Source organism: Equus quagga, chromosome 6 (genome assembly GCF_021613505.1).
Source record: "Equus quagga isolate Etosha38 chromosome 6, UCLA_HA_Equagga_1.0, whole genome shotgun sequence".
In the NCBI taxonomy this organism is placed as follows: Eukaryota; Metazoa; Chordata; class Mammalia; order Perissodactyla; family Equidae; genus Equus; species Equus quagga.
Genome location: NC_060272.1, coordinates 19,483,307 through 19,555,395, shown reverse-complemented (window position 1 = coordinate 19,555,395; position 72,089 = coordinate 19,483,307).

Genomic DNA, 72,089 nt, shown 5'->3' with positions numbered 1-72,089 from the left:
GAGGAAATCACCCAAGCAGAACAGAAAAGAGAAAAAAGAATTAGACAGAATGAGAACAATCTAAGGGAACTCTGGGATAATATCAAGCATGCTAACATTCGGATTACAGGTGTCCCAGAAGGAGAAGAGAGAGACAAAGGGGCAGAAAATTTATTTGTAGGAATAATAGACGAAAATTTTCCTAACCTGAGGAAGGAAACAGATATCCAAGTTCAGGAAGCACAGAGAGCTCCAAACAAGAGAAGCCCAAAGAAGCCCACACCAAGACATATTATAATCAAAATGTCCAAAATTAAAGACAAAGAGAGAATCCTCAAAGCAGCAAGAGAAAGGCCACAAGTGACATGTAAAGTGAAGCCCATCAGCCTATCAGCAGACTTGTCAACCGAGACCCTACAGGCGAGAAGAGAATGGCGCAACATATTTAAAGTGCTAAAAGGAAAAAACCTACAGCCAAGAATACTCTATCCATCAAGGTTGTCATTCGCAATGGAAGGAGAGATAAAGTGCTTCCCAGACAAGCAAAAATTAAAGGAGTTTATCACCAAGAAACCAGTTCTGCAAGAAATGCTGAAGGGACTTATTTAAGTGGGAAAGCAATGACCACAAATAGAGATAAAAGAAAATTATCAAAAAAAACAAAACAACAACAACAACAAAACAGGCAATAAAATCACTTGTAAGGTAAAAGTATAGCAAAGGCAGCAGATCAACTACCTGTGAAGATAATACAAAGGTTGAAAGACAAAAGTACTAAAATCACCTATTACAATGATAAGAGGGTAATGAATAAACCCACACTAAACAAGAGACTATATATGATTTGAAAAACATATAATGTGGGAGGAGGGGAGTGAAAAAGTAGAGCTTTTAGAAAGAGGTCAAGCTAAAGAGTCTATCAACTCAATATAGACTGTTATATGCATAGTATATTAAATAGGATCCTCATGGTAACCACAAACCAGAAACCTATAACAAGCAGGAAAAAAAGTAAGACAAAAGAAATCAAACAAATTACTAGAGATAGCCATCAAACCACAAGGGAAGAGAGCAAGAGAAAAAAAAAAGGAACAGAGAAGAACTACTAAAACACCCAGAAACAACAAGTGACAAAACGGCAATAAATACATATTTATCAATAGCTACTTTAAATGTCAATGGACTAAATGCTCCAATCAAATGCCATAGGATGGCCAATTGGATAAAAAAACAAGACCCATGTATGTGCTGCATACAAGAGACACACTTCAGACCTAAAAGACACTCACAAACTGAAAGTGAAAGTATGGGAAAAGATATTCCAATGCAAACTGCAAAGAAAAGAAAGTGGGGGTAGCAATACTTATATCAGACAAAATAGACTTTAAAACAAAAACTGTAACAAGAATAATACAATAGATCCATGTGTGCTGATGTGGAAAAATGCTCAAAAATACATTAAGTGAAGAAAGAAAGTCACAAAAAACATATTGTGTGATCATTTAATGCAAAAATTTAAACACACACATAAACATGCACAGTGGGATAAGTGGAAAGTGGACCCAGAGGAGCAAATGGAGATGATCCAGCAACCCCGGTGCAATGGAAGCTCCATGAGAGCCTGAGAGATTTCTTCCAGCTTACTGAGATATAACTGACATATAATATTCTATAAGTTTAAGGTGTACAACATGTTGATTTGATCCGCTTATATATTGCAAAATGCTTACCACCATATCTTAACTAACACCTCCATCATGTCACATAATTACCATTTCTTTTCATGGTGAGAACATTTAAGATCTACTCTCTTAGAACTTTCAAGTATATAATATAGTAGTATTAGCTATACTCACCACGCTGTACATGAGATGTCCAGAATTTATTCATCTTATAACTGGAAGTTGTGGACCCTTCCACTAAAAATCTCCCTTTTTGACCCACCCCCCAGCATGCTACTCTTTCTAGTCTTGGTTTCTGAGTTTGGCTTTTTAGATTGCACATATCTAAGATCATACAATATCTGTATTTCTCTATCTGACTTATCTTACTGAGGATAATGCCCTCAATGTCCATTCCTGTTGTTGCACGTGGCAGGATTTCCTTCTTTCTCATGGCTGAATTATATTCCTGTGTGTGTGTGTGTGATTTTTCCCTGTTTTGTTCACTGCATTACCTGCTGCATGTAGCACAGTGCCCAGCACATAGTCAGCACTAAATAAATATGTGTTGAATGTTTCAATCCACTCACTATGCTTTTGTTGCTCGCTGTAAACTCTTTCAGGACTGTTTGATTTTTGCCTTCCAAAAGTGTGAGGCGGTTCCACAATACAGTTTTGCACCACCTTGTGATGTTTCAGTCAATGATGGACTGCACATCCGACGGTGGTCCCATAAGATTAGTGCCATGTAGCTTCGGTGTGTAGTAGACTATAACATCCAGATTTGTGGAGGTACACGTTATGATGTTCAAACGACAAAATCACCTAACAACACATCTCTCAGAACGTATCCCTGTCATCAAGTGATGCATGACTATGTTGTGATTGAATGCCCCCACATTTTTTAAACGTTTGGTTATAGGGGAGTGTCCAAACTTCTAATAACCATGATACAAACTTAAAGTTTGGTAAAAAAAATAGTCATCATTTTCTCTTGTAACTCAATACTTCATTTCCTCTTCTAGGTGAAAGTATATGTGGGAAACTGCCTATTGCTGATATTGCTGGAGCCTATATCAGAAGAAGAATTATTAAATTGCACTTGACTATCTCTGTATTACTCACTTGAAAGAATCTTCCTGTCAGTATTTCGGGTTCCTATATTAAAATGTCTAATGAACATTTACTTCAATTTTGGATTACATCACATTTTTATTGAAATAGTAGTTTAACAAGGAGGATTAATTAAAAACAATATTCTTATGCCAAATTAAATATAATTTTCTTTTAACTCCATTTTTTGCATACTAAACTATTTTTACTTTCTGTTCTTCAAAACCATGTAGAATTTACCCAATTTTTGGTAATTTTTTACCATAGCCCTAGAAAACTAATATAAAATAAAGCAGTACTAAATCAGTTCTCATCTTCTGATGCTCATTTTTGGAGTATTGGTTCTGGAAACAGAATTGATTGCCACTTTTTGGATGTCGAGAGGAAAAGTATATACTCAGTTTGTATTAGCAAGTATTTCTCACTGTCAGCTTGTATTGAGCAAAATCAGAACGGACAGCTGACCAGAGGCTTCCATTACCCATATTTCAATCTGCAGAGGATGTTGATAACACAGAGTTTTCAAGTATCTTCTGTAGCAGCCTAAACTTATCTAAAGTCTAAAACAGAGGAAGAAGAAAAAGAAAAGTAGAGTCAGGATGCCAAAAAAAATCATGGATTTACTTGATTATTAAACCCATCAACCTCAAATTAAAAATAACAACTGTTTTTTGAAAGCCTGCTAACCAGCAAAGACTATCTTAGATCCTGGGAATATAAGGCTCAATGAGACAATGTCCCAGTCTTGAAGGAACTTGAAGTGTGGCTGTAGTGTACAATGCTTGAGCTGGGAAGGGAGAAATGAGGCTACAGAAGTAAAATATGGTGTCACATTGGGCATTTTGCTGCAGGCATTAGGAAGCCACTGAGGAGTTTGAAGCTGGGGAGCAACGTGATCGTACTTGTTGTTTAGAAGACCGCACTGAATACACAGTGGGGAGTAGTTTGGGCTGATCCAAGACTTTAGTGATTGGAAGACCAGCTAGGCAGCTAGAATAAATATTCTAAGAAAAAGATTTGTTGGCTTCAAATAGAAAATTGACAATAAAATGAAACAGTGAACAAATGGATGGATTAAAAAGATATTTAAATTGGGGGAAAGGATGAGTGGGAAGAGAGAAGGAGGAGCAAAAGGCAGCTTCCAGATTCTTGGAAGTGAGCGGGGTAGTGGTGCACTTTCTTGAGGCTCAAGGCCCAAGATGAGTAGGATCAAGTGTGAGAGAGAGAGGCAGGAACAATGGGCTATGGTCCAGGATATGGATTTCTTATTGTTTACATTTAATTTCTTTATTTACCCACCTAGTCACAAGCATGCTTTTTATTCTTTCAAATGAATAAACTAATTTCTATCTCTTTATGAAGATTTTTTAATTGATTTGGCTCATTATTTAACTGAGTTGACTGATAAATTCAATCAGTTTTCAAAAATAGCAAAAGCGTTCTGGGTATTGCCAAGTTGGAGTTAGGTATTTTCAAATCACAAGGGAGAAAAAAAACCCAAAGAATTGGAGATAATTTTAAAAGACATAATTTAAGCTTTAAACATCTACATGAATAGTCATTATTCTCACTAGGTCATGAATGTTTTTCTTAACTTTTCAGATTATCACGGAAACCCTAAAAGATGCAGGTTAATAATAAATATAATGACATAAAGTGGTAGCTCAGTTCTTGTGAGAGACATTAAAAGCAAAACACATAAATTTATTTAAATGTAAAGAAAAACTCATTTATTTCATGGAAATACTACTTAAATAAATAGTAGAAACGTTGTTCCCGAATGACACTACATCTCCTTCATGTTCTGACCCCAGGCCTCAGCCTTGCTCTCAGTTCTGATGTCTTTTCATTCTACGTGTTGGCTCTAACATTGGATCTGAGTCTAAGTTTTCTCCTGGTCCCAGGGTGTGAGGATGTAATAAATTACACAAAATAAAAGGAAAAATACCAACAACTAGAAATGAATTAGAGAAGCAACTGAGAGAGGTAGGTGGAAGTCAGGACCACTAGTCTTTTTTATAGGTTTCTTTTTTTTAATTAAAAGAAGTGAAGGAAAGGATAGATGGATTCTGTGAAGCCTCAGGGCTGTTCAAAGGCCATCCTTTTCAGTAGCATCAGAAGAGGTAACTTCAGTATAATCAAACATTCTGTTCTATGAATACTTCAAATTCTCCAAGATAAATCTGTGGAAAACAGGAAAGACATTCTTCACTCTTCAATTTACTTCTAATATTACATTCTTTTAACTCTTCAGCTGTTAGTAGAATCTCTATGCACAACCTGAGTGTTTGCTAGAAAACTAATAAAATCCGGATCATCTGAATTGCTTTTCTATATTTTTATTTTTTGCACACTGGTATGAATCATGCTGTAAACAAACATGTTCATTAATGCATTATTATTCTAACTTAGAAAACTGTAAAACTACCTACTCTAATATATAACACTGCAGAACTTCGCTCTTGTGTTTATTATAGCATTTCCCCATCCTGACATGTTTATCCTACATGCATTCTTCTCCAGATTATCACAGTCTTTCTGGTGTGTGTAGGCATTAGTCACTAGACAGGGACCTTCTTGGGGCAAAATAAATACATTGTTCATAATTCTATTAGCTGGCTTCCAGCATCCCACAAGAGATTAGTATTCTACATTTTGCATGAAATTTATCAGGGCCTTAGGAAACCATACAATCATTCATTCGTTTGCATTCTATTAGGAAATATTTAATATCAAACATTACTAAGTGCAAGACACAATACAAAGTACAGACCTACAACCTTATGTGAAGCATTTGGGGACACGTGCTTTGGAATTTAGAGTTTTAAAAAATATTTTGAATTTTAGAATGATGATGTCATGTGCATGGCATTTTAAAGCCACATCTATTCGAGCCCTGGACTGTACTACCTTTGAACTCATATTATTCCAGGTCAGGCTTTGCCACCAAATAAGTTTAGGTCAGGTCAAGTTTGGGTGCCAAATAAAATAAAAATAATTCAAAATCTGATTTTAAGAGTCTTTTTTTTTTTTAATTTGAGAATTATGGACTGTGGAGTATATTGTGAGGCAAACAATGGTGAATGGTACTTTTTTTAAGGATCTTAAAATTGTATGTAGGAAATAAGTCTTTAACAGGAAGCAGGAGATGTTTCATGTTAAATAGGGGTCACAAACTAAGCAATGGAAGGAGAAGCCATGGGGTCAATATCTACCGGGAAAGGCAGGAACAGGTTTCCATTAATGATGAGAGAGGGAAGGGATAGGCATTTCAAGGGGGAAAAAGGCATAAAGGAATAGAGAAGTGGGAAAAGAAAAGAAAAACTTCAGAAAAGGCATGCATCCCAGAGAGATGGGAGGACAGATCTCCAGGAGGGGTCGAGTCATGGTAAATATAGCTGGGAGGGTACATCAGGGTTAAATCATAGAGGACTTAGGATTTACTCCTATTTTTTTTCTTTAAATAGTTACTTCCAGGGCAATTAAATCTACTACCAGTTATGTTAGCCCTGATCTGTTCATGACTCCCAGATCGCTAGCTGTACACAGATCATCCCTAGGAAATCCATATTTCCGGATCCATATTTCCAGCTGCTTACTGGACCTATCTACCTTTGTATCCCATAGACATCTCAAATTCAATTTGTCTAAAATCTCATTCATCCACTAATTAAACAATGAGTTATTAGCCAGTGTCCTAGGCATTGGAGGTTCAGTGGTGAGAGTTGTATCCCTGACAGTGCTTATCACCTCGTAGGGAGACAGACATTACTCAAGTAATTACACTGAAGGTGTAAAATCGCAAACTGCAGGATGTTCTGAAGGAAGGAAAGAACGCCTTTCTGAAAGGGTGTTTAAGAAGGAAGCTAGTTTGCATTTGACTGGGCCGATGTTCACTGAGAAAGTGATCTCTGAGCTAAGGTGTGAGGTTGAAGAGGAAAGGAGAAGCAATGCAAAGTATCTGTGGCAAGGCAGAGGGGAGGCATGAGAGATATGGAAAGAAAGCCACTGTGGCTAGCATGCATAGCGTGGGGTGGAGAGGGTACACACCAGATGAGAACCAACCTCACAGCACCTGTGGGCTCCTTTAAGGACTTGAGCCTTTATCATTTGAGCAGTGAAAAACCAGGGAAAGGATTTCAGCATTTTTATCAGATTGTGTGTCTGTGTGTGTGAGTGTGTGTGTGTGTGTTGATCTTGTTCTAAATTGCATTTAAGTTGGAAACATATAAATTTAATCATAGTCCTTAATGATTACATAAGATGTCATCTTTTATTTCTATCATAATTTAAATATTTTCCTATTGCTGAACATTTAGATTGCTTACAATGTTTTGCTGCTATTGCCAACATGATTACAAACAGCCTGTGAACCTAAATTATAGACTTTATTTCTGATTGATTTCTTAGGATTACTGAGATTAAGGTGGGATTGCTGGAATAAAGTATCCAAATATTAAAACATTTTTTTCATATTTTGTCAAATTGCTTTCCAGAAAAATTGTACCAATTTAAGTTTCCATTAGAGGAACATTAGTGTGCATGCCCTTCTTGTTGGTATATGCTTTGTAATTTCACTTGAGTTTTCACCGTCAAACATAAATTCTCTAAGGATATAAAGCACATCCTCTATTTGATACCCAATATTTTTCTCAGTTCTGTTTATACTTGAACTCTCTGAGGATTTAAGGCATAAGCCGCTCTGTCCTTCTGAACCATTCTCTTGTATTTACCTCCTTGAAACTGCACTATTGTGTTTGTTCTTTCTCTTATTTCTCCTTTACCTCTTCCTGTCACCTTTCTTTCCTGTCTCTACATGTGGCACTTGTCATAGCTCTGTTCTTCTTTAGTGTCTTTGTTCCATAACTTATCTCTTAAAGTCCCCTCCCTGCCCCATATTCAGTTCTCTCACCTTCAACCCGAATCTCAAATCCATATTCTCAGTCTGCTATGTCTGCCAAGATCAAACCTTACTTTTCTAACACACCTGCTGAATACTTGCCTGCTTGGACCTACTGACAGCCATCAGGTCTAGATCTGAATTTGAACGTTACCCTTGACCCCAGCCTACCATAACTAAGCTCCCACTATGTTTTGATGTTCCTTTTCTGTAGTAATCTCATTGTTACTTTGGCTCAAAACCTCACTCTTTTCCTCTTTTGCTTTGTCTCACATACCCAGTCAGTCATGAGGAATGAGTGAATCTTCATTTGCAATATCAATCAAAAGCATGTCTTACCCTTCATTCCTGCTGCTTCCATGCTAGAACAGGCCCTTAACACCAGGGCAATTTTCCCCTAAGTAGCGCTCCGGCTTTTAGACTTTCCGTTCATTCATCTATTCTTCACAATACTTCTAAACTAATCTACCTAATTTATCATTTTGAGGTTACCACTCTCTCCATCATAAGTCTTCAGTGTCTCCCTGTTGGCTTCTCAGCAACTCCAAGTTCCATAATTTGTAATTTATCCAGACAGCCAGCCATTCAAAATTTAATAAGTGCCTCTGTGGAGTTTTTCTTCATAGCACTGCCATTCAGCTCTTGGAGCTATGTGGCTCTTGTGTGAAGGGGGCTGGAAGTGCCTGGGAGTCTCCTCCCCCTGAGGCTTCCACTAACCAATGACTGAGAGATGCAGAAGTAAGAAAGCCCCGCATCCACGGCCTGGATTTGACTAGCTCTGGGGCCTACATTATACTCCATCATTTCCTCCTAGCATCAGGTGGAAGACTATCCTCTGTGGGCTTTCTTACTGAGATCACACCCTTCCTGGCCTCCTCTCCTTCCTTGCCCTGCCTCACCCATTGTCTTATCTGACTACCCTGGGAGCATTTCCTTAATAAATGACTTGCACGTGAATTCTTTGCTTAGGGTCTGCTTCTGGAAAATCCTTAGTAAGACACTTTTATTCAAAACAGATACATGATCAATACTGTAAAGAGGCTCACACCAAGTAGAAAAACAAGCATACAAACTAAAAATTGCAATTTGAACATGATATCTGTCATAACAGTGGCATTTTTAAAGTACAGTGAGATGAGAAGAGAATAAATAAATACCTATCTCAGATGAGAGGAGAAAAACTTCAATGTCTGTATGCTGAAAGTAATGTCTGAACTGAAATTTGAAGAAGTAAGACTTTTTTTCAGGGAGAAAGCAGAGAGAAACTATTCATAGGGAATAATCTGGGCCAAATACAATACTTTGAGAATGTAAATTCCTTCAGGGGCTACAAATAATTCAAATAATTTATTATTATCAAAGGGCAAGGCATGATACAAGGGAGGGCCAGGGAACTGGTTCTGGCAGTTGTGTAAGATGGCAGAAAGGTGGACTCAAAGCATTCATTGAGTGCCACAAAAGAAGTTCGTCTCTTTTATCTGTCAAAGATGGTAAACAAATGAAACTAGGAAGGTGGTTCCATTATATCTAGAGTTTTAACCATTGCTGCTCTGGCAGCATCATGGAGGACTGGAAGAGCGAAGATCTGAAAGTTGCATGTAGGGCGAGTCCAGAAAAAGGATCATCAGAAATCCATGGTGGCTAAGAAATGCTGAGGAGGGAGATGATGAGAGCTATTGGAAGGGCGGACTGGCAGTAGTTGGTAATTCCTTAGGTCTAGGGATAGAGATAGAAGATTCTAGACTTTGGACCCTTCCAGTGACCAAATCCAGTGGACATTTGTTAGTCTTTGTCTTACTTACTCTGATGGCAGCATTTTCCTTTCCTCTCCAGGTTCTTGTTCAATTGTTTTGCTAGATTTTCTATATTTTCCAAATTCTCTACATTGACATTCAATTATTCATTCACTTTTTAAACTGAGTACCTGGTAAAAACTGGAATTATAACAAATAGACTACTGACTAAAGAACTGTTAGATTAATCACAAAAAAGGATTTTAAATACACAATATTTAAGTGAAAAACTGTCCAACCTCACTCATAACTGAAGAAATGTCAATTAATATCACATTAGCAAAAATTTTAAGTGTAAAATATCCAGTTTTGGTAAATATGGAGGAAAGAAACACCCTAATGCACTACTGGTGAGACTGTCATAGGTATAAATTTGTGGAGAGCAATTAAACAATATCTGGCAAATTAAAATGCTTGTTTCCTTTGATCCAGCAATAGAACTGCTAATAATTTTAAATAACAATTAATCTAGATAAATATATGAAGATGCTTATTAAAGCATATTTAATAGCAAAAAACTGAAAATTATTTAAAAGCCCATTCATAAGCACTGATTAAATACATTATAAAATGACTAGTCTATGGCATATTATGCAAATGTTATACAAAACGTACTGATATGAAGATGGCCAAAAAATATTTAGCTGCAAAATGACAGTGGAAATGAGTTTGTAGGGTATAATCCAAACACCACAAAATGAGAATATATATGCATTAAAAACTTGCAAACTGATGCACCCAAAAGTGCTAACATAGTTTTCCACTGGGGCTTGCAAACGAAGCATATTCGTTATTGTTATGTATATTTTTCCCCATGACCAATGAGTAGTTTGGGCTTAAACTGAATGAAAGGAAAGGGGCAGTAACAAGATAATGCAGGGAAGCAGTTTAGTTTTTATATATATGTGGACAGAAGGGACAGAAGATAGAAACTATATAATTCTGATGAAATTAAATAAAATTAAATTAAAATTAAATCCTCATAGTAACACCTTAAGATAGGAAAGTCATTTACTGATAGGAAAATGGAGGCTATTTACACACTCTATAAGTGTGTAATGGAGGACCAGAATTGAGATCTCTTGACCCCTGGCCCAGTGCTCTCTCCATTTTCTTGAGCAATAGTGTGTCTATGACAAGAAAATCAAATCAACTGAGACGCAAAGGTTCCCAGCCATTATTTCTGCCTTCTCTGAGTATATAGGATTGATTTCAAGCTCATGAGTAAGAAATTTTAGAGAGCTGGCTGTGGGATACTAAGATTTCAATGTATACTGAATCAGAATGTCTCAATTCAATAGCACTGCGCTAAAAGAATGCTTTCTAAAGCACTGAGAAATATGGCTCAGTTTATGTCCCTAATTTAAAAGAACAGATATTTTGAATTGGAGGCAAATAAAACACTGTAAAGCACTGTAAAGCTTGGGAAAGAAGAATATACCCAAGTACCTATTTCACATATAAGTTGACATGTCTCCAATAATTTTCCTCCTAAGGACTGTATAAGTGAAATATTAGTACATATTATCTGAGGCAGCACCAACTGATTAGTTTGTTGCTATAAAGTATAAATACCCAATCAAATAAAATTTCAAGTATGAATCTATGGAAAATGAGAAGGCATCACTGGAGTGCAAGTGAAAAGGCTATTATGTGCTTCACTTTGCTGTGTGCTAGAATTGCTCTATCGTGCAAAATAAATTAGTAATTTACTAACAACAAAACTCTTTTGATTAGTTTATCCATCTACTTCTAGGAAGTTACAAATAAATTTCATTACTTTAGGATAACAGGGATGGATTTTCTTTTGTGATTTTCAATATATTAAAAATTAACTTTTGTCTAGTTTTGTTCAGGATATTTGCTCCAATATGTCACTCAGATTGTTATTGATTTTTTACTGTGGATTGAAATTGATACATAGCAATCTTACATATATTCTTGCCAAATTCAATATTATTAATTTAATAAACTGGAGGAAACAAAACGGAAAAAATGGTGAATATTTAAAGATAAAACCTGGCAATATGTCAATATTTCTGTTTGCTTTTATAATATAATAAAAATCACAATTTCTTCTTGTAATTTAAAAAATACTCTCAGTAATTAAAATTCTATATTATGTGTAATCAATGATTTTGTACACCTATCACTTTTACAAATGTTCTAACTCCAGTTTTTTAGTAAGTTGATATGTAAATATGTTTTGAAGGTGGATGATCTTATAAGAAGATTAACTTGAGGTTGCAAGTAGACTAGTGAATTAAAATTTCCATTTCCTATCCTTGAGAGCACTCTTAATGCAATATGAAGTTAGTTGACACTAGTGTTCAGCATTTAAAATTTATCATGAGGCATTGGACCGACACCTCAAGTATATAGAAGAGGGGCATATATTTCCTTAAGTCCCCAACAGCGCACATGCTGCTGGAATGCAGGATTTCACAGGGAGATAAGTGTAACTCAATGGCTAATCACAAACACTTGACGGAGAAGCTGTATTATGGACCTTATATCTCCCTCCTCTTTGCTTCAGGAAAAGATCTCATTTGTCACTCCTTAGCATTGGACTCTGTTAAGTTCCTTAATAGGAAAAACTGCTGGCTTGTACTACACACATCTCAACATCATTGGTAGCATTATGCTTAATTTTCAATAGATGAGAATATATGTTTACCAAATAGTCATAAAAAGGTATTTTGCTCCAAATTGTCCTGAGATTTGTTGAAAGGAAATGCATTTTTGTTCTACTTCTTTTTCAGAGCTTTCTAGGATTCAAGAAATTGAACAGAAATGTATAAATGTGTGTATATGTGTGTGAGTGTCTGTATATACACAAGTGTACTGTGCTCAGAAAAATGCCACAGATAGTATTTCCAAAGCGAAGCTATTTACCAAGAGTAATGGACGCATTCTAGAGAGGAAGAGGAGTTGGGGGACTGATAATAGAGAGAGCTCTGGGAAAATAAAACTGTGGAAAAGGGGCCACAGTTGGAACGAGAAGCACTTACTTTTTCACTAAAATAAGAGAGAAGAGACAGAGACATGAAGATACAGAAGAATAGAGACAGAAAGAGAAAAATAAAATGGTAAAGATGGCACTACAGAGTGAAAGAAGAAGAGATCTTTTTCTTTCCTTTAATAGGTTTTGAAGGTTATGAAATTGAAGATTTCTACATAATCAAGAAAGGATAGCCCATAGCCAAGGACATACTTTCATCTATTAGAGAACTCTGAGAAGCTGTGGGAAGATTAGAGAGGATGGCTGTCATTGATGCCTTGGGGTAGATGCCCTAAGAGGCCTGCCACTCAGCCATGTGGATGAGGGGAACAGGTACTTATTTTATTTGAGGATGTGTTTGACATTTGATTACCAGTAAAACAAATAGACATTTTATTCGGATCATTCTGAACCATGATTTTTATGTGGATTGGGATATAGTCCAACCAAGACAAATTAATGAGAAACTTTACCCGAGAGTGGATAAATTTGTAAGTTACTCTAACATTTTTGTAAACCTGGTAAGCATATTTCCTAGAAATTTCAGATGAGCAAAAAGTATCAGAAACAAAATCAATCAGGAGTAATTTCTGCGTTACCTATAAATTATAGACACTGAAGTTTTGTTTAGAACTATAAATGGTCTTTACTTTAAAATTTAAAATGTATTTCCTTTAAGCTTCACTTTCATTTTCTTGGGCATTTGTATACATATACATGCATGTGACTACACATGATTTTTAGTGAAATAGTTAAACATTTTAAAATAAATCTTTGCTAATATTAGTACACTTCATTATGGGAAAATTTCAGAATTCCTTTTTCTCTGAGTATAAACTATTGTATTGTAGAAGTTCTGATATTATGAAAATTAGCTGAGAACTTTGACTTAAAATAAATCATCCTAAGGCAATGAATATATATTTTCTTGTTCCTATGTCATCATACTTATTTATAACAGAAACGCTGAGATCAAAAGATCCAAGTATCAAAACTTTGGAGGGCAGAGAAAATACCAACAATCTGCATTTTTCGGCTGAGTTTAAGCTATTTAGAAGCCAAACGTCGTCAGTACTCCTTGAGAATTAGAATATCACATTCAGCAAGAACATGTCTGGATGTCTTCACAGCTGTGTATAACTTTAAGAGATTGCATCATTAATGCAAAAATGCCTCTGACTATTATATTAATTAAGGTTTTTGATTTCTTCTTGGCTCAAATCCTAATTTCAGTTTTTGTTATTGTTTATTTCTTTTCATGGAAAATAATATTTAGCTTTATAATACTTTATTTGATGTTGAGGGAAAAAATACGATTTTTAACAAAGCAGCAATAAGCTTGAATAAGTTTGTGGTCTGCAATAAAAGTTCAACCTTATACATTTGGATTTTAAACATTTTGTTCCTATAAAATAATGATTACATAAACCTTATTCAAATGATTATAATTATAGAAATTAATTGTGAATCAATTAAAATATTTTAATGAATTTTATTTGAAATGTTTATGACTGGAAAACATACAAAAACATTAATGGTTATATCAATAACTGCTTATACTGTATATAAAATCATTTGTTAATTTTCAGAACATTTATAGCATGTTTGATTTTATTTTCCAGAGAATATGCTCATGCAAATACATCTTCATCTTAATTAAATCTTTTGCTAGAATAATAATACCACCATAATTGGAATAGACAAAAAATATATCAAATCATGGCTCCATGCATAATGCTCTATAAATTAATGTTCTGCCTTTAATTTCAATAAAGACCACGTATATTAATGAAATTTTTTTCATAGCACAAGGGTATCCCTTTTGTAACCAAGAGCTCAGCTGAGCTCCTATCCTATGTTCTCCCCAGGACACCTCTGCCTTAAGGATCTAATTCATGGTCACTTCCCATCCCATTTTTTTTCACTTTGAGAACTATGGATCTCATTTACATTTCATTTTTTGAAACTACCCTCCTTTCTCTACTCAAAGACTGCCCAGACATGACATCCCCTCTCCCAGGTTTCCATACCTTAATCACATACACATGAACTCTTTCACAGATGCATGACAAGGAAACTATGTTGCTGCATTTTTAATACTCTTGCCATTTCATCATAGGTTTGAATCACATCAGACTTGCAAGGTGTTTTCTCCAACTAGAAACATAGAGTCACGCTGCACACCTCACTCCCTTCGCTCCCACACTCTAGTTGTCACCAAGTCTTAAACAGCAGTTGAATCCAAACCCTTCTCTTCATTTTTCCTTTTGCCACCCCAACCTTTTCTGCTCAACCCTCCTCTGTCCATTTCATGATCAACTCCAGTACCATTGGCCTACTCTCATTCCTCAGAGAGAACAGAGCCTTTCTAATACAGAATTTTGTACAAGGTGTCCTGTCCAGGAGTCCTCTCAACTTCTCCATACCCCCTGTCTCCTCATATTGAAGCTGTTACATTAGTCTAGAAGTCACTTCCTCTGGGATAATATTCCTAAAACCATAGACAAAGAGCCTTGTTGTTTGCTATCACATACCCTATGTTTTTCCTATACATTTATACTAATAAATTGTTTAAATACTTTTTAATGCTTCAGTCCCTCTCCCCTTAACCTGTAAACTCCAGAAAATCAGTGCCTTGCTCACTACTGATGTCCATCACCTAGCATAGTCTTTGGTATGTGATTGGCACTCACTGAATTTAGGTTTAATGAAGAAATGAATTAATGAGTGCTGTACACATGTGTAGGCAGCCACATGGAATATGAATGGTGATCATTTTTGGAAGCGATACACCAAAGTGGAAACTTGCCAGACTCAAGGAATTGGAGCTAAATTGGGAATCAGAAAGCTAATCTATACGAATGTCAAGGCAATGAGTCTGGTAAACAGTGGGGACACAGAACAGCGATCAACATGAGGAAGCCAAAGTCTCAGGAAGTCCGGTGGGAACTCAGGAGCTGATTCCAGGAGTGACTGGTTGTCCCCAAACATAATTTTCTCATGGTCTAGAGATCTTTCCTTGCTGAAGGGTTGGAGACAAGTATGTGAAAAAGTGCTTTCTCTAAAGGTCTCACCCACTTGTGTTTTGAATATATAATTGTAGAACAATATAGGACCCATCTCTCAGTGCTGTTCAGTGTTTTCCATTCTAAGTCCTGTCTGTCTCCATTGAGACTGATTTCTCCTTCTTTCTAGCTAAGCTTGAACTAACAATGCAAGGGTGGTCATTCCTATGTAACTATGTCACTAGGATTACATAGGGTTTACTTGGCAAAAACGAACCATAGAAAGTTGAAAAAAAGAAAAGAAAAAGTCTCCCCAGCCTTCAAGGCAAAAATCAGCCAGCCCTCCCAATTATGCAGAGCTGTCTCTACTGCCTACCAGCCCTCAGCTTTTTCTTTTTTCTATGGATAGGCTCTCACCTTTTCAAACACTTTGCAATGCTCTGCAGCTCCACATATGTGAACAGGCTTTCATCTATTCTATCTTGCAGTCCTGAAGCTGTAACATGACTACCTGTTATGGCAAAAATGCTGCTCCTTGGTCTGATCAGCATTTTCCAGGTAACTTTCCAGGCAGCCTATGATCTATCAGTTTGCCCCTCACTAAATCTCAGGAAAAGAACACCCATAAGCATAGTACAAAGGTGTTCTGAAGTTTGACTATTATTTTAGAGTGTTGCAGATCCTAAGATGAAAGCAGTAAGGAAGTTGAAGAACTAGTGTTATTTATTCAGCAGACTTGCCAGAAATCTCAGATCTTCCCTAGTCACTACTCTCTGTCCTGTACATATAATATACAACTCTCCATGAAAGCAGAACCGAGTCCTCTGAGAGAACATTCAGAAATAACAAGACCAGCCTTGAGGGGAAGACCTAGGAACCCATGCTTTTTCCTCTTCTCCTGTTCTGCCTAAGATAGTGCCGAGATCAAAGTGGGTGCTTGACAATGAAACTCACTAAAATAATTCTTTAAAAGTGTATATTCAAAGAAATGCTCATCACTCTCTTTGGAGGCACTTTCAGTGACAATGACATCACCTGTTATTTTGTACTACCTCTTCTGACTGAAGTTATACCCTACTCTTCCTTATACTGGAAAATCACTTGAACATGCAAAGTGTAAAAACATATTCATTTAGCCATTGTTAATAGCTACTAAGTCTTATTAACCATTAGTCTTAGCTACTAAGAGATATAAAAGCAAAGCATACATATTTATATGTTTTTGTATATATAGTATATGTATATACATATTTATAAATAGATAAATATATCTGCACATATATATATATGAAAAGAGAGAGAGAGACATATCCTCCTCTATAATTTAGGATTCTTGTAGCAAGGAACAGGCAAATGGACTAAAAGTGTCTTTTTTTTTAAAGATTGGCACCTGAGCTAACAACTGTTGCCAATCTTTTTTTCTTTTTTTTTCCTGCTTTTTCTCCCGAAATCCCCCCAGCACATAGTTGTGTATTTTAGTTGCGGGTCCTTCTAGTTGTGCTATGTGGCGCGGCGTGCCACCTCAGTGCGGCCTGACGAGTGGTGCCATGTCCACGCCCAGGATCCAAACCAGTGAAACTCTGGGCTGCCGAAGTGGAGAGCACAAATTTAACCACTCAGCCACACAGCGGGCCTCTAGAAGTGTCTTAATCAGCAAAGAAACTGTCTTATTTTACATAATAGAAAAACCCAGAGATAGCATATTTTAGGGCTAGTTGATTCTGTAGCCTGATGTTGCTATGAAATGCCTAGGTTCTTCCTATTATTCTCAAAGTGTCAGCTGCTTTTTTCCATCAGCAAGAAATCACAAACTCGCTCCCAGCTTCGTAGTCTCACCAAAAAACATCTAAATAGCTGAAAAAGGTGTTCCTTTTGGTGCTAAGAGTGAGATAAACGTGCTTCAAAAACCCCCATCAGATGCTTCCTCGTATCAAAACTAGACTCCACAGCCGGATTAGCTCAGAGAACACATGAGTCCACCCTGGATCATGGAGCGGCACACCCTCTTCTCTAGCCCACAGCCACCTGCCATGAAAGCAAAGTTGGGCTTTTGCTAATGGAAGAAGGAAAGGAGAAGCTGGTAGACAGGCAAGAATCAGGATGTGGCATTTGTCTTAAAGGATTGTTAGAGACGCTGACATAAAGGACCCTGTATCAGTCAGGATGCAGTCAGGAAAACTGAAACCATGGTAGGTATTTCAAACAAGGACTTGGTCACCAGATGTTAGAAGGCTGTATTTTAGCAAGGAAGAGATGCTAAAATCATCCATACATTAAAAGCTACAGGAAGCAGCTACCACACCAGAGCTGGGGAAACAAGAGAGAAGAGATGGAGTTCCCAGAACACAGCGTCAGAGGGGGCTCATCACAACTAGTATTACTGCCTCTAAAGGAGATGCCACGCAGCTGGTGCTCAGACCAGCTGAAGGGCATGTGAATCGGGGCAATGCCATTGAGGAGGCACAGAATAGCTGGTGCTTGGTGTGCCACGAAAAGCTGGGTGCCGGAGCTGTCCTCTGTTGCCTTGAGATGCTGACATGTAGTATAAACAGAAGAGGCGTCCCTTCTGCCCTGCTCCTGCCTTCCAGTCTCCCTGCTGGGCTTCCTACTAAGAGAAAGCCAGCTGGCAGGGGAGTCATGTTTGCAAGTCAAGAGATGTTTGCAAGCCCAGCAGTGCATAACAGAATATAGGCTGGTGGACTTGGAGTTAAGAGAGACAATACGTGACTCAATAGCACCTCATCTGGAAATCCTGAAACGCTTTGAAATAGCAGCATATATATATATATATATATTTATATATATGTTTTCGTTTTATAGATTTTTTTTTTTTCCTTTTTTTCCCCAAAGACCCCTGGTACATAGTTGTGTATTCTTCGTTGTGGGTCCTTCTAGTTGTGGCATGTGGGATGCTGCCTCAGCGTGGTTTGATGAGCAGTGCCATGTCTGCGCCCAGGATTCGAACCAACGAAACACTGGGTCGCCTGCAGCGGAGTGCGTGAACTTAATCACTGGGCCACGGGGCCGGCCCCAGCAGCGTATATACTTTTAAAAATTATACAAGAAAAGGCCTTTGTGTTTTAGCACATGATAAGATCTCTGCCTAGAATGCACTTTTCTACCTAACACTGTATTCTCTATGACTCAGCGTACTATCGAATGATGTTTTAAAGACTTCCCTGAGCGTCATTAACTCTAGCACCTACTGAGAGAATGATTTAGGCCAAGTGGCTTAGTCATTTTGAGCATCTGTTGTCCTGTCTATAAAATGGGATACTGGTACATCTACCTCAAAGTCTTGTATTGAAGATCGAATAAGATTATCAAAGGATAATCTCTTTGATTTAGTCACACATAAAATGCTCAATTGATAACTGTTACCTATTAGTTTTATAGCTCCCTTAATCTTAATTTATCAAAAAGAAAATCTTTTTTCTAGTCAGTCACTTTTCATATGCACAACACAGGCACTTTATGCGAAGTTATTATTATGTAAATGTTTATTCTGTTTTAAATTATTCACTTGCATATTTATGACTGTCACTACATAGTGTTCCTAGAGGATATGACATATTCTCATTTATTTAGCACAGTACTTCACACATAATAGAAACTACAATCAATAAAAATTTGAAAAACTTGAAAATTCAAATGAATGACAGTGAATATATGGTATAAATGTGACTATACACATAAGTCCTATTTACCTTAATGAAGAAGAAAGTGTACCTTCTTCTAGGTTACTGTGCTATTTTCTATGGGAGGTGTAGTTCTCATACTGTATAAATGAAAAATACACACAAGGGTAAGTCTAAAAAGAGAAATATCAACACTAGGGCTCTAGTTCTTGAGCAGAACGTATGAGTACCTATTGTGGTCAACTGATCATGAATGGGCAGAATTTATCAGGTAACACAAAGAGACGGGGAAGATTACTTCAAGGCTAATAATTGTGGGCTATTTAGTGTTGGAAAAAATAGGTAGATAGAAATGCTAGAAATAAGCACATTCTACCAGCTATGAGACAACAAATATGGGAGTTCAAGTCTTCCATGTTGGTTGGGGTAAGGTTTAAAAGGGCTGTGCTTGATCCTGTAGGCAATTGAGAGTGACACAAGTACATAGTATTTAAGGATAAATAAACTATTCTTGTGAAGGACAAATTAGAAGACATTGGAGGCAGAGAGAAGTTAAAGAGAATGTTGGAATGGTCTTGAAGTGCTAAGAGACTGGACTAAATGGATTGTAAATTCATTGCCATGGAATACAGGGTAGGACCATTGACTGGATGACCCTAGGAGTGGGTGGAGACTACTCAGTGAGAAAATCTGACAGTCCACAATTAGCAGAGAGAAGAAAATCAGCATTAGCTACTGATAAGTTTAGAACTTCAGTTTTTTTTTTTTTTTTTATCTCTGAGGTAGTTTATATTGGCTCTAAATTTAGCTCAATCTCTCCCAACTTCATTTTGTTAATCTCTGCAATCTTGCTCCACAAAAGCCATTCTTACCCAGTTCAGAAAATTATGTATTAATTTCTCTTCATAAGCATGCAAGATTTTAGCAGAGTTTTCAAAGACAAGGTTACATTTGAAATGAGAAAAGCTATTTTAACATCTTGAGGCATTTCTGTTGCTGTGCAAGTTGGTGTTTCAATGAATTACTCTTAACGGTGCTTTCTTATATTTTTGTGCTTTTCTGCGTTTTCTTTTTGAGGAACCAACAAAAATACCTGATAGATACAATGACAACTTGAAAAGCTTTATCTTAATAATTTCAGTTATTATTCTACAGTAAACTAATACTCTAAAATAATGAGAAAATAACATCTTCCTCCAAAATTAGAACCTAAAGATACACTACTGACCCTATGTTAAGATATTTTACAGCATAGAATTCTTAGAGAATGGGTATTAGCATAACTCCAGAAAGCAAGCAGTTTAAACACTTTCAGAACAAAGTAGACTATTTATTAAATAAATAAGAGAATGAGAGAAATACTAACAAGATTGGTATTCCGTTTTTAATTTCAAAAAATTGACATTTAAATATAGTGATATAACCATTAATTAAAAATATTTTCATGCTCAATTCTGGAAGAGGGAGCATATACCATTTAGGTTACCTGTTTAAGTCCCTATTAAAGGAAACGACAAATATTTGGACTGGATTACTAAATACATTGCTTTTACTACATGGACTGTATGCCCTTGTTTTGTGGATAACAGTTTTTCTTCTAGCCTGAAAACCCTTTGGAAAAGAGTAGACACTCAAACTTGGAGCCTCACATGTAAGTCTTGAAATATTCCTTTCACTGGCTTTGTCCGAAGCTTATAATGAGTCTGTTTAGTCAGCAACTCTGGAACTATGGGCCAAAGAATTGTCTTTATCACAGTTTGAATTTTTCCCTGGGGCACTTCATCCAGTGGTCTTTGGTGTTTCAAACAGGCTTAAAAGTTATCTGGCTGACCTTTGAGGAGTTTGCACAGAAACTGCTTTACTTCAAAGCAGGTAAAATTATGGTTTCTGTAGCAAAACTATAGGCGTTGTATGGAGTTAGGACAAAGACCAAACTTACTCTTTCCGTGTTGCTGGGTAATAACCAAACAATGGTAGGATCAGCAGCTTCTAGGATGGCAGATCATCATACCATTATTAATAAAGAATGTTGTTAATTTCTAAAGGGCTTTATGTCATGATGGTTTTACCCTCTTTACTCCTTCCTTTTGTTGAATTTTTTAAATGCATTTCTACTTCAGGGTATACAAAGGAAAGGAGTTAGCACTAAAAAACGAGGGCTTCCTCACAACCTCAAGTTGTATATTTCTTTCAGCACTTCACTTTAGAGAGAATGACAGAAATTCCGCGTCAACAAGACACTTTGCTAACTGATCAAATTATAGAAAAAGCAAAAAGTAATTACATCAGTTTGTATTCACAGCACATGTTCACCTATTTGTATGGAAGAAAAACAAACATCTCATAAAAAATAAAACTCTTAAGGTGATATGCAGCTTCCATTATCTTATATATATATAAAATCAGTAAATAAAAGTATACCAAATTCTTTTTGATACTAGCTCAAAATATTGCTGACTTTTTTGGGCATAAATATTTATCTGATGAGTATATTTTGAACTGTTATCAGAGAGTTGCTACAACAGTATTTGGGAGGTAAGGAAGGCACCAGACTTAATAAACTTAGATTAGATATTTTGTCACCAAATTTATATATTTAAAAATTAACTTCTTGCTATTTTATTTCTCTTCCATTAATTAAAAATTAATTGAATTCACTATAAAATAAAATTTTCCCAACACTTAAATAATCCCTCATCTCTAAGCTTTTCACTAGGTAGTTTGAATTCAATTGCCCATTGCTTCAATAAAGCATGGTCGAGTCTTGTTGAAATCTGTTGACTGAGATGATTTAAGAAACTTCTTGCTTATTTCTTACATATTCCATTTGACGTTAGTCTTGTGTGACATCACGATGCAAAGGAAAATGACCCTATTATGATATGATTCATACTTCCATTAAAATATCTTTGAGGCTTAGAAGATTTGAATAATTTACTTCTCCAAACATTTTTCTCTAACTTTTAAAGCAAGTACATCTACAACAATGCCATTTTTCAGTCCAAAATAAATAAACACAGCTCTAGGACATTAGTTTCTTCTATGAGTCTTACAGTTTACTTAACACATGCTTTACATTAATAAAGTTCCATGTTCAGGAAAATAGAAACTTGTGTCTGGTGTAAGATTGGGTGTCTTGTCAAAAACATATTATCCATATAGCCGGGCTTTGGCCTTATGCCATGAACAAACAGGAGGTGTTTCTGTAACTGTCTTATTGTTTTTCACACATTATTTATTAGAACTGACCACTGCCATTCCCACATAGTGCTAAGTGTGAACATTTACCATGTGTATGTGGCCTAAAGTTTATTTTGTTGTTCACAGAACAGCCTACATCCTTCCATTGAAATATTGTCCTCCTCTTGAAAGCAAATGGTACTATTTTTTTCAATGGTTTATATTTTGGAATCCTAACCAGATATTTTTTGCATTAAATAACAAGCACCGCATTAGTTCCAAAGACATGCTATGATTGTAAGAAAATTAAAACTCTAGTAAGTCTTTTTAGGCCAAGACTTTGAAACAACAGTGCTATCACATAAATATGTAAGCACAGGCAATTGGCAGTTGGTCAAAACTACACGTAGGGTAAAAAGTGATGAGCATCTTTTGAAAAGCTTTTTGTTTTGTTGTTCCAATATCACATGGCAATTATTTGTAAGCCTAAACCTACAGACATAGTTCATAGAATGTACTACTCAGCATTTCTGCCAAATCTATTCTCCCTCTAAAGTTTTCAGGAGATCCAATTGCCGTTACTATATGATATTATGAATTCAGATTAAATTATTGATTGACTGGAAAAATCAAAGAATGGGACTATTTTCTAAAAGATTTCTTCAAGTGAAGAAATGAAACAAATTATACTGTGGCATTGTGAATAAGACCAAGATTATGGAATCAGGCAAATCTCACAGTTCTACAATTAACTAAATAATCTTTCTAAGGGTGCCACTTTTTTTCTTATTTCCCTTCCTTAAGTTTGTGAAAAGTGTGCAGACCATTAGCATTCCACAGACCAACTCTGGCATAGCCCAAGATCATTCAACCTGCTCTTTATTGGGTAGCTCACAAATAAGCAATTGGGAGGAAAACTAAGATCTATTACAAGGACATTATCCTGAAGAATCATACAATCCTGTTGAGGACACAAGATAGATGGACAAGTTAGATAACAGTAAATGTAGAAAACTTTTATTCAAATGTAATTGGAACCAGTTGTTTGATGGTTAATATAAAAAGCCAAAGAGGGGAATTTTAAAAAACATACAAATGCACAGTCATTGACCAATATTTTGATGTAAGGTCAGGACCCCTTTATTATCACTCTATTGACTGGAAATTTATGCATTATCTTCCTTGTATAAATCACAATGAATCAATTATAATTTCCAATTTCAATACATTAAAAGTAGAACAAAAACAATAATATGAATGCCAAAATCTTTTAAATTATTATAATTTTATTATTCTAATCTAATTTTATATTTTTTTCTTCAATTTTTATAGTTATTTAGCCCTTACATAATTCAACATAACTTTTTCAAAATGCAATATATTTTTATAGAAACAAAACTTCTCCTTTAAAAATCATATTATTGATGTTATTTATGTAATCATAAAATTAAGTTACATGCAACTAAAAGAAACAGGTAGTTGAAAAAGCACATCTCAATTTTGGTAATGTAAAACTAAGTTGAGCAGTAGACCTGCATAGGCATAAGATAAAGCATGCTGTTATTTTACAGGGAGAATGTACAGCATCAGTTCTTCCATCAAGTTAGTTAAATGGAGCCAATTAAAACAATGTCTTAAATTCTGTTTTGCTCCAGGACTTTTAAGGCAATAAGAGTTCTGAGAAGGAAGAAATAATTTAAGGAGCTTCCTTGGCAGGTCAGATTTACACTTAGTCTCTTATTCATAGAGATGGAGGGATTTAAAAGAAAAGAAATACTGGGAGGCTTTCCCAGATGAAGAGGGAAATAGGATCAGAGACACAGGCGGGGTAGAGATGATCCATGGCCTTGCTCAGGAGGAGAGCATCTGTTGCTGAGCAAAGGTTGGATTGGGCCCATGACTGTAAAATGACCCCTGACCACATTAACAACTGGAAATCCACGCTTTTTACTTACACTGTCTGCTGATCCAATCTGGATTCCCACACTGAGATCAGGAGACTGGGTGTCCTAGCTAAGCCACAGCTTGGTTGGTCCCACAGTGGCTTCAGATTTGGAAAAAATAGAGTGGGCTTTGAATGAAAAGAGCTGGAGATGGAGCAGGGCATGTCTGCCAAGCTTTCCCTCAACTGAGATGAGAAGAACAAGTATATTTTCCAAATTAATTATATTGGAACTTACCAAGTATCTAATAAATTTGTTTAGAGAATAAAAGTCTTTTCCTGAAAAATCAACTATGCTCACTTAGTTCTTTCATTCAATGAAAGCTTAGTGTGTGCTTATATATAATACACACTTTTTAGTCATTAGGAATACTATTGTGAATTAAATAGATAAGAATTCTCACTAACCACATAACCACCAGTTGTAAGGGGAAGTAAACAAATGCAAAAGAAATAAAATAATTAGGAAATAGATTTTATTTTGCATTAAGTACATCAGATGATAGTGAGTGCTATGGGGAAAACTAAACAAGAGAAGTGGTAAAGAGTAGGCTAGGTATGGGGCTAAGCCTTCAGTTTTAAATATGGTTGCTAGAGAAATCCTCACTGAATAAAAGAATGACATTCCATGCAAGAATTGAAGATGATGAGAAGAAAAGTCATCAAGCGGATGTAGGAAGGAAGAATATTCCAAATAATGGGACCAGATGATGAAAGACCTGGATAGGAGACGGTATGTTCAAGAAACAGCAGAGTTTCGATTTTACTGAGGGTGAGATGGAAGCTTTGAATAGAGAATGATACAATTCACAATTGAAATGATCTCCTGGCTGCTGGGATAAGAATTGATTACAGGGAGCAAGGATAGAAATAGATTCATGGTCAAGATGCTCTTGCCATCACCCAGGAAAAATAGTATGATTTGCACTGGGGTCATAGCAGTGAGAAATGGTCATATTTTGGATATTTTTAAAGTAAAGTTGATATGATTTGCTGATGGGTTTAACATGGGGATATCAGCCGAATGTTGTGGCCTGAGCCAAAAGGAAGTTAAAGTTCTTATTTAATTAGGTGTAATAAGAAGGAAACGATTGGGGGAGGAATGGATTTAGGGAAGGAAGAATAAGAGTTTGGTTTGAGACATGTTAAGATAAAAAAACCAAGTGGAGATTTTAGAAACTTAAATTCAGATACTTAAATTTGAACTCAGGGACTAAGAATGCATAGAAATTTGTATCATTAGCATGTCACTAGTATTTGAAGCCGTGAGACCGAATGAGGTCATTCTAGTCTGGTATATTTCCACATATCATTTTTCAGGTGCCATCAGAGATACTTAACTTTTTTGGCCATAAAAAAAAATCTTTGGTAAATTCCTCAACAATGAGGATCTGATTTTCCTGTTGTTCTCAAATGTATGACTTCAATAGGGTGTATTATTTCATTATACTTAATCTCCTATGAAATTTCAGAATATCCAATAGGCTCTATATTTATTAGCAATGTTTTCCAGGTACAATACTCTTAATCAGAACTCCATCACTTAATTTCACAGAAATACAGTTTCATGGCTTTAGTGATGCTACTGTTGCATTATAAATTGTGCAATCATGCTTACTAAGGGCAGCAAGAGAGCACACATTCTGATGTAAGTTAATTTGCATGAATTACCTAAGTTATGAAAATACACACCTTCAGAGAATAGACAGATTTTATTAATTCTGAATTATGTCAAGCTATCATTAAATAATTCTCAAAGGTCCAACACTGGCAAGACCATATGCTGCAGTGCGTTTCCTGTTTCCTTCTAATTTTTTTCATTATGGTTCATGAGTGAATGCTATGAAGTCTAATTAATTTAATGAATGGATCTCAGGATCATTGGTGCATGCGTTCACATGAATTGCTCTGCGAAGAAAGAGCTGTCTCTCTCTCCTTTTTTTCAAGAGAAAAAGATTTTAGTGACCTCCAGTCACCTGGCCAAAATAAGCAACAATTTCTTTTGGAACAGACAAAATAATGCACTGCTAACAAGCCTCAAGCATAAACTATACCTCTACCACTAAAGCTTTTGTTCACTTTGTTCCAGGGCTAATACAATGGAATATTGTAATCCAACCCTGAGGAAATCTGAGATAGTCTCGTATTTCCTCAGCTAACCCAGAAAGTAAATAATTATAGAGAAGTGCCAAGAATTGCCCTCATACAGTCAGTCTGGAAAATAATTTCTGTCAATCTTCTTTCTATTCTCTGTTTTGTCCCTGGCAACTCTTTTTTGTCATTCTTATACAACAGTTCTCTGGCTACTTAATTTTCCTGCCATCTCAGATCAAAAGTTCTACCTACAAGACAGCAAGTTTTCATCTTTTTGCTTTTGCAACTATGTCTGTGTCAGCTATAAGATTGTAAGCTTTATAGTCATCTGTGTGTTTTCATTTATAGTCCCTCTCATTCAAAGAAGGGTTTCAGGTAGCTAAGTAAAGAACATGTAATAAGACGAATAATAAATAATACAAATCAATTGGTGTAAAGAGAAAATAAAGCCAACGATTGATGATAGTTGATTATAATCACTTAAAGACCTCATTCTTCCAATCAAACTGCATAGTGTAATGTGTAGAATGAACCCAATGGTTAATCAATGTATGTATGTTGAAGATAGTACTAATGAGTAACGTAATGACCGAAAAACTAGTATAGAAGATTTCTACCCTCCAGGAAATAAGTAATGGATGTATATTGTAACTTCTTTCCTAAAAAGGTGAAAGCAAACATATATTGATCTGGCCCATAAAATGACCGGGAAGTCTCAGAGAGCAATAGAATTATGATCACATATGTCTTTCAGTCCTAATGCATCTACAAACGGTATTATCAGGAGACTTCTTCAGATCCGTATATCCAATTGCTTATTTGTCATTTCTACCTGGATATTCTTCAGGTACTGCACTTAACTCATTATTTTCCTTCAAACAAGTAACAGCATCCAAGACTGAGAACTGCGTGAATTATTCTTCTATGTCCTCTCTCATATCTCTGGTCTAATTTAGAGGGTCAGATGATATAGACAAAAGGACACTAGCTCTGTGTCCAGTCACGTCTAGTTTCATCCTCATTCTTTGACTTAAAATCTGTGTGAGCTTCAGTAAGCTACTTACCTCCTCTGAAAACCAATTTATGAAATAAAGAATTTTTCCAGAATTAGTTTTAGTAAGGACTACAATAACGTGTTTGGTACTTCATGAAATCTCAATCAGCTATCATTGTTTATTCAGATTAGTTCAACATCCTATCAATTCTACCTCCTCTCAGGTCTATTTTCTCTCTCTCTTCTCACCAATAAATGCCTTAATCTCTCCTACTCTATCACCTTTTATGAGATCCCCGCCCCCTTCAGCTCCTCCAACCCCATCCATAGTCCAGCCTCCACACCGCTATCAGAGCAGAGGTTCTAAAACGCAAATTTCATCATTTTTCACCTCATTATATCCTTCAATGCCACACATTTGTCTCATGATAAAATCTAAAATGCTTAGCTTTAGATTGACCATGACCATCTATAATCTGACTGCACCCGTCTCTTCCTCCTAAATCTTACTTCTCTCCACCTAATATTTCACCCCTTGGGTTAAAAAATTTGAATTTACTTGCATCTCTTCACCCTATCATATTGTTTTATTACCCCTTAACTTTGTACACAGTGTTCCTGCTATCTGGAATAGCATTCTCCCTTTTAGCCTGGAAAATTCTACTCTTCCTTCATGACTGAATTGAGTCTTCTCTCCTCCGTGAGTGACTTTCCCATGACAAATTGACTATATCTTATTTTGTGGTTTCGTAGTCCATTAGGCATTCTTCAAATGTCCGATATAACAGCATATGATATTTGTGGTTTATATGCCTATTTCCCCTGCTGGCTTTGAGAAACTCAAGGACAGTGTTGTAACCACTTTGTACTCCCAGTATCTAGCATACTGTGAATACATTTGTGGTTTTGGATAGATGAATAAATGAATGAGTGAATAAATGAATGGATGACGAGAAAGCAAAACTGACACCTGGTCTCTGCCTCTTATTCTACATTATAGACAAACAGATTGATTCAACTGAAGATTCCAGTTCATATTTTTCTGTTTGTTTGTTTTTGTTGTTGTTATGTTTGTAGCAAAAAGCTTTGTTCCTCCCAAAAATTTCTTCTATGGTAGCAATAAATTCAGCGTCTTCTGGGAGCAACATCGTGCTGTCTCTTTCTCCTTTTACCTATTGCTGCTTTATAAAGAATATGTGTTTATGACTTTGTAGATTAACTTGTTATAGTACATGTAATAGGAGCCCTGCTATTTCTTCATAAGTAGTTATGATAAAATATTCATAGTTATGTTTTGTGAAGATCTATATGTGACAGAGCGCATATTATTATAATCTTATTTTAAGAAGAAATATAGATGAAAGGAGCTTCTTTTATTGTTCTTGATATAAAACTTCTAAATTAAATATACAAAAGTGCTCTTCTAGAAGATAATGGAATCATAAGCAGAACACAGGAATAAGCTCACAAAGCACAAAATACGTCAAAAAATGTTAGTTTTATTCCAATAGAATTACTGAATTAGTACATGACGAAGCAAAAGATGTAAAACAAATTTACATGTCACTAAAATAATACAGATTGTATAAAGTTTACCTACAAAATTCTATCAAATAGCTTATGATATTTCAAGAAGTTTCGGTTTCTCATGTTCATCACAAAAGTAAACATAGATTAAACATAAACTAAATGGAAAACTTCGATATTTCATGGCTTTCTGCAAAATATGTAAGATGCAGGACAATGTTAAAATGCAAGAGAATGTTCTCCACCTCACTCACCATTCCTAGGATCAGGTAAAAGACACTGATTGGGCCAAGAACAAGACTCAATGTGGCCATGGGAGTGATGATTCTGAGGTATGAGATGAAATTTGGTTCTGGGAATTTTGACTAACAATGGAGTGAAGTACCCAGACCAGAACAAGTAGAAATGAAATGGGTAAATTTGGGAACAAGGCCAACTTCAGGGATGGGGCCATTCCCAGCATGATAAATGAGGTCCAGCCCTAGGGCAAAAGGATTGACAAAAATCACTGATCAGTGAGGGGAAATTGTTAAAAACAAGAAAAACAAAACGTAGGGGAGAAAATGGCAAAGAAGAAACCAGAGAATCCAGATCAAAGGGTTTGCCCGACAACCTGCTCCTAGGGAATGTGGGTTACAAAGAAACCTCGAAGATCATGCCACTCCCAGGCCCAGGATTCTGTCCATCTCCATGACTTAGGACATTAGTCATGGGAAAATAGAGCACAACATTTTTTTTCCCTAGAGCTCGTGGTTAGTTGAAAGAACTGCTACTCATGGCCTGCTAGAGGGAAATTTATCATTTCTAGGAATGAGTGAAATTGAACCTGCTGGAGGCCTTTAATTACTATGTTGGCATCAGAGCAGATGAGGACTGATGTGTGTTATTTGAATAGTCAAATGTTATAAATAATTTATATATAAAACATTCATTAACTTTTCCTATTTTAATTTATAGTTAAATTCATTACTGTCGTATTTCAACATTATTATTCAAATGAAAAACTATGTCAGTTCTCAGTTCTCAGACACAATCTCTCACTGTTCCTTCATTTCAATGAGACATAGTAGTAACGATATATTTCTTTTTTTGTTTTTTTGGTGAGGAAGATTGGCCCTGAGCTAACATCTGTAGCCAATCTTCCTCTTTTTGCTTGAGAAAGAGTGGCCCTGAGCTAAACATCTGTGCAATCTTCCTCTACTTTATGTGTAAGACGCTGCCACAGCATGGCTTGATGAGCAGTGCTTAGGTCTACACCTGGAATCTAAACCTGCAAACCCTGGGTCGCTGAAGGAAGTGTGCGAACTTAACAACTATGACACTGGGCCAGCTCCCATATATTTCTTTTAACTAATAGACATTATTTTTTGAGCTGTTTTAGGTCTACAGAAAAAATTGAGTGAAGAGTATAGAAAGTTCTCACATACCCCTCGTGCCCCCATTTCTCCTGTTTTCAATATCTTATGGTATTTTTAACATTAGTGGGTTATATTTGTTACAATTGATGAGCCAATACCGATACATTATTATCAACTAAAGTGCACAGTAACATTATGGTTCATTCTTTGTGTTGTACATTTTGTGGGTTATAACAGGTGTATATTAACATGTGTCTACCATTACAGCATCATACAGTATAGTTTCACTGCCTTCTCTCTCTCCCCAGGAGGAGCCTCTGGCAATGGCTGATCTTTTTATTGTCTCCATAGTTTTGCCTCTTCCAGAATGTCATATAGTTGAAATCATACAGTATATAGTCTTCTGAGATTGGCTTCTTTCACTTAACAGTATTCATTAAGGTTTTCCCATGTCTTTTTGTGGCTTAATATTCATTTCCACTTAGTGCTGAATAATATTCCATTGTATAGATATACCATAGTTTGTTTATCCATTCACCAGTTGAAGGACATGTTGCTTGATTCTAAATTTTGGTAATTATGAATAAAGCTGTTATAAACATTTGTGTGCAGATTTTTGTATGGATATAAGTTTTCAACTAACAAGCCCCACCCTGTGCATTTTTAAAAACTAGGTTAGTTTTATGAGCTTAAATTTCTGAGAATTGAATTCTCTATGAATATTTCAGAGTTAAATATTTCAATTAAAATCAATGACTATATTAGATTTATTGGGAGAAGTTATATAATTTAATGTTAAATTAACATGACATATTTCTCTATTTGGAGAATAAATTGGGTCATCTTTTAGATCAAATCAATTTCTAAAATTTTGTATATAGATGGCTTTAGTATTATTTTGTAGGTTAGCTACAAGATACTCTGCAGTGTCTTAATTTCTATTACAGTTTTACACCTTCAATTCAATTATCGCTGATACATAAGGACATTTTGGTTGTGTGTATGTGTGGTTGTTCATCATTTATGACAGTCTTGCTAAATTTGATTATATATTCTAATGTCCTTATGTTTACTTGATTTGGCTTTTCAATGAATGATCATCACATTTACAAATGATGACCCCTCTGTGTTTCCTTCCAAGTACTTATGTCTTTTTTTCCTTCATTTTATGATATTGACCAAGCTCTCCTATACTGTGCTGAACAGAAGCGATAATGAAGCTCATCAAATATTTTCCCAAAATTAGAGGGAATGTATCCAAAATATATTAAGTATGATGTATACTATAGATTTTTGATAGATAAGATTTATGAAGTTCAAGAAGTTTCCTTATATTCAAATTTTATGAGAGTCTTCAAAAACTAAACACTAAACTTTTTCAAATGTGTTTCTGCTTCTATTACCATGTCTGCCTAAATATTCCCTTGTGGTATATGAATGTGTTGAATTGAATTATTAGACTTTCTAGTGTTGAACAATCTACTGATATAGACTTCCCACCTAAACTTGTCTCCAACAATTCTCTGAGATTTTAATTGATTAACTTTCTGTTATATAAGTTTTAATGGATTCCTGGAAATATCCATTTATAAATAGAGAACTAAAATAGATATTTGAGGCTAAGTAAATTACCTAAAATAGTACAAACACTATGACACACACTAGAATTTGTTTAACACTTAGTAGGTTTTTAGAGCTTCAGACTTCTTACTTTATTCTCTCTTATTCTGCTAAATGCCATTTTTCCATAAAAGGAATCAAATGTATGTTTGGTGCATAATCCTCTTGATACCATTATACTTTGATAATTCCTTTCATAGAAATAAAATATGCATAAAACTGGATATGTAATAAGGAGTATTTTTGCCGTAATATACAGACAGTCTTGGCTAGATGACCCATTAAGTAGTTTCCCTTATTAGCATTGGAAGGTTACGTTCCCAATTACATTTAAAATGTTTGGCTAAACCAAGAAAACAATGCTTAGTTAAATTCCAATTTTCAAAGTCTCGTCTAACTTTTTATGCTCCAAAATAACCTTTTGTCTCCAAGGCAACAAACTTAGAAAAATTAACAAAGAATTACAGTTACTGTAAAGCTAGATAGTGTTAGGGTTTCTTGCTTAGACTACTGTGAACCCTGAAGTTGCATGATACTATGAGAGAATTTCCAAAAATTTATGTTGACCAGTAGTTGAGAATAGGGATTTGTGATTCTCTGACCAAAAACTATAAAAAAGGGAATTTAGCTCTAGGTTTTTATCTAAGCATTTTTGAAGATTATTTTCCCAATTGAAAAAAAATCAGAAGCAAAATCCCTTCAAGAATATATGATTTAAAATTTCACCAAGTTATTCTTTACACATGGTTGCTTTTTTAAACTTACAAAACGAGTAATGCATTTTTATCAGGGAGGAAACCAATATCATCCTGATATTGAATGATGATATCAATGATGATGATGAATGAATGATGATCTGTTGGGTATTGTGCTTAGGTTTAAAAAGAAAGAGGAGGAATTCTGCTTAGGGTGGGACTTTTCCTATACATTTTTTATCTTAAGCAGTGAATTTTGCATTATTGAGCATAGTAAGATAATAGGAGTTCTATATATTCAAATACTTTGCTTAAGAGATTACATATATATATTTTTGAATACATAAATATATGTGAGTATACAAGTATTATGTACTAAGAAGTTATCTAAAGATCTTGATGTGTTGGTTCTTTATTAAGAACAGCACTTATCAATCTGCTAATGAAATATGAAATAATGGGTTGTACTAGAATTGATGTTATGCCTAAAAATCCAGAGTGTGATTTACTCTGATTAAATTGAGAGTATCTGAAACAATTTCTAGTAGTATTTTATTTTGTCCTGCCAACAAACCCAACTAACATTTTAAAACTGACTTCAAAGAATTTCTATTTGGCCATCCATTAAAACACAGTTTTAAACTAGTGCAGTAAGGTAAATACTATTTCCAGTGAGGTTTTATATTCCAACTTTGATTTCCACTGATAATTAATTTTTCTACTCTTTCTACAAGCCAGTTTATTATTCAGTTAACAAAGGCTAAAGTATGAATTTTATTCTCAATAATAGGGCAGTGTTATCCAATACAGAATTCACTAGCCACGTGTGGCTACAAAGCAGATGAAATGTGACTGCTCCAGAATTAAGTGTAAAGTATACACCAGAACTTGGAGACTTAGTATGAAAAAAATATAAAATATCTCATTAATAATTTTTATATTGATTATATGTTGAAATAGTAATATTTGGTGAGTTAAATATATATTACAATTGATTTCACCTGGTTCTTTTTCCTTTTTAATGTTGCTATTCAAAAATTTAAAATTATATATGTGGCTTGTATTTGTGGCTCACAATATGTTTATCCTGGACAGCACTATATAAGGTTATTGTTTAAACTTCCATCTTTCTCATATTAAGCAATATCAAACAATTAGATTACAATTTTTTTAAAGGCAATAAAAAGGTTCTTGTTCATATTGTATTGTCCCCCTGCTCTCTCCAGACTCCTAGCCCAGAAGTAATCCATCAGTAAATATTAATATCCAATTAAATGGAGAGAAAAACAGTTTCTTTCATGTCTTTTCTCCTTTACTGTATGATTGATTCATTTGCCATACTTGTAGGGCACAAGCATATTGCAAATGTCTTATACATGATCAGTATATATAAACCAGAAATTAAAAATGACAATTCAAATTGTATATAAATTTAACATAAATATAGCTTAACCACATTTTTGTTCCACCTTGTTAGTGATTATATCCAGCATGCTATTAAAACATATTGGTCTGATAATCTGACTGAAAGTGGATTATTGACTGACTAAGAGGAGGATTTTCCACTGGAAAAAATATTTTCCTAAAATAGCAACAGTATTGGGAAACAAGGGTGAAACAATGGCTCCAAGAAAGTATGGAGCCAGCTCCATACTTAGCTTCTACTTTGCCCTAATATCAGTGGTCACTACTTACTGCTCTCGGCCATCAGCTGGCCTTTAGACAGCTCCTCATTGCGCCTGCCCATGAGCTTTCTGGTCAAGAGAGTTGAACTACCAATCCAAGTCCTCTACTTCCAGGATGATATTGGCCTCCCCCTGGTAATGAAACACTCACCAATATTTTCCTCTATATCAGTGAGACAAATTGAGTACTCACACAACATTTTATGAAACATTTTAATTAAACTATACACACGTGGGCCAGCCCCAGTGGCCTAGTGGTTAAGTTCAGCATGCTCCACTTTGGTGGCCCAGGTTCAATTCCTGGGCGTGGACCTACACTGCTCGTTAGCAGCTATGCTGTGCTGGCAGCCCATATACTAAAAACTGGAGGAAGTTGCCACTAATGTTAGCTCAAGGTGAATCTTTTTTAGCAAAAACAAACAAACAAACAAAAAACCATGCACACTTGAAGTAATTTGTGTTTCACGTTCCATCTCCTTGTTCTACCACTCTGCTACCTTGGAAAATCTATTTGCTAGTTCCATTCACCAAAGTCCAAGATATAAAGTCTTTTAGAGTTGGGTAACAAAAGTTGACCTTAGTAGGGTTGGAAAACCACCTGACAATCTAGTTGCCCCTCTAGTATGATCCAGAGTCAACTCCATGAGCCTGTGTTTGCTAGTCTCCTAGAATCTGTTTCCCCTGCTGTTCTTTTTCTCAGCTACCCTAGCTTGACAGCAAATGAAACAAGTAGAAGAAGAGAGGCCAGCTGAATAGTACAGATTTGCCATGTGGTAGTGTGCAAATAGCATGCCACTAAGCTTAATTGAGAAACACAGCTAGTTTTCCCACGTAATTATAGTTGGAGCAACACTTAATAATTATGTAAAATGCAAGCTTTTCTTTTTTGTACGTGTACGTACAAGAAAGACCAGCCAGGTTCTATTGAGAACCATTTTAGTCTTTCTAAACTTGGGCTACAATTCTCTAAAATACGCAGTATATCTGGTTGGAAAAAATAAAAATGTTTATGACAAGAGGTGAGGCCCAATATGAGTGGCAAGGTGATTAGAAGGCTTTTACTTGGTTGGATCTCTGGTTCTTTTTCCAAAAGTTCATTGAATTAGACTTTTGGCAGAGGCAATGAGCCAACAAACTCCAATCAGTTTCCAGATTTCAAAAGCTTGTGAGCATGGATGATCAAGTGTTGCAGGGGTAAACGAGCTCAGTGCATAATTAGTTTTGGAAGTTTGTGAGCAAGGCAGGGAATAGAGTGTTTTCAAAGATGGAGTGAAGATATAGTCGTGGACTCTGTCATGTTGAATATGTATTTTAAAAATATCTTTTTCCAATTTCCAACAGAGGTATAATCAACCATACTCATATGGTTGGATTATTTTTCAACCAATTTCAAAGGATATAAAACTAATTTTTTTCCAATTTGATGATTAGGTGAGAATAAGAGCAGACTAGATGAAACTCATAGCTTTTTCCAAGTTCATAGAACATTTTTCCGTGATCTTGGATCTATCAGTGCTCAACTTTTTGACACATCAGTCTACTTTAAGTGATACTCAAAAGTTTCAAAGACAATCAAAATTCTTATCCTCCCTATATGTTTCTTCTGGACTATATGCCTTGTACTGCTTCGAATAGAGTAGTAAGTGTACTTGGATGCTTAAAACATATTTTGTGATTGTAATCTTGGGCATTTGAAGTGACTCTCCATTCTACTGCAGATATAAACACCATAAATTGGAAAAGACATACTTCAATTGAAAGGTTGAGAGTCCTTTTTGGACTTTTCCTGACAGTGTTTATGAGAAAGACAGCTCTAAATTTATCGGTAGAGCTAAATTTCTTGTACAGAAAAGTCAGAGAGTGAAAGTTCAATAGTGGGATTGGAAAAAATTGTGGTTGTATAAGTAACATTGGGGACAAGAGTTGTTATTAAGAAGTTCAGCAAGTGCAAAACTATCCTTAAAATATTCGCTATAAAATATGTTAAAGTCACAGGGATATCAGTAAGTGTAATTCACATGTACCTACCAGCAGCATATTAGCTGTTTATGGAAACCCTTCTCCAGATACTAGCTCACATCAATATAGTACTAATGCTCATATAGAACTTGGATATATTTCCCCATTCCTTTGTAGTAATAACCTTAAATCTTGGTGATTTATAACAGCAAGGAGTTTTTACAAGACTTTTTTTTAGAGCAGTTTTAGGTTCACAGCAAAATTGAGAGGAAGGTACAGAGATTTTTCCATAGAACCCCTGTCTCAACACATGCATAGCCTCCCCCATTATCAACATCACTCACCAGAGTGGTACCTTTTTCACCAAGGATGAGCGTACATTGACACATCATAATCACCTAAAGTCCATAGTTTATCTTAGGATTCACTCTCGTTCTACATTCTATTGATTTGGACAAATGTATGACATGTATCCATCATTGTAACATCATACAGAGTATTTTCACTGCCCTAAAAATTCTCATGTTCCACCTACTCACCCTGTTCACACCACCCAACCCCTGGCAACCACTGATCTTGTTCTTTTCTCCATAGTTTTGCTATTTCCAGATGTCATATAGTTGGAATCATACGGTATGTGGTTTTTTCAGATTGGCTTCCATCACTTAGTAATATGCACATAAGTTTCCTCTAAGTCTTTTCATGGCTTGATAGCTCATTTCTCTTTAACACTAAACAATATTCCATTGCCAGGATGTGCCACAATTCATTTATCCATTCACCTACTGAAGGCCATCTTGGATACTCCCAAGTTTTGGCAATTATGAATAAAGTGACTGAAAACAATGATGTGCAGGTTCAGCTCCCTTGGGTAAATACCAACACGCATGATTGCTGCAGCATATGGTAAGAGTATGTTTAGTTTCATATGAAACTGCCAAACTGTCTTCTAAAGTGGCTGTACCATTTTGCATTCCTAGCAGCAATGAATGAGAGTTTCTGTTGCTCCACATCCACAACCTCACCAACATTTGGTGTTTTCAGTGATCTGGATTTTGGCCACTCTAATAGGTGTTAGTTATATTTCACCATTGTTTTAATTTGCATTTCCCTCATGACATATGATGTGGAGCATCTTTTCCTATGCTTATTTGCCATCTGTATATCTTCTTTGAGTAGTTTCTGTTAAGGTCTTTGGTTCATTTTTTAACTGAGTTGTTTGTTTCCTTATTATTGAGTTTTAAGAGTTATTTGTGTATTTTGCATAACAGTCTTTTACCGGATGTGTCTTTTGCAAATATTTTCTCCCAGTCTGTGACGTGCTTTATAATTCCCTTGACACTGTCTTTGCAGAGTAGAAGTTTTTTATTTTAGTGAAGTCCAGCATACCAATTATTTCTTTCATGGATCATGCCTTTTGTGTTGTATCGAAAAAGTAATTGTCATACCCAAGATCATCTAGATTTTCTCCTATGTTATCTTCTAGGGGTTTTATAGTTTTGAATTTAACGTTTAGGTCTGTGATCCATTTTGAGTTGATTTTTGTGAAGCGTATAAGATCTATGCATTGATTAATTTTTTCCTGTGTATGTCCAGATGTTCTAGCACCATTTGTTAAAGACAAGCATTTATTTTTCACTCATGTTATATGTCAATGTTGTATCTTTTCAGATACATATAGTATTTTTAATCATTGAAAAAGAACAAGGAAATGGAAGGAATTAGTCTGATTTCAAGATTTATATAGCTACATTAATCAAGATGTGTAATATTTGAGGAGCAATAGGCATATAGACAAGTAGAACATAACAGAGAACCCAGATATAGCTCCACACAAATATGCACAACTGATTTTTTACAAAGGTGCAACAACAATTGGATGGAGTAACAACAGTCATTCCAAACAATAGTACCAGAATATTGGATATATATAGGCAGAAGAAAAAAAAATAATAGCCTTGACCTAAACTTCACACCCTATATAAAAGTTAACTCAAAACGGTGAGAAACATAAACATAAATGGTAAACCAGAAAACTTTTAGGAATCAGCAAAGGATAAAATCTTCAGGATCTAGACAACTGACGAATTGAATTTCATCAAAATTAAAAATATTTGCCCTGTGAAAGACTATGTTAATATGATGAAAAAACAAGCTACATACTAGAAGAAAATATTTGCAAACTACATGTTATGGACTGAAATGTGCTCCCACGCCCCCATCCACCCCCAATTCGTATCTTGAAGTTCTTTACTCCCAGCCCCTCAGAATATGACTCATACTTATTTGGAGCTAGGATCTTCAAGGAGGGAATCGAGTTAAAATGAGGGCATTAGGGTGGGCTTTAATTCAATATGACTAGTGTTCTTTAAGCAGAGAAGGTTAGGGCACACACACAAATGCACACACACAAACACACATATACGCACAGAAGGCCATGTGAAGACAAAGAGAGAAGACAGACATCTACTAGCCAAGGAGAGAGTCCCTCAAAAGAAACAAATCTTGCTGACACCTTGATCTCAGATTTATAGGCTCCAGAATTGTGAGAAAATAAGTTCTTGTTGTTTAAGCCACCCAGACTGTGACACTTTTTTATGGCAGCCCTAGCAAATTACTACACCATATATCTAACAAAGGACTAACATCAAGAATATATAAAGAACTCTCAAAGTTCAGAGGCAAAAAACCAAATAATCAATTAGATAATGGGCTAAAGACTGAAGAGACATTTCACTGCACAGAATATACAGATAGCAAATAAGCACATGAAAAATGTTCAACATTATTAGCCATTAGGAAAATGCAAATTAAAACCACAATGAGATAATGCTACATCCAGATCAGAATGGCTAAAATAAGGAAAGATGCCAACACCAAATATTGGTGAAGATGTAGAGAAAATGGATTTCTCAAACATTGCTGTTGGGAATATAAAATATTACACCCACTCAGTAAACACTTTAACAGTTTCCTGTAGAACCATCTTTTGCCCCCATAGCTAATCAATGAATTTCATACAATGCTTGCTACTCAAAGTAGCTGATCCTATTTAGGGGATGGTCTCTCACTTTCCAGTTTTATTTCTGATCTGTACATTTCTCATTTGTGAGCTGAATTTCTTGCTGTTATTTGCCATGTAAGACTATGGAGGCAGATTTAGAGCATTTTTCTACCTCTAGATGGGAAGAAAATCACTTCCAGGCTACATTTGCTATGACTTCATGGAAGTCACTGAATCTAGGAACTTCCTGGGTCATGATGTTTAATGTCCTCTTTCCCTCCCTTCTGATGCCCAAAATTTTGCTATTCTACCACATTATACGTCTTCCTGTCCTAGGTATGTATACAGGTTTTGAAAGGGCCTTAAAGCACAAAGCAGAGCCATAGAAACTTTGATACTCAGAAGCTATTTTTGATGTGAATATGAGCAAAAGAATTATTGCCAGGTAACCATGAACCTTAAAGAAGCTCTCACATAGGTTTGGATTTTTTTCTTTGTCTTCCTTTGTGTTTGGTTTGCTTTGGTTACCTGCAAAAAGAATAATGCTGCCAACAATCGTGGAAAAAAACCAACCTAGATTCTTGCAAAATCTCATAGCTGACAAAGCTGTTCCACCTCCATTATCCATTTAAATTTAGGTATTTATCATTCCTGCTTTATAGTTAAGCAAAATGGTCCTCTGGGAGATAAAGTGACATATGCAAAGTTACCCCAATTGTAAGTGGTGGAGTCAGCTCTTAAATATGAATATTCTTTCCATACCCCCCACAGCAATGCTTCCCTAAAAAGGACTTGGTCAAGCAATGCAATCGCTCCATTTCTTCCATGGTTGAATGCTCGGGCACTATGTCTACACATTCTGTAATGAAAAATAAAATCAAGCATTATTCTCAAAAGATTTGAATAAAGTTATCATGGCAGGTTCCTGGAAAATAAAAGATCTGTCTTTTCAGTGAAAGTGTGTGCATGTTTCTTATTCGGAAGTGATGCTGGAAGTATTTATTATAGATTACAAAGATTGGAAAACTTTTGAACATTTCTTAATAACCAACTCTTCAAGGCTATTTATGAATCAGAGTTTGCTGCTGTTTCTCCCTTTCCAGGCTTGAGCTCTAAATTCAAGAAACAGAGAGCTTAAAGGAGGCTTTGGAAGGGAAAAATAATTCCAAATGATTAACTAAACAAGATAATTTGATCAGTATGTCTCTAGTCTCCTGACAGCAAATAATACAGAGAATTAACAATTAACGAGAAAATACAGTGACCTCATTCATGATCAGTCACAATGCTATCTGGACTGCATGAGGTCCTTGACTTGGATGTTTACAACTGCTTTAAAATTTTGTCTCTCATAAATTTTCTCAAGTCTGGAGAATTCCATTTTACTCTTATTATACTGTACTAAGAATTAACCACTGTAAACGGTAGAGGAATTACAGGCATCCTGAACCACAGCTGACCCTAGAGTTTACATGGAAAAGGAAAAGCAGCGAGGAAAAGACAGTTATAGAAAATGTATGTCATAGCGGAAGCACAGGGATTTACACAATAAACACATAGTCTGTCTACATGTCAATTCCTGAGCTACAATCCGATCGTGTGTGTGCGTGTGCACACAGAACACATACAGAATTAGTTAGTGAAGAATCTAACCTAACAGATGATATGCAAAACATGGCTATATTAACAAGTATCTTGCCTATCAAATTCTTTATAAAATGCACCATACGCTTCTGCTTATTGAGTTTTCCTTCTTTGTCCTCATTGTTAAAGACAGAGTGTGGTAGACGGTATAAGATGCAGTGACTGAAGACTTTGTCCCTCACTAGTCAATTCAGTGAATGTGCCAATAGTCATTCATTCCATCTCTATCTGGAGACTCATCTCCTAAGACTTTATTCTTCATATAATCTGAAACTGATAATAATAACATCAATGAAGATAGTGAATATTTTCTCATATGTATATGAAATGGGCTCCTGCTACTCCCCCTTCATCCTCTGCTAATTCCTGCCTCTTAGTTCATATGCCAATAACAATGACGTAGTTACGTACATTTCTCTCAATAGCCCAGGCTTGTGATTACTTTCCTAATTTTCCTCTCTGAATGTCCTGAAAGTCAAAAGCAAAACCCTTGAGAAATAACTTAGGACTAGAAATTATTCTCTCCTTCTTCCCTCAATTTGTACAAACAATGAGGGTTGGTTACAGGTAGCTTAGAGACTCATTCATTACTATTTGGTAGTGATCATGATTTTTCCATTTGAAATAATGTTGCTCTAATTGCTATAAAATGCATTAAAAATACATAGATGACACCTATAGTCCTCAAAATGATTATTTCATATAGTGAAGGTGAAATATAAATTCTAGTGATCTGATTTCTGACTTCTCAGTATCTACATTTAGCTTTCACAAATGGCACATAAGGTAAAACAAAGGATTTGGGTCTGTTAGGAAAAAAAAAACTATGTTACTTAACAAAGTAATAAAGCCATTCACTTTTAAGCTAAAAAAAATCCAGTTCTCAAAAAAAGCAATATTGCTTATAATGCATTCTCTACATTATTCCCACCATGATTTCATAATTGGGCATTGAATAATTGGTTGTGATTTTATATTCTTTTAGAATGTATTTCACCCTGCTGCCTACTAACTGTCAATTAAAATTTCTAAACACAAATTATCACACTTCGTAACTTTCCAAAATTATCAGAAACTTATATTCAACATTGCCCTAAGCTAAAAAGACCTACTTTCAAATGATTCTAACAATCCCATATTCCTAACAATTCAAAAGAGTAAAATGTTATGCCCCAAAATTTGCCTAGGTCACTTATTTTTGTTGTTATACAGGGAAAGTCTTGGGGTGCCAATTAAAGCATGGTTTGCTATAAATTGATGTCACATATTGTCATTAAGCTTCAGAAAAGTAAAGCCCTTGTAGACTACACAGCTTCTGTTTAAATATTTACAATAAATTTTGCTATAGGCACTAGGATATGAATTTAAAAATAAAACTGTAGTAGATTAACAATCCATTAAGAAATAATGGAAAATGAAGATTTTTCCCTTGCTTTCTCTTTGTTGATAAGTTTCTCTTCCACATAGGCCACATGAAAGCACTGAGATTCCTGCTTCCCACACCAAAGAGTGCTTGTTATTCTGTTCTTGAAGCTGCCACAGTAACCAGTGACCTGTTCGAGAACCTGCTTTGACAAGCTCCACAGGTGTCCTGTCTTAATATTACTCTAGAGTGCTTTTAATAGATAAGCATACTCTATCTGCTTTGGCAGAGAAAAATAGGACAGGCAATCAGACAACCATCTTCTCTAACCTGAGGGGAATACTTAACATAAGTCAAGGGGAAAGAAAAAACACTTCTTCCACAGTGCCCTGAGATGCCACTGGAGGGCTGCCCTTTACTTCATATTTATTTATCATCCATATAGGCAGCAACCAGTGCATTAAATAAACTAGACAGAGAAAATAATGATTTACAGAGGCTTTCACAAACACCATGACCAGAGGCATTTGTAAATGTTATGAAAAGAAAGTCAATAATGGATCTTACTTTAAGGGCTGAGCCTTTAAAATATTAGATTTTTTTATAGAGCTATATTTGATTTCTGATAGGTAAAATTTTTGGTTAATTAAGTGTTGCTAAAACAACTAATAGAAATTTTATTTTATAATTAATCTCAGGGTTTTTTCTTTGCAGTTGTCAAAAATCAATACTGATGAGCACAATGAGGAAAAGTTCCATCATACATAATATACATAAATTCAAATATATTTTTAAGTTAAATCCATTGCTACTTTTTTTCATAGAGAAGAAATGTTTATTAGTTCTTGGCTATTGCCTGACAAATGCGGCCATGATCATATGGAAAAACATGACAAGATGACATGGAGAGAATTTCCGAAGTGTAAAAGATAGAGTGCACTTCATCATGTTCCTATCCACAGAGGACTGCAAGCTTGTGCAAAATATTTTCCTCCATCAAAACTTATCTTGTGGTAAAATCAAGGATGAGTTGCCCACGGGGACAAAGTATAGGAAAAATGTCTGCATATTTATCCATGGAATGGGCCTGATGATCTGCACTTGGTGGAGTGATTCCCTTTCTGGATATTTGTAGTGCTGTATATACTCTGTCTCCAAACCACTGTTGAGACAGGCTTTGATAAAGACAGAGAAAATATCCATCCAGGGTCAATGGATATGTATGTTTCAAGAGTGTTTCCCCCTCTCCATGGAAACAGAACAACTCCATCAATTATATAAAGACCTGGACGTGTAGGGAACTGAACGTAATGCCAAAAATTCTTCCTAGTGCACAGAGAAGACCATCAAAATCTATCCTTTCACTATCGATGTGATGTCCAGAAAAACTGTACAGCTGGCAACCATTAAGCTGCAAGATAATGGTTCCAAATGCTACCCCATAAAAAGCAGAATTTAGACTCTGTAACAGAATGTAAGATGATGAGAAAAAAGGTGACTTTATTTCTAGACTTGAAGAACGAGTATTTCTTAATGACTTAGTTAGAAAAAAACTCAGATTCTTAAAAATTTGCATCCGAAATCAATTTATAATCCAGATAAAGCTTAACCACTGTTTTAGGCTAATCAAAACAAGGAAGAGAAAGGATTGCTAGTTTCAAAACCCCAAATGCTGTGACCTAGAAACTCACCAAAATCTTCAGCCCTTAGACTATCTCGGTGCCTTTCTATATACTGTGAACGTTGTTGAAGTGCTCAGAAAATGATTATTCTGCACCCTACTTTCAACTGCTGGGCTCAGAAAGGAACCAACTCTTGTGGAAGTGATGGACTGGAGTCTCTGTAATAAAAGGGGTGTATATAATTTGGGATTAGTATTGTCTAGGGAAAAAAACATTCCAGCATGATGGATTAAGCAAATGCCTTATTCACACATGCTATCAAGTCACTGCCTTATGGAAGGAAATCAAAGAGGCTCATAACACTCACCTCTTCCAGGTTTAATGAGGCAAGGAAAAAACTCCGTATGTCCTATTTAGGGGTCATTTCCATTATAAAACTATCATTAAATATCTAGTTCAAGGATAAATTTGGGAAATGGCTATTTAGTTAACACAGATGGGCACCTAGCTGAATCTTTGATTAGAAACACTTAAGATGCCACCCTATTATCTTTCTTTTTCACCCTATTATCTTTTTTGTATCAAAATTATTTTTATTTTTTATCATATCTCTTTATCTTTCTCTTGATTTTTTCTTCATTCAAGGTAAGTTTTGACTATATATCTCAGTATAAAATAGATTTCACCTCTACTTTTCTTCCAGTTTTGGAATAACACAGCATTGTTCCAGAGAGTTTGCAAAAGTCTTGTCCCCAAAGTTCTTTGCAGGGAGAAGATGTCAGCTTATTTCAAAGGATCTGAACCAAAAAAAGAAAAAAAAAATGACTATAAAATGTATGTAGTTCATGTATGGTTTAAAAGGAAAATACTTTGCCTCTGTTTGACAAGATACAACTAAACATCATTGCATTTTTCACCCAGTTTATTTATGTAGACACTCTCAAGAGAAAACCACGTGTCTACTGGAGCAGTAAGTAGTTTTTAACTTTCTTTTCAGTCAGAGACCCCTTTGTAATCCAGTGAAATCTAACGGGCCTATGCAAAATGTTACATATATTTGCAGAAAACTTAAGCAATGCATGGGCTCCAGTTGAGAGTTCCCAAACACAAAGGGAAAACATTCCATCAAATCTCTCTTTTAGATTACAGAACAAAAGGAAAAAGACTAATGGGATATAGGCAGGTCCTTTACTGTAATAACAAAAAAAGCATTGATTTGTTTTGTTAGAAATAAGGACTAGAATTCCAGAGTGTGATTTAATCACACAAAGAAAAGCCAGTTTGGTCAGGAATGCCTTAACTCCAGAATGTCTTTCATATTTTAAATATAAAGTTCAGATTGCTTGCCAATTTTAAAGTTGTCTTCAGCAGAAATGATAAAAATTGCTACTCAGTAAATGATTCATATTTCCCATTATGTATTTTCACTTTGAATCCATATAAACAGGCTAAGCCAAAAAAATATGTACTTAGATGATATGTGACATAATGGAAATATCATGGGTTTTGAAAAAGGTTCTAATCCCAGCTCTGCTACTTATTAACAAAGTAACCGTGAGCATATCTGAAGCCTGATTTCCTCTTCTATAAAATATGAGATAATAAAATCTACCTTGAGAGAGGTCAGGAGTAATTAGAGATAGCTATATAAAACATCCAATCCTGGTCCTGAGGATTGTAATTAATTTTTCATAATTCAAACAATTATGGTAAGATTTATATTAACTTAGCATCACAAGCACAGAGTCAACTACACATCTACCCTGATTCACTAGACCAAACGGAGATTGTTAACTGTCCAAATCACACGTTCTCCTTAGAATTCATTGGACAAAATGCCATTCCTGATTTTCTTTTTCTAATAGAAAATCTTTAAGATAATCAAAGAACCATAGTCAAATCTGATAAAGTAGCAAATGAACCTCGTTATTTCTGCTACCAAAAATTTGTCCTTAGAGTGCCTCAGTATTATAGCCATACTAGTATAACAGCCATGTATCACTTTAGCCAGACATGACTCTTCCAGTTTCGTAAATTCTCTGAAAAATCACCACAACCCTTCTCACCCGCCCAGCCCTCCCTCAAATAAATTCCACGGTTTCTCGTTTTTACAGGGAAAGGAGCTTGGGTGAAAACTTGTCCTTGATTCGACAATACATATTCCTGTAAAACATTCTTTTTCTATTGTTATTTTTCCCCTTTCACATCTGTTGGGATGTTGCTAACGCAGAAAGTAATAGGCAATGTGTCTTTGCATGCCTTGTGAGATTTCTTTTTAGCTTAGTTTCTTCAGGCTCCTACTACACATATGTTTTCAGAACTAAAAAATTTTAGGTCAGTTTGCGGTCAGAATAGTGTATATCTTGTCTGAAATCAAATTCTACCATATGATGAGAATCTTCTACAGTAAGATAATTAAAGAATAACAGACCACATTGGAAAAATCTATTTTCCCCCTTCCTGTTACTCTCATTTTAAGTAATAAGACTGGCCTAATTGAACAATTTCCTTGTGTTTCATAAATGGAGTTGGAGGCTAAGAAAGAGTAAATTGGTTTTTTTTAACTCCAAATATGGTTGATTCATCTTGCTGATTTTATTGCATAAGTTTAAATTTCATCTTATGAGAAAAAAATAAGTTAAATTATCATTATTGCTTTCACAGAATTTTATTTAAGTACTAGAATTATGCTAGGTCAGAAATAATTTAATATTACTTCTTCAGAATCAGTTTTTTCCCTCAAAAGTAAGTTCGATTTTGTTTTTAATTTTAATCTACCTACACAATTTATATTTCTGGAATTCTTAGAGGAAACCTCTTAGGAAAGAAATCAGGCCCACCAATTTCTTAATAAAAATAAATAAATCATTAACTTTCTTGATCATGTTAGAGCAAGGTACTGTCATACCTGTTTAGAATGCGTAGTTAGTGATTGAGAAGGTGTTGGTCTGTATCACCAGTCAAACAACAACTTCACAAATGCAGCAAAAAGAAGTTTCATATGTAAGACTGTAGAGTGGGTTTTAAGTCAAAACTTGGATCGAGTTTTACAAAAGTCTACTCTATAAATTCAACCACAGTATCTACAGTTTTATCATTTCCGAATGTTGGTATTTAGATACCGAATTTTTGAAGATATATAGATGTATAATATTCTTTTGCTATGAGTGCAATTTTCTTTTCATTTCCCAACTATTTATGACAGCTATATTAGTGCCTATTTATTTCCTAGGATTATAATCTTGCTGTATATTTATTATTATGCTGCCTAATGACACAACTGTCCAAGTACACATCTGTTCTTCTACTCTTCTTTTACATTGAAATGCTTAGAAACACACAATTCACTTTCAGAATTGAGCAGGCTTAAGCAGAGTTTGTGACTCCCCAAAAAATCCTTCTTTAAAACAAATAAGTGGCATTAGTTTGGCAATTGTGAACCTAGAATCAATTTGTGAGTATATAAGGAACTCTACTCTAGGAATTGACGAGAATATATCTAGTCAGTTTATCTTTAGAGATTATCTCTTGGTGAGATTAGCTCTATTTTAACATTTGTTACTCTTAATAATCCAATGTGTTATAAGAATATATAAAAAGTAAAATTCACGTATTGTTCACATTCTCATGTTAAATGTTAACAAAAATTGAGTATTGCTTCAGACTAAACAGATTAGAAATGACCAAAATAGAGCCCTTCAGCTTAATTTTTGAAACAGATAAACTGAGAGAAATTTAGATCTTAAATAGAATCAAACTGTCATTGGCTTTTATACTGTTTGTTAACACTCCTAATATAACCTGAAAGTATAACTGATTTCATATTGAACTTAGTTTTCCAATCACAATGTATCCAATTAACGGTTCCCACCAGTTTTTAAAGTGGCAGATCATGTGCTAGGTAACAACTATTTCCTGGAGCGACTGGATGGTATCAGGCTTCATCTTCCAGCACTGATGAACCATCCTGAATGTTGCCCCAGGCCAAGTCTTCTAGCGTCTGCCAAAATTCGCATTATTTTTTGACATAAACTTCAACCACTTCACAGAAGAGCTACAGGTTGGAAGCAGAGCCCCAGAAGAGAGGGGATAATCTGTAAAGTACTGGAAAAGGTGGTGCTTTTATTTGAATTCTCTCTCCCATCCCAGGTTTGATATTAAGTGCATTTAATCCAGTTACTCTTCCCATCATAACGTCCTGAAACCACAGCCCATTAATTTAAGGTTAACTGAGGACACCTTCATTTTATAGGACTAGATTCTTTTTAACATACGAGAGATCAATGCATTTGTGCTTCTCCTTCTATTAACAGACGATCTGTTTAAGTAATTGAAAGACAATGTATATATACGCTCTTGTCACCCTTAAACTCAGTTGTTCCTTTCCAGAACCAGGATTTCTGAACTATTTCTTAATAAATGAAAAAGCTTCCCAAAGTTTAACTGTTTATCCTTGTATTCAAATAAGCTCTCTTTCTTGATATGGGATCACAGTTTGTTCCCCAGTATGTGTTTCTTGCCTTTGTTTCCTGGTTAAAATCAGGTGTTGCAATCACAAAAGCAGAAGGTCAGATTCCAAAACAAGGTCAAGCAACAAACAATGCATTTTATTAGCGCTATATGAGATTTCTAAGACCCATTCAATATGGACAAGGAAAGTTGAGATTGTTTCTGTAAAGATAAATACTCTGTTCTGAATTTGCTAACAAATCAAAGCCCCACATACATTTATTTATGGAAGGAAGAGGGGGAAAAATTTTTTGTGAGAGCTATAATCCCTAGGAATAAAGATGTCACCTGAAATGCTATTGATAGTGGGAAAATAAAATGTAAATATACTTCCTAACCGTGTTTTCCCTTAACTGTGGTAGAAATTCATTCAAACTCTTTTTATCATAGTAATAAACAAAAGACATGGGATATCTCTGTTTAAACCACCTTGACTTAACACAATTTGTAATGGCCATCATTAGGAATTTATGTGGAACCCTGTTTTATGTCAACCACACTAAGATAATGTAGCTTGTGGTGTTACATCCATGCTCTTTGAAATGTGTGTGTAAACAGACACTTTTTCCATGTATCTGTTTTGTCATTTATTCTGCTGTGTAAACACTGTTATGAAATTTAGTCTAATCTTTTTTGGTTAGTTCAAACATTTTCACTATGTTCAGATAAATGTAACCAAAGCCAGATGTTGGTATCTGTACTAAGAGAGCTCAGTTAATGTAAACACAATTCTACTTCCTTCATTTCTCTTTTCAGTCCAGATGTTGCCGTTGTTCACAATACTTTTCCCTTTGCCTCATCACAGACCTCCCAGAAATTGAGAGCCTTCCTTCCAATCAATTTGTGTGTGTGTGTCTACCTTTAAATTCCTATTATGTCTCACAACTTCCATAATAATGTCACAAATGGCCCCATTCAATCTTGGCAGAAATCCCAAGCAATACATCCCCTTATTATCAACTGTCTTCTTTACGGATTCTCAATTCAGTAGACAATTCTTCAGGCTTCATTTGCTGTGCAGAATTCTACCCACCTTTTCACTTGTGAAAAGAAACATGCTTTTAATGGATTCTGCTGACTCTTCATTCATTTTCAAGACTTCATTGGAGATGGCCTTGTTTATACAGTAGCCTCCCTGAGAACTGTCTCCTTCATTCTTTATCTGCCATTACCATATCGTTCTGGTCTTTCAATCACCACATCTCTGCATCTCCATCTTCTCTAACATGCATTTTTCCATCTTCAATCATTGAAGTTGTTTTCATACTTCAAATGAAAATATGTATGCCTTTGTCAACACTATACATTTTCGCCTTCTTTGTTTTTTTGGTTGTTTGATGCCCTTGATGATTACTTTTTCATGGCCTAATTTAACTCTGACTACCAGTTTCTAAGAAGGTAGCATATATTGACCAGATAATTTCTAGTATGTTATCTTTTAGGACTACTCACCTCATACATAGCTTGTTTCTCAAGGCCCTATTTCCCAGAGGTATTTATTTGTATAAACAATCTTTCTTTATCATTGTGAAACCAGACAGTGTCTTTCTCTTCCAGGTGGCTCTAGGAAAGACTGATAGGCATGACTGTCTTGATGAAATGTCAGCCCACAGATGATTTTGATTCGCTTAGATCCTTCCTTGTGGTTAATTTCTTTTAAATTTCCACAGTTTTCTTCACTATTTAACTGGTCTTGAATGTACAGAAATAGACATAGAAATTGAATACAAATTATTGTTGATTCCCTATGAGTAAGCCAATATAATATTTTCATGTTTACTTCTGAATAATGTATTTTAGCAAAATATACAGAGATTTAGTGGGCTTAAATTCAGACTCTATTAATCATAAAAAAAACGAGAGAAAATACCATGATTAACTATGTTAAAATAATTTTCCCTTCCAGGAAAAGGGGAAGTAGGAAATTATGACACTTAGAGAATATAGCATTGGCTGTTATTTTAAAATTCAGTCACTATCTTAATGTTTTCCCAGAATAGACTTAAATAGCCATGTTACATAATTATACTGTTCCACCTTCTAAATACAGTACCAACTTTGACATTTCTGAATATATTTAAATCTTGAACCATTTTAATTCATATTTAGCGATTTTGCATATTGCATTTTTAATTGGAAAGAAAGTTAGAGATTATCTAGTTCAATTCCTTGATTTTACAATTGTCTAAACTAGGAACTGGAGATACTAAATTTAAGTGACTTAAATCAGGTCACATATTTACTTAAAAGCAGTACGAGGGCAGAGAGACAGTTTTCTAACCCTCTCAGAAAAGCTTTTTCTGGAACACTATCCCCAGATTCAGTATCCATCTTGGTCTTGTGCTTTGCTTGCTTCAGCTCCCTCTGCCCATTCAACACCCCATTTAGGTGCACAACATTCCCTGAACAGTATAGACGGCTTTTGTTTTTCTATTCCCTTCACTTGGAGTGCTCCCTCTGCTCAAGTATCCCCACAGGCTGCTCTTCTTTTGATATCTGCCATGTCTCTACACAGCCTTCAAGTTTCACTCAGTTCTTATCATCTGTGAAACTTTCTCTAAATCCCTAAGATGACATAGAAATGTGTTCTGCCATCTGTGCATCCATCAAACAAATTATCATTTTATGTTTTTCCCAAATCTATTCTACCTCTAGATCCATGTTATTCAATGTAGTAGCCACTAGCTACTCGTGTCTGCTGAGCATTTGAAATGTGACTGGTACAAATTGAGGTGTGCTGTGAACACACATTGAATTTCAAAGATTTAGTAAAAAAAAAGTAAAGTACATCATTATCACGTTGTAATGACAATACTTGGTACATTGGCTTAAATGAAATATATTCTTAAAATTAATTTTACTTATTTCTTTTTATTTTTTTTTTACATGTAGCTACTAGAAAATTTAAAATGACATGCGTGCCTTGCCTTATTTTTCTATTGGACAGTACTGCTGTAGACCATAAATTTATTAATGGTCCCTGGAAATGACCAAGGCTTTTTGTTTTTGTATACCCATCACCTGAAGCTTTAGCAATGAGCTGATGGATCACTATCTGTTTGTTGATGTTGATTGATACAGTTTCAGATGTTGCTTGCATTGTAGTCGCAAAAATAAGACATGAAAAATAAGCTTGGAACCCAGGTCTTCTGATTCATCCTACAATGCTTTATCACCACAAACCAATTTATTATTGTATGTGGCCCCTTGTTTTTCTATTATATGTATATATAAAAAATGAAATTAATTGTTTTTGTTAAAATGATTGGCTACCTCAAAACAAACCAGTCTTGCAGCTCAAAATGGTTTCCATTTCATGTATAGCTCAACTGAAGTCTACATTATTAAGTATGCTAGGAATATTTTTCCCTTAGCATGTCCCAAGACACAGAAATAAAAATATAAACTAATTATAGCTTCTTTGGCTTTCTTCCTGACTCAGTATAAAGATGATGAGGATGTATTACCTGGCTTCTTAACACTTCTTCTAGGAGTGCTCCATTATATGCTGAGACAAAGGATAGTCCCCATATCCTCCCTCATTCCCCCCACCCATTGGTTCCTGTATTATTAACATCCTGCACTAGTGTGAGATTTTTGTTACACTTGATGAGACAATATTAATGCATTATTATTAACTAAAGTTCATGGTTACATTAGGGTTCACTTTTTGTGTTGTGCATTCTATGGGTTTTAACAAATGTGTAATTACATGCATCATACAGGGTAGTTTCAGAGCCCTAAAAATCCCCTATGCTCCACCTATTTATTCCTGCCTTCCTCCCTGCTAAGCCCCTGGCAACCACTGATCTTTTTACCTTCTCCATAATTTTGCCTTTTTCAGAATGATATAGTTGAAATCATATCATATGTAGCTTTTTCAGATTAGCTTCTTTCCCTTAGTAATATGCATTTAAATTTCTTCCACGTCTGTTGGTGGCTTGATAGCTCATTTCATTTTATTAATGAGTAATATTCCATTGTATAATGACTCCTAGTTTATGTTTATCCATTTACTGAAAGACATCTTGGCTGCTTCCAAGTTTAGGCAATTATGAATAAAGCTGCTACAAATATTCACCTGAAGGTTTTGTGTGAATTTAAGTTTTCAACTAATTTGGGTGAATACTAAGGAGCAAGATTGCTGGATCATTTGCTAAGAGTATGTTTAGTTTTGTAAGAAGTTGCCAAATTATTTTCCAAAGTGACAGTACCATTTTGCACTCCCACCAGCAATGAATGAGAGTCCCTATTACTCTACCTCTCTGTCAGCATTTGATGTTGTCAGTATTCTAGATTTTAGCCACTCTAGTAGATGTGAAATGATATCTCACTGCTGTTTTAATTTGCAATTCCCTAATGATATGTGATGTTATGTATCTTTTTATAAACATATTTGCCATCTCTATGTCTTCTTTGGTGAGGTGTCTGGTCCGGTCTTTTGCCCATTTTATAATTGAATTTTTTTCTTATTGTTGTGTTTCAAGAGTTTTACATATATTTTAGATACTGATTCTTTAACAGTTATGTGTTTTGCAAATATTTTCTCCTAGTCTGTGGCGTGCCATTTCATTCTCTGAACATCGTCTTTCGCAGAGCAGAAGTTTCTAATTTTAATGATGTCTACTTTATCAATTTTTCTTCCATAGATTGTGCTTTTGGTGGTGTGTCTAAAAATCGTCACCCAACCTCAGTTCACCTAGATTTTCTCCTACGTTTCCTTCTAGGACTTTTATAGTTTCGCATTTTCCACTTAGATTTATGCTCTGTTTTGAGTTAATTTTTATGAAAAGTATAAAATCTATGTTAGATTCTTTGTGTGTGTGTGTGTGTGTGTGTAGATGTCCAATTATTTTAGCACCATTTGTCAAAAAACTATCTTTTCTCCATTGTTTGCCTTTGGTTCTTTTTCAAAGATCAGTTGACTATATTTGTATGCATCTATTTATGGGCTCTCTATTCTGTTCTATTGATCAATTTGTCTGTTCTTTTGCAATACCACACTGTATTGATTACTGTAGCTTTATAATATGTTTTGAATTTGGGTAGTGTCAGTCCTCCAAATTTGTTGTTCTCCTTTAGTATTCTGTTGGCTATTCTGGATCTTTTGCCTTTCCATGTAAAACTTTATAATGTTTGGTGATTTCCACAAAATCTGGCTGGAGTTAGATATTTGTCTTCCTTAAGGTCCATTAGGCTATGGTGAAATAGATTCTCTTGAATGCAAGCATTGTGAAAACGAAAGGAATAATCTCAGCTTATTTCACAACAGCTACTTTCTCCCTCCTCTGCCAGAAGAATGAGGACATTTTTCTCTGATCTTCATTGTGAAAACCTGGCAGGGTTCCTGGAGGTGAAACTCGCAAAAGTGTGATAGTTGCCGTAAGACTAAGATCCTATGGAGTTTTTAACTCTCATTCTTATCTACGCTGAGCCTCCATTAATTCATCAATTATAGTTAGGTTACCCCAGTAATGGTTCTTAGGGGAATTTTTGCTCATGAGCTTCAGTTCCAGCAAGTTCTGTTTCTCTGTATCTTTTTGTCTGTCTTTCCAATTTGAGGGACAGTGGTTTGCTATGATCTCAATTTTTGGATAGATCTAAGAAGAGCTGTTGATTTTCAGTTTGTTCAGCTTATTTCTTGTGTATGATTAGAAGTAGTAACTTCCAAGCTCCTTACGTATTGGATCTGAAACTAGAAATCTCCACATATATTTTTAAGTCACTCGACTTTTTACTGTTTTCTTTTCTCCTATATACATGGAAACATAAGTATAATAATAACAAAGTATGATAACCTTTTATAGACAAGATTAGAGGAAGTTGATGACAGAGGGTAGAACATATTTGAATACCACATATTTAGGTTTTTTCTATCTCAGGGGAGATAACAAGAGCAATGGTGCCCACTGAATGTTTTGGGCTTTAGAATATTATGATTTGAGTCATAAGAAATATCAAGAATACTTTAGTTTGATGTCATGAAAGCCAAAGGAAGGAGAGTTCTTAAAATGTCAAATACCATTGATATGTGTTCACTTTTGATCAGCTTCAGTAGACTCTGCAGCCAAAAGCTCATTGAAAGGGCTTAAGGAATGAATAAGTATTATGAAATGGACATAGTGTGATGTACTTCTGCAAGATATTTTAAATTCTGAAAAGATGGCAGCCTAAAAAGTGTATTTGTGATCCTTTCTCCCTATAAGCATCCTGCTTGAGTGTTCAACAACCAAAACAAGGCTATTGGTGGAGCCTTAGGAGAGAGACTCCCATATGTCTGAGGTTATGAAATCTCCAGATGAGAGATTTGGTTCAGGATCTCATTGCTTCCTTGGGGAGGAAAACTGAGGCCCAAGGGCCATGGAGACCAGAGCAAAGACTGCAGATTTAAAGACTTCTTGAGGCTAAACAACTGGCAAGTACAAGTATGTTCTCTCATGATATGGAGTAGAACTGAAACTTTCCTTCCTGCACAGGCACCCCAATTTTGCAAGTACCAGAAGTCTGGTTGGGGCTTAGGTGTAGTCAGAATTGTTCCCATTTTGTGGTATTATGCAGGTACTACCTCTCTCTCACCAGCACTTGGAGGGGGTTGAGAACAGGGAGACCTCCTGCAGATAACTCCAGAGATGGGTCACAGACTGTTCATATATTCTGTCTAGACCCACTGGAATAAAAAAGAGCAAATATTCTTCAGCTTTCTAGTGATGACTATGGGAGAAACTCCTACCACTTGACCAACATGGGAGCTGCTAATCCACCCCAACTAGTCAAAGGAATAGAAGAAAGAGAGCTCAGTAAGTTAAGAGAGACTAAACAGAATAATTAGAACATATTGCTCCTATTGAGTAGAAATAATGGAAGAGGGAGAAGAAAACATTAAAAACCAAGGATAAAAGTAACTCAATGTCATGCAATTAGAGCTCAAAATAAACTTTCTGGAAATAAAGATCAGGATTTCTAAAGTGTAAAAATTTAGTAGAATTGAAAAATACAATGGTACTATGGAGAATTAATTTTGAAACATAAAAAATATGTAAACATAACATAACAAGAGAAAAGAAACGTGGAAGAAACATATTGATGAATATATAAATAATATCCAACTACCATGCAAATTATAGACCATTTCAGAAAGAAGAAAATAAACGGAGGAAAATTAAGAATCAAAAAAATAGTAGAAGAAAACGTCCCTTAAAGGCTTGAGTACTCAGATTCCAAGATATCATTAGGATCCTAGAGCAATTAATGGAAAATAAAATTACCTTGTCATAGCATAGGAAAATGCCTTAAATTAAGGGTAAATCTTACAAGCTTCCAGACAAATAAAACAAATTGCTTGAAAAGGAAAAAGTATCAGACCTTGTCTAAGGAAAATCCAAGGAAGAATATTGTAACCTTATGAAAATTAGAAATAAATAAATAAAAGGTCTCAAGATAGGTAAAGAAAAAGTGTTGTAAAAGAGTATTAGACCACAAATTATTTATATAGATGGATGTCGATCATGTGACTTGAAGTTATAATACCCATATCAAGAAAGATTCCTTAAATTTGGAGAGCTATACTGTAATGGGCAACCTAGTAATTGGCAGAGGACGTAGGGTGGGGTTCTGTGAGAATGTGTGGTGGAGGACAGAGAGAGGATAAAAACACCCTAAAAAATCTGTCTCTGCAGAGGAGACCGATTCTGATTTTTGGTGGCAGCACACATTTCATTTAATTTTGATTATTTAATAGAAATATATGCCATTGACTATAACTATTAAATATCAAAAGAACAATATGAGAGATCTGAGTACCTAGAATCAAAGAAACAGCAATTCTCTCATTCACTTTCAAAAAGACATCTTCTACTTGGTCACAAACAAAACCTTAAATTAAGAGTTTTCAAACACTAGAAATTTTACACTCACATTCAAGTACCATAATCCAATAAATCTAAAAAACAACTTTAATATGTCCATCATAAAAATCTTTCATACTCTCAAACTTGCTACTGTTTTAAGCTAATCTCTCATCTTTTTTCCCTCCTTCAAACACCAAACTTTTAAACATTTTATTTATAATATTTGGATATTTCTATTACTGTTGTACTTAGATTTTTTTAAATCAGGAGTAGCCACTAAATTTTATCAAATATGTTTCTTTGTATTTATTGATTTAATTTTATCATTTCTTTGATTTGTTGATTAGATTTCTTCCTAGTTCCTTTAATCCTCCTGTAAATTTGGAAGTTCTATTATACGTATCTGTGTATAACTCAAAGTAAGAAAAGAAAAGAAAGCAAACAAGAAGATCTTGAAGTTTAAAGTAATGCTAGATCTAGAAATCTCCTGGAAGATAATTTGCATCTTAAAGAATGGATGAAGTTAAGCCGTCAGTCCCTAACAGCTTCTTACAAAACTTACTGCACAATGTACTGAAGAATGGTTTCATTTCAGCTGAACTCACCAGGACATCTGTCCTATTTTGGTCTTCAAGGTTCAGATAACTCACTGGTTTGCTCCTTGGACACTGTTTGCCTCACTTACACGTTTCCTGACATGACCATCTGGTTCCTGGTTCTTTCTCATGCTGACAGTCTGTTCTTCCCACTCCAGTTTCCTCCCAGCTTCTTATTCCTTGCACCAAGATGCTGCCTCAGAACTGATTTTACTCGTTTTTCCTGAGGTTTTCCAGCACCCAATTTCTTTCTGCTGTTTTTTTGTCCAAAATTTCCTTACCGACACAGAGGGCAGTAGAAGGGTTCTTCATTAGATAATCTTGTTCTCAGTAATTGAGTACAAGTTTATCATGAGGAACAATGGTGTCATCATGCAATTTATGGTTTGAGGGAAGTAGAAATAGTTGAAGGACCACAGTGGAATTTACTCATAGAATCAAAAAGGGATACATGATATTATTGTTGAGTCAATTGATATCACAGTGAAAATGTAGAGGATCAATTGAAACCCAATATTGTGCTTGTCTTCAAAACCTGATATGCAAAGCATTTGCCTTATTATATTGGAATTTGATCTTTTTTTTCCCACTTGTATTTGAGGGGATTGAGTTTTTCGGTGGTAAGTGCATGATCTTTGTTTTCAAATATTTTGTCTTTCATTCATTGGTACCAATAGACAGGAAGTTGAAACTTCTATCGTTACTCAAAATCATTCATCCATGACTTGTGAATGCTGTCCTTGTTAAATTGCTTGGGTTAGACACTCTCTGAGCTGTAACTTTCATCTTGTTCAGTTGAATTGATTAAAACAAGTTGTATGAAAATTAAAAGCAAGCCATATTTACATAATGAAAAGAGAATGTGACAGAAGCTGACAACCTTTAGAATTTTAAATGTAAGGATTATTTTACTGTTACAATCAAAGTTCATATTTCTCTGAGGACTGAATTCTTTCAGCACAATAGGTACTCTCCATGTGGTTGCAAAGGAAGAGGATCGTGTTTTATTTTTTCTTTAAACAGCAAAACATGTATTTTTTTCCTTATCTCTTTTTTATCATTATGGACAATGTTTTTCTTAACAATCAAATTAATGCAACAACATGATGTTTAGTTAAGCTTCAGCAGACCATTAGTTCTATTTAAAATATGTCTTTTTGTTTAACTTTGGTGCGAGAATTTGGGAAAGAATTGAATACATTGGCAAATCGCTTCACTAAACATTAACTACTAAAATCTGAAAGTTTTACGTGTCTGAGCTGCTCTCTAACTATCAGAGAATGGCTGAGACAGCAGGGGAAATGTGCTGAAGTAATTGCTTTTCTCTTCTTTATGTTTCCATGTAAATCTCTACTCAGATTTTTCTTTGTAATATGGGCCTGTGGTCAGCATACACCGCTCTGCCACAAACACATCATGTCTTAGGTAGATTGCATGCCTTCTCTGATTCTCAGTCTCTTCACGTAGAAAGGATGGATTTGGGCAAGATCTCTAAGGTACCTTCCCGCTTTGAATTTTTCAGACTGTAAGACTCATTAACTCCTTTCTCATTCCCAGGTTAGCCCTGGCCGATCCACCAGTGAGTGTTTGCACTTCCTCTTACTGCCATCCCTCTGTGAGCTCTCAGATAATATAGATATTGTTAATGTCAGTCTGCATCAGATACAACAAGGATGAGGACACAGCCACCAGGAGATATTGCATGTGATGACACTAAGTTTTGTATAGATAAATACACAATATACTCAATTTTTTAAAAATTCTCTTTGTTAAGAGCAAATGATGAATTATAGGATAAAAATAACAAATAATTAATTCCAAGCTAAACAAGATAAAAAAACATCCTATTTTATTTGTAGAATTATATCTAAAAAACTATCATTTCTAGTTACAAATAATGAAGTCTTTCCTCTGTTCGCACTGACAGTCTATATAAACACTATTGTTTTGGTGTTTACAAAATACAGCATTATTTTCAAATTAGGGAATTTGGTGTCCTCAATGTTTTCTTTTTCTCACTTGGTTGTTTTTCAGTGGAAAACAAATTGCCAAAGAAGCAGCTTTACTTTATGTGCCTCTCTCCCTAGACTCTGCCTCAGAAAAATATCCAATACACTGTGATTCAAACGCAAACATTTTGGAGTCTTCCTAAAAAACATTAACTTTGTTATTTTTTCTCCATTCTACAAAAAATACAGTTGTAAATGCACATAAACATTTTTAAAAAGTGATCACCACAGCAACGTTTTTAAAAAGATGCTATTTTATTATCAATAATTTATGTTGAATTTAAATACAGAAAGGACAAATACAGGCTTGACAGTGTTTCTTTCTCAGTTTCTGTGCTTTAGAATCAACAAATCGGCTCTTTTATCAAATTCTCTTTTAACTACCTATTGTTGACAAATGCATAGAAACATATTTGCTTAAAAATCAAACAAAGTACACACATATTGTAGCATTTGTAGTCTCTACAAAGTCTCAAAAAGCTTTGATTTTGCTGTTGTTTGAATAGTACAGGATATCTTAAAATACAGCCTGCTTGTTAAAATAAATTTCTGTTTATTTCATAGACTGCTTTGCTTTTACCAGCATGTCATCTCCATTTCTTCAACCAAATAATGCGTAGTTGACTATATTTTCCTCCTGGGCTGTCGCTTTTTCATTGGAGTCATGCCTTGGCCAACATTTTTTTTTTTAAGGAAGACTAGCCTTGAGCTGACATCTGCCACCAATCTTCCTCTTTTTTTTTGCTGAGGAAGACTGGCCCTGAGTTAACATCTGTGCCCATCTTCCTCTACTTTGTATGAGGGACTCCTGCCACAGTATGGCTTGACAAGCAATTTGTAGGTCCACACCTGGGATCCGAACTGGTGAACATGTGAACTTAACTGCTGTGCCACTGGGCTGATCTCCTTAGCCAACATTTTAACCCACTAGCCTGTGCTAAGGAATGAGCGTAGACTATTGCATCCAATGGACTTGATTTCATTATTGATTCTGCTTATTGGTAGTGTGAACTTGATAAGTTGCATTAAATTTTTTGGTATCCATTTATTCTTCTTCAAAATTTATTATCTGCTTCAGAGTTTGTGAGAACTCCATTGAATGAGAAAATACTTGCAATACTTTTAAACTACAAAGCACTACACAGAATCAGTTCCTTCAGTGACAAAAGTGAAAGAGGAGTGTTACCCATGTCCTGGTTTTCTAAACAAGCCAAAGCCCATGTCTGGAACTAGATCCAGGCCTGGGTTAAGATCCAATTCCTGATACACATTCCTTGAATCAACACAAACTATGGAGCTTCTCTATATATCAGGGTCTTTATCTATACAACAGGGATTAAAATAGTGCCTTTATCATGGGGTTATTGTAAAGGTTAAACAAGAAAATGTGAGTAAAGCACCTTTCTCAGGGCTTGGCATTAGGAGGTGCCCCTGAGTGGTAGCACGACGTAAAGAAGAATGTTGTGTGTAATGATGTGGCCTCCACTGTATGTAGCTGTGTGATAACTCCCATTATGTAAGTATGCTGAAACACACAAGAGCACAAGAAAATGCTACTCACTCAGTCTTCCCCAACTCAGAGAAATATGCCTCTTTCACCCAATTGCTCAAACAAACAAACCAACAAATCTAGGTGTATTATTATAGATTGGTCCTGAGCTAACTTCTGTTGCCAACCTTCCTCTTTTTGCTTGAGGAAGATTGTCACCGAGCTAACATCTGTGCCAATCTTTCTCTATTTTGTTTGCGGGACACCCTCACAGCATGGCTTGACAAGCTGAGAGTAGGTCCAGGCTCAGGATCCTCACCTGCAAACCCCAGATGGCTGAAGTGTAGTGTGCAAACTTAACCACTTCGCCACTGGGCTGGCCCTGGAATAATTTTTTTTAACGTACTAATTGCCTCCAAACTAGATGTCCTGCTCGCCCTTTTACTTCCCTTCCTCACCCACATGCATTCTCCTCAGAGCAACCAGGGTTACCTGTATAAAACATAAATAAGGTAGTCCTTCTCATACCTGCGCCACAATGGAAGCAGAATGAAACTAAACTCCCCTGCTGTAGTCTAGGCTTCTATCCTATCCTAGCTCCTTCCTCCATCTCCACGGTCAGCCTATCCCACCATCCCCCTTCTTCATTAGGTCTTTGCAATATTATTCCACTTGAGGGCTATTGAACTTGACCTTCCCTTTGCCCTGATCATTTTCCCCTCATCTTCTCACACCTCCTTTTGTCTAAGTAGCTCATTCTCATACTTTGCAAGTCCACGCTAGTGTCACTTTCTCAAACAAGCTGTTCTTGAGCTCCCCAAAAAAAGCAGCTCTCAATGTGCTGCCCAAATACTCCCATAGGATCCTGATTAGATCCTCCACTGTATGTAATCTCAACCTAACAGATGGTTTTATTTATCCCTATATGTGTTTTCTATATGTTGTTGCCATGCCTCCCTTACCCCCAGAATATAACTTACATGAGGACAGCATCCTTACCTGTCTTGCCGAGTACTGTAACTACAGCCCGTAAACAACTGCCTAATATGTAATACATGCTCATTAAATACATATTTAATGATTAACGGACTGAAGTAATGAATAAATGAAAAATTTAAATGATTAAATTCACATGTACATAGGCTATATTTTTCTGTAAATAGTCAATCACTTCTTGCTAAGCTACTGGATTTGAGCTAGGCCTAACATTTTAAGTAGTTATTCAAAGGCCACCTCTGTGAAGATTTCACCGACTGGAGACAAAATTAGTCACTTCCTCCTTTACTTCCAAAGCAATAGTATAGAATTCTTCAAATTATATAATATCCATCATCGTGTACCTACATCCTAGAGTCTCTCTATGCAACTAGATTACTTGCAATTTACAGGCAGTGAATATATAGTTTCACTTCTTCATCCCTAGTACCCGGGTCCAGTGAATGTTCAGTAAATATATGCTGAATTACATTTAATTTCTCCCATGATTAATATAAAACTAAAATAGTTCAGAAAAGAATGCAGAAGGAAGACATGACTGTTTGAGCAGCTCGTACTTCTGTGGTATTTGTGAACCAGCTTTACTCTCAGGCCTCCAGGAATTGCACACTAATCCACCAAAAGAAAGATCTGGACCAGAAGATGCATGGAATTTTACTTTATTCCATCTTATCAACTGTGCCTTAAACAGGATACTGGATTCACTATGAAATTAAGAAAACTGGTGATGTAGCAAGTTTGAGCGAAAGTTTAGTTTTCAGTTTGAAGTGTGATGTCAAATAGATGTATTTTTTCCTCTTTGAATTGTGCAGAAAATGTATTTGTTTTTACTTAAAGCTTTGCTTCCAGAGTATTAGTAATACTCAAGACTAAATACCACCTTCTGAATTATGTGGCAAATCTAACTCTAGGATGAAAAATGACATGTTTTCCTAGATGTGTGTTACCTCTAGAATATATTGGTTTAGGGAATAACATTGACCACAACCATACTGAAATATGTTTTGTATCATATATATCAGCATCAGCTCTTTGGCAGAAGTTTTAACCTTTTCCAAAGAGATAAAACAGCTATACATAAATTCTTACAAATTATAAAAATAATTATAAACATCCTTAATAATTACAACTCTAATCATTAAGATCCTTCCCTATTCAGCAGTAAAGACCACTTTTCAAAATATATAAAGGATGACAGCTTTTTATCATTCCATATACTTTTTCTAGATATTGAGATTAGCATGTATTTTTTGCATGCATTCAAAATTTAATTTCTTCACTGACTCTTCATCACTCTCCTGATGAATTATTTCAAAAATCAGAAATCTGAGAAGACACATACATAGGTAGGGATGCTTCTGTTAGGCGAGGATCATGTCGTAGTTAATGTTGAAAATGTGCTGTCTGAGTGTGAAGAGAGAATAATGTTTAGTGAAAAGCAAGCTATTCAAAAATAATAACTTGGAGCTGAAAGGTCTTTTTTTAAAGACCAACTCTTGCAGTGCTCATAATTCAAGGGAGTATTTTCTTTTCATTTTTGCTTATGTTCTTCTGTTTCTCAAAGCGTCACCTTACCCAGCATTTCTCAAAGTATGTTCAGTAGAGAAGTAATCCTGTAGGGTTTTCCGTGGAAAAAGGGTTATGTGGTCCAGTAGGTTTGGGAAGCCATTCATGGCCTATCTACCTCTTGAGAAATTACATTCATAAAGTAAATTAAAGGGTCCCAGAAGTCCAGGAGTGAAGTTCTTCATTTAACCTAGAATTTTAAAGCTTATTTGACCATAGTACTCTTTCACTTATGGTGTCTGTCAAAATCCACAGGAGCAGTTTTCTGTGGTCCTTGCCTTATCATAATAGCCATGAAGATCACATTATGTGAATTACGATTTTGCTGGCCACAATCAATTTTCATAGCATTTATTCTTAATAAATCAATTTCCTGCTGCCACATGAAATGTTAATTCCACAAGTCATTACAGACATCTAAATACACATATAATGTCCTTCTTATTTAGAGGTAAACACGTGTCTATATGTTTTTAGTAAGTTCATATGTATAAAATAATTTCAAGATATTTCAGAGTATTTATTCTCCATTCAAAATTTAGAGATTCCCAGCTGGGTGTGACAAATTAGTGTGTTGGAACAGAGCCAGAAACTTCAACTGAAAATTAGAAAGATGTTTAATTAGATAAGGAAAAACAATAATTGACCTAAGTGTTGAAGACCATGAGGAGAAAGTCAGAGTTGGAGGCTGTATGTTGTAGCCACTGATAGGTTTTGTTTTTTATGTCTTTGAAAAAAGAACAATTTTTTTTTTCCTGCAGATTGGCACCTGAGCTAACAGCTGTTGCCAATCTTCTTTTTTTCCCTTCTTCTTCTCCCCAAAACCCCCCAGTAGATAGTTGTATATTCCAGTTGTGAGTGCCTCTGATTGAGCTACGTGGGATGCCTCAGCGTGGCCTGATAAGCGCTGCCATGTCCGCGCCCAGGATCCCAACCGGCGAAACCCTGGGCCACCGAAGCGGAGCGCTGGAGCTTAAGCACTCGGCCACGGGGCCGGCCCTAGCAAAGAACTTCTTAAGGTCACTTTTAGATCTTTTAATGAAGAGGAGCAATTGGATGGGACTTTCTGCAAGCTCACATCACATGTTTGAGTTTCTCTGCCTTAGGACCCATACTGAAGAGCTCAATTATGAATAAGACATAGGTTTATTGATTTTGTAATAGTATTACACTGGCTCAGAGCACCAGGCAGGCCTCATGGATGCCACTGGACTACTCCTGAAAGATTGGTAGGATATCTGCACACGGAGGTGCTTTAGAATTTCAATCCTATAACAAACAAAGCATATAATAAACCAACAAACTTTGCTACAAAGGAAGGAAAGTGTTGAGGAACCAGCTGGCTAGTTTGTCTAAAGTGATAATGTGATTGAGAATAAAAAGAAGCAGGCAGAATATTTTTTTCTGAATTTTTTGTTGTGGTAGAATGTACATAACATAAAATTTTCTATCATAATCATTTTTAACTGTACTGTTCAGTGGTATTAAGTATATTCATACTGTTGTGCAACTGTCAGCACCATTCGTCTCCAGAATTGCTTCTATCCTGCAAAACTGAAACTCCGTGCACATTAAACAACAACTCCCCATGACCTTCTCCCCCAGGCCCTGGCTACCACCATGCCACTTTCTGGTTTTTTTGGTTTTTTTTTTGAGGAAGATTAGCCCTGAGCTAACTGCTGCCAATCCTCCTCTTTTTGGTGAGGAAGACTGGCCCTGAGGTAACATCCATGCCCATCTTCCTCTATTTTCTACGTGTGACGCCTACCACAGCATGGCACCCGGGATCCGAACTGGCAAACCCTGGGCCGCCGAGGCGGAACGTGCGCGCTTAACTGCTGCGCTACCAGGCTGGCCCCCCGCTTTCTTTTTTTTTAATTTCCCCTTACTCCCCATGCCCCAGCCTCTGATAACTACCATTCTACCCTCTGTTACTGTGAGCTGGGCCTTTTTATTTTAGATTCCACATAAAAGTGGGATCATGCAATATTTGTCTTTCTGTGTTTGGCTTATTTCACTCAGCATAATATCCTCAAATTTCATCCATGTTGTCACAAATGGCATGATTTCCTTCTTTTTTAGAGCTGAGTGATATTCCATTGACATAATGGAACATTACATATATGTTATATATAATAAACACATGTGTAGATTACATGTAGGTTGTTTCCATACCTTGGCTACTGTGAATACTGCTGCAGGGAACGTGGGAGTGCAGATAGCTCTGCACTGTACAGGGGTTCTCTTTTCTCCACATCCTTGCCAACACTCATCACCTGTCTTTTTGATGTTAACCATCGTAATAGGTGTAAAGTGATATCTCACTGTGGTTTTGGTTTGCATTTCTCTGATGATTAGTGATGCTGAGTACCATTTCATGTACCTGTTGGCCATTTGTATGTCTTCTTTGGAAAAATGTCTATTAGGGTCCTTTGTCCATTTTTTAATCAGGTTATTTGGGGTTTTTTGCTACTGAGTTGTAAGGCAGGTAGAATACATTGGGAAAAAAAAAAGCAGCCCAAGTATCAAAATAGCCTTCCTCCTCCTTTCAAATATTTGCAAATCTATTTCTTTTTTTTTAATTTCAGAGACAGGCATTATCTCTACATTGTCTGTATCAGTTGTATCAGCCTTACTAGTTTTACTGATTTTACCATGACTATCGTTTATGTATTTGGGTATATTTGTGCGTATGTATAAGTATATATCCCCGCTCTAGAAGAAGGTCCTCACAGGTGAAAGCCACCTGATTCCTATACTTATTTCCGTTTATCCCTAAGATCATTCCATCCTGGTAGGCACTAAACAAAAGTTTATTGCATTAATAAAGGCAGATATCTTTAAGTGCAAAGGTGTCGAGCTAAAATATTGAAAAGGCAGCCTGAGAAGAGATTGTATAATTGTTCCTTAGTGCCAGAGGGGTTGAGTTTGTAGGTGGGATATAGAAGCCTAAACAAGACTTTTGGACTTGAAAATCACAATGCAACCTGTACTTTAGGGAGACCAATCTAGCGTCATAGACGTTATTACAGCAGGGAGATTTCAGAACAGGGAGACAATCTGGGAGATAATTCCAATAGGTAATTCCAACTAGTCAAGAGGTAATGAGTATCTGAAGTGGAGTGGAACAAATGAAGATGGAAAAAAGAGGACAAAAAGACAGACTACTGTTTACATATCAGCTATAAGACTTAGGAGCTGATCTTTTCAGGGAACATCATAGAGTGCTTGATTATGAAAACAGAATTTTAAGTTTGAGAGATTTAAAGAATAGTGGAGCCAATGTCAGAAAGAGGGAAATGTGAATTTTTTTGGTAAAAGATGATTAGGGGTTTAGACACATGACCTGGGGGTGCTGTTGGAAATCCAAATAGAGATGTTTAAGGAATAGCAGTTACAGTATATTTGAATTTAACAAAAAGAGCTAAAGATTTTGGGTATGCCTGCAAAGAGCTAAAGATTAAAGCTCTGACTGATTATCCTCATTGTTCTTCTTAGGATGAATTAAAGTAGAGTAAGGAAGAAAAAATGTACAAGCTAGCTTTTGAATTACTGCAGGTGTGATTTGACAATGAAAATCCATAACAAAATGTAAGTAGAAACACAGAAAATGAGTCAAGTGAATCTGTGGATAGAGAATTAGGAGAAATTTGGGTTAAACTATAAATAGTAAATATACTTAAATAATAATTAAAAAATAATTATCTCCACATAGAGACAGAACTTAATAATACCATGGTGGTCGTGTTTCCATGCATCACTTTAGAGTTAACTTCCACTTCTTATTTTTTGTATGGTATGATCAACTAATTATTAATTCATGTCAGCCAATGTTCACTGTGGTCTTATTTTGTGCCAAGTATTTGGGCAAAAAGTTTGGTAAACTGAATTCTGCCTCTCAAGTTTCTTTCTATCTAGTAATCATAGACATGTAAGCGAGAAAATATGCCATGTATTGCTTTTGATGCTAGACATATCTGTATATTCCATTGAGGGCTCCATTGAACCAGTGGTTGGTTCTGCTTCTAGAGATAAATATGAGATTTCAGAAGAAAGGTGTTAAATGAGTTGTCTGGATAGAAGAATATGTGCCCTCTCTTCTGTCCCTTTCAGGTTTGGGAGAGAATGTGAACAGGAAACCTGAGATTGGGTTTTCTGGAAGTCATAGCACTGTAAACAAAAACTCAGATATAAAAAGTAGCATGACATTTAGTAGAACTTCCAGCATATTGTGCAAATATAGCACAGGTTGCTATGGCATGAGATGAAGCTAGATCAGAGATTGGGGCCCTGTAGGGAAAGTCTTTGTCTTCTCTGATAAGGAGTTAGGACATTGTCCTATAGGGAAAGAGTTTTAAACAGGGGAGGAACATGATCTAATGTGTACCTTAGAAATGTCTCTGGCTTCAATGTAGTGTGTAAAACAATGGGGAAGGTGGTAGAGATGAAAGAAAGATTGGGAAGAGTATTGCAATAACAAGACAATGAGCCTGATTCAGACTGTAACAAACCTCTGGGCTAGAAAAAATTAGTGAAGTTTATATAGAGACAGAGAGATAGATAGATGATAGATAGATAGAGAGAGAGATAGACAGACAGACCTACAGACATAGATATACCTATAGATATCCATCCCCCTGTATGTCTGCACATACTGATTCGTTTTGGAATTTTGAGATTCGTTCGAGACTTGTTTTGAGATTCGTTTGAGACTTGTTTTGAGATTCGTTTTGGAATTTTGGCCCATGATATCGATCAGCATGTTACGTGAGAATGACCCTATTTGTATGGGAAAAGTTGCCCAGAGCAAATCAGGACTCTGTTAGTCCAGCAGAGACACAATGCAGGTCTTTTGACTCAAGTCTTCTAAGAGGTGATTTACACTTTGAGATGCCAGTAGCAAGAACCACACGCTCTTCATATTTTAGCATCTTTGACATCTCCACACATTGGTTACATCTCTACAGCACACCTGGCACCTTTGAAAATGTTAAGTCACATCAGAACCATTATTTTGAATTTCGGTCCTCTAGAATCAGTGGTGCAGAAGGTCTCTTGGTAAAGCTTGCATCTGAAATTATCGTGTGTTTCTTTCCCTCATAATTTGGACTCACATGGTTTATAGAGATTTGGCATGGTCCTGAAACCTTCCCTCCAGCCAGCCTGCCACTCCAGATGGCCTTGCCTTTCTGAACAACCTGAATCCTCTGGTCACGAAGGTAAAATCGCATTGATTTCTAGGTCCTTGGCTAGTCTTGCGTACCACCATTATTCACTTCATTGATCATGAATACACGGCTTTTAACTCTTGATATTCCTGACTGGTGGAGTCATTTTTAAAATTCTCTAGGCTGATCATCAACAAGTAAAAACTAATGGTTCAATATTTCAAAGTCATGTTAGTAAATTATATACATGGATTCTGTAAATGTCAAGTTTAACATAAAGTTTACCTTTAAGTAGCTTACACTCTAAACCATTATTTGAATTTTTTAAGAATATGATTGCTGCTTTTCCTTTTTAATTGAAATTTTCTGCTTTATAAATTTGGGCTCATCATTTATGTGTTAAACAACTCTAAAAGCATTCAGCATTACTGATGAACACAATTAGGCCTTTAGAAAAACACCTTTTAATCCATTAGATACATTTAGTCAGGTTTTTTTTTTTTTTTTGAGTTCTAAGTTCTGGAATATTCATTTTATCTATCATTAGTCCAAAACAGTGAAAATATTGGTCCCTAACCTGTCATGTAATTGTTTCTTCAAAATGGGGTATTGACTCAGCACATACATCTAACTTAATAACATTGAAAGATTGAGTCATAAAGAATGTAGTAGCTGTATAAAGGCACGTCATAGGGATACCTCAATTTTCATTTGAAATTTTAAATATTTAATAATTTCTGGCTTTCATCTTTCTGCAAAATCAGCTAACTTCAACATATATATTTTGCTCACTATAATTTCAAGTAAGAGTTTTCAAATAATAAAAAAAAGTAATAATTTTTTATAAACTTAGAACTAACAATATTTCTTTAGAACCACCTACATTTGGTTAATTTTTAGTTGCATTTTATTCTAAGTGTCTCCACCCAAATAATTGTGGACATCATGCGTCTTTCCAACAGTCCTTTTGCAGGTACCTCTGAAGGCAGATGAATTCTTGTAAGTTTCTCCATCCGCCTTCTGTGTGAGATAGCTTTAATATCCAATTCGGCCGTCAAAAACGGCAGGTCACATTTTCAACTTACTCAGAGTTTACTACAATACTGTTTACTTACTCAATATGGAGGGCCTTCTAGTAGATTCTAAGGACAACGTTGGATATCTTGATGAAGACTATTTTCTATTTAAATAAAAGTATTTATCTCATAACTTTATTGATATGATATCTCAAAAGCTCACAAATGGTAGGATTTGGCTCCTGAGTCATTATCATATATGTGAATTTCCCTCATAGACACATCTACTTTTAGTATTTCGGTAAACTGGCTAACAGTTATTTGTGCTCTATGTGCACAAGGTAAGTTATATTATCCCAATTTTGTAGATGAGCAAATAGTGTTAAGGAATTTAAGACATTGCATTCATTTAAGCCCAGTGGTGTTCCCTTGGATTATACCTTTGAACCAGAGAGAAGAGAAGTCAATAAGAAAAAGAAGAAAAGAGTACAGATCAAAGGACAAATGCATAACAGTTTCCTCCAGCCTATGAGTGGTTATATTTAGTCTTATGTTGGAAAAAGAGAAGTCACTTTAGGTTTTAAAGAGAGAGTACAAGCGAGACCTGTGGGAAATAATAAGCAGGTCACTGGGGCATGCATTGACCTCCTCCTTTCTCCTTTAGTAAATGAGTCTGAACACTGGTTATAGATTGTATTGATCATATATTAAAATGACAGATGGCCTTCACATTAGCTTACACACAAGTCTCTTAACGAAACCCACTGTAGCTTGTCAGATGCAGCTTAAGAACTGAACTAGACATTGATGGACAAGACCACTGACCATTGAAAACATGTAGATTCTCCGTGATTCAATTGATGCTTCTGAATTTAATGAGTTGCTATTGATTGAGTGTTTACTGCTATAATATGTTGTTATATTGCTGCTCAAAGTGCCATAGTTAAGAGGTTGTAAGCATTTCTGTTGTAAATCCTTTATTTAAAAGCTTGTAGCTCAACGATAAAATCAGCCAGTAATATGATACATGACATGCCGAGTCACTTTGACTGCCAATTATTTTCTACAATTAAAAAGTATATATATATTTAGTAAACTTAATTTTCTTTAAGTCACCAGAAAAATGAAGGCCTGAGATAGTCTAGGAATTGTATGAATATCTAATGAAGAGTTTTTCTTGTTGAAAAGATTTAATGTGATATTCTTACTGAACTACCTCATAAGGCAAGAAGAAACAGTCCTAAAAGTGGTAAATGGAAAATGACATTTTATCAGTTTCTTCTTGAGCTTTTAAATCATGGACTATGAACATAGTACTTAAGCAAGTTTGATATACACCATTGTTATTAAAATAATAACAATGTAAGTCAAGGATTATTCCAAACTGAAAAGCTGGAGAAAATGACATCTGTCATTTTATTCTAAGTAATTTTTCTGAAACTTGAGAACATTGAAAAATACACAAACATGTTATTTTATTTAAATCATAGAAGGCTGATTTTGGAGCACATTTTAATTTATTTTTTTTAAGATTGGCACTTGAGCTAACATCTGTTGCCAATCTTCTTATTTATTTATGTATTTATTTTTTCTTCTTCTCCCCAAAGCCCCCCTGTAAACAGTTGTATATTCTAGTTGTAGGTCCCTCTGATTCTGCTTTGTGAGATGTCACCTCAGCATGGCTTGATGAGTGGTGCCATGTCCACGCCCAGGATCCAAACTGGACAAACCCTGGGCCACCGAAGTGGAGCGCACGAACTCAACCATGGCCACGGGGCCGGCCTCAGATCACATTTTAATTTAAAAGAGTATTTCTGTCTTTAACTTTTGACAGAAATACACTTTCCCCACACCATTACATTCATGAATCTAACACTATTTCAAGCACCTAGTACATTTTCTTCCTTTCTCTTTCTGGAGTAGGCATTTAGACGTTTGCTGGATGATTTAGTGAATGGACAAATGAGTGAAAGTTATGAGAATCTTGATTTTATCTACCAAGTTCTAACAAAATTCAGAAATTACTTTGTCAGAAGAGTATCACTTTCTGCCTTTATTTAAAACTTCAGTTGTGGATTTACCTTTTAGAAGTAAAAAAAACCTGCAAAAACAGCTTTTTCAGATCACTTGCACCATTGATTTTGGGCACCATTCCAGATGCAGTAAGGGAGTTCTTGGCCAGGCAGCTACACATTGATGTAGACTGGGACTCCTCTTATATTCTAAGAGATTTCAGTATATTTATTGGGTTATTAAGTGTCACCAGGAAACCCAAGTCAACAGTACAGTTGCTTTACACCAAACTGGTAAAATCTGAAGAGAGTTTGCTTATTGCTTGAAAAGCATATTTTAGAAATTAATTAATGAAACCTTGGGACATTCTTTGAGTATATCATGAATTATATAATGTCTTAAATCATTGTTAAGCATTCCTAACATAGGTGGAAGTTTAGCAAATTATGTCATATTAATAGCTACCTAATTACCATTACATAAGAGACACTTTCATTGTCCATGAGAAAACATGCATGCCATTTTATGTTTCATAATATCTCTAAAATCACTAGTTTTTTTTTTAGAATGATTTTTTCTTTTTTTTTTTTTAAAGATTGGCACCTGAGCTAACAACTGTTGCCAATCTTCTTCTTTTTTCTGCTTTTTTTTCTCTCCAAATCCCCCCAGGACATAGTTGTATGTTTTAGTTGTAGGTCCCTCTAGTTGTGGCATGTGGGACGCCACCTCAACATGGCCTGATGAGCAGTGCCATGTCCGCACCCAGGATCCAAACCCAGGGCCGCCGAAGCAGAGTGCGCAAACTTAACCACCTGGCCACGGGGCCGGCCCTAAAATCGCTAGTTGTATGGATAGTATCCTGTTTGATTTTGATGTAATTCAGTGAAGACACCTTTTAAATGTGACTATTAAGCACAATAATCCAGATACAAAGTAATTGATTCTGAGAAAACTTTTTAATGTTTTTCAAGTATTTAGAGGCATACACTAACATTAACATGCTCCTGTTGACTGATTTACATGGTTTCCAACAACATCTTTCAGTTGACCTATTTGCTATAATTTTAGTTCAATAAAATGCAGGAAGTGCATGAGTAGAGAGT